This window comes from Biomphalaria glabrata, chromosome 14 (genome assembly GCF_947242115.1).
Source record: "Biomphalaria glabrata chromosome 14, xgBioGlab47.1, whole genome shotgun sequence".
Taxonomy (NCBI): domain Eukaryota; kingdom Metazoa; phylum Mollusca; class Gastropoda; family Planorbidae; genus Biomphalaria; species Biomphalaria glabrata.
The window spans coordinates 35,026,725-35,087,672 of NC_074724.1; the positions used below are offsets into that span (position 1 = coordinate 35,026,725).

Consider the following 60,948-nt stretch of genomic DNA (forward strand, 5'->3'; position numbering starts at 1 on the left):
AAAATCCTGAAATTCAAAATCCCAGTCTTCACCGGGATATTAATGGTAACAAACACTGGAAGCTCTTTAGTAGGGGAGACAACCATGTGCCATATTTTTAACAACACATTTATGCGAACGGTTTGTGATTTTTTGTAAAAAAAAATGTTTTTTTTTTACATTTGTATTTCTAAGTTATGTAAGTTCTGTCATATTAACTGCTACATTTACACTAAAAGAAAAAGTTTATTTTTTTAAAGAGAAAAATCTATCTAATATGCATATAAGTTAAACGAATTTTAAAACAACAATTAATAAGTAATCTAACATATCGCGTGAACTACTAGCGATGTCGCGTGTCTGTACCCAGAGAGTGCTAGAATATTAAAAAGCCGGCCGTTCCAATTCAAATTAAAAGTCTCAGTGGGCTTCTCTTTTTTTAAAAAGAGAGAGAAAATGATAGCAAAAGAAGTGGAAGAGAAGGAGAGAGAAAGGAATAGAGAGGGAGAGCGTGGGTTCCAATTCATGTTAAAGTCTAAAGGGCAGAACATTACGACGCGCAGGCTGAAACAAAAAAAAAGAAAAAAAATGTGAGGGTTAACAGAGAGAGAGAGAGAGAGAGAGAGAGAGAGAGAGAGAGAGACGGCGAACGAAAAAGAAGGAGTAAAGGGAAGAAGAGGAAAACAGAAAAGTAGAGTGAGAGAGAAGGAGGTAAAAGAAAGAAAGAAAGAAAGAAAGGGTCATTCCAATTCAACCTTACAGACGCTACAATACACGGGCATGTAGCATGTAGGAAGGGAGAGTAAACATTTGCAGGACATTTTATTGGATGGGATTAAAAGGAAGAGAAAAGTCCAGCCCCAAAAAAAAAAGAACCAAAACAACAACAACAAGAAAACAATAACAAAAACAACAACAAAAGAAAAACAACAACAACAAAAAACAACAACAAAAAACAACAACAACAAAAAACAACAACAACAAAAAACAACAACAAAAACAACAACAAAAAAAAAACAAAAAAAAAACAACAACAAAAACAACAACAACAAAACAAAAAAAAACAACAACAAAAAACAAGAACAACAACAAAAAACAACCAAAAAACAACAACAACAACAACAAAAAACAACAACAAAAAAACAACAAAAAACAACAAAAAACAACAACAACAACAAAAACAACAACAAAAAAACAACAAAAAACAACAAAAAACGAGAACAACAACAAAAACAACAACAAAAAACAAGAACAACAACAAAAACAACAACAAAAAAAACAAAAAAAAAACAACAACAAAAAACAACCAAAAAACAACAACAAAAAAAAACTAAAAAAAAAACAACCAAAAAAAAAACAACAAAAAAAAAAAAAAACCAAAACAAAAAAACAACCAAAAAAAACAACAACAAAAACAACAACAACAAAAAAACAACAAAAAAAAACAACCAAAAAAAACAACAACAAAAAAAAAAAAAAAAAACAACAACAAAAAAACAACCAAAAAAACAACACCAAAAAAGCAACCAAAAAAACAACAACAACAACAACAACAAAAAAAAAAAAAAAAAACCAACAAAAACAACAACAAAAAACAACAACAAAAACAACAACAAAAAACAACCAAACAAAAACAAAAAAAAAAACAACCAAAAAAAAAACAAAAAAAAAAACAGCAACAAAAAACAACCAAAAAAAAAACAACAAAACAACAACAACAACAAAAAAAACAACAACAAAAAAGAACCAAAAAAAAAGCAACAAAAAACCAACAAAAAAAAACAAAAACAACAACAAAAAAACAACAACAAAAAAACGAAACCCCAATAATATATAGGCCTATTTTGGGGAAGGGTTAGAGACAGGGTTAGGCCTAGCCGGTGTCTAAAGCTAGTGTGAAGAAACAAGTTCCTTTAATTGTAAAGTGCCTTTAATTGTAAAGCATTTAATAGTAACATGTACAAGACTAACATTTATATACAAAAACAACTTCTACTAGATGTTCTTTTCTTGCCCTTGTTTACCACACACCCAGTGACTTCCCCGCAAGTCCCTTAACTCCCAGGTACCCAACACTTCACCGTGTGTTACAGCTGACCACACATAGTAACCGTGTCACGACAGCTTGTTTATTTATAGTTTTAGCTGGAGATGTATAAATCATTTGATTAACATACGTTTTTATTTTATGCTCCAGAGTTGATAGTGAACGCAACTCCAACAACCTTTACTGTCGGCCTGACCAAAAATGTAAAGATTGAATGTTTGTTCTCAAGGGATCAAAGTACAAATCTTGTGTTTATAACATCCCTGAACCTGGCTCACTCCAAGACAACCGACAATCCAGAGTTCCAAGATCTCATCTCTATAACTTCTTTCGACTCTCAGGTTTATGGAAGTGTCAATACAACTCACACACAGGTTTACGGCGTCATTGACAACAAGGGGAAATCATTTCTGGGACTTGTTTGGCAATTCCCGACTGTTGATAGAGCCGGCGTGTACAAGTGTGAAGCCACTGGGCTAAACAAAATGGGAAAGCATGTTTCTCTGTCTAACTCCACAAACATCACTGCTTTGAATCCAGAGAATAGTCAGGTCCTTGAGTTAGTCCATACACTAATTAACAAAGTGGAACGCCTTGAGGAAGAAATAAAGGTGGAAAATAAAATAGATCAGAATTCAAACTATACAACCAATATTCAATCTCAGTTAAATAAAACCAATACTAAAATTTATTATTTGGAAGATCAAAATAATAAACTAACTAAACTTGTGGAAAATTACAAGTCCCGTTTAGATAAGCAAGACTATGTAATAGATGAACTAAAGGAAGCAAATAAAAGTCTTACAATAGATATGGACCAACTGCAAATGAGAATGTCCGACGTGAATAGACCACTGGGAGAACTTCTTCGATTTAAAGACACTATAAACGGCACCTTTAATTCTCTTGAAAATGCTTTTTTGACGCCAACTCATCCGTATAACGGAAAGAGGTACTGGCTGACCAAAAACCACGGTTCCGTGACCCCCATCTTGGCACTTTTGTTCTGCCAGTTTCGTGGCGGCTATTTGGCTGAAATTGACTCGCCAGAGGAGTACACATTCGTGAGGGACCACTTGTTGACAAGAAGTGAAGTGGATTTTGTATACGTCAGCGGAAGTGACGAGGAACAGGAAGGGCTTTGGAAACACTGGAACAGCAAAACAGAACTGACATATTTGAATTGGGGAGATAATGAAAACATGGGAGGGCGTCAAGAAAACTGCATTGCGTACCATAGAGGACATAGTTGGCTGTTGGTTGATGTGTCGTGTCAAATATTAACTGAATTCAACAAAGACGTCGGTTACATGTGTGAATTACCTTCATAATTTCTTTTTGATTCCTTTTTAAATAATAAATACAATCTTATAGTTTTGAACTTTTTTAAAATTTGTAATTTGAAGAAGAGAAGTTATGTCTACTGAAGAATTGCATTTAAAATAGAGAGTATCGAGTCTGTGTGTAGTCACTTAATAAATTTTTCTGTCTTATGACTTTAAAATTTTGTGAATTGTTTTTTTTTTAAATTAAATAAAGAAAACTTTCTAATAATTTATAATTTCTTAATTTCTAGTAAGGATCAATAAATCGGTCTTAGTCATAACTATGTGGCTGACTCACTGAGACTCAGTTAATCTGTCAAGACATTGCTTCTTCCTCTGCATCTACTTATTTAGGTTCTTAAAAGTATTTGTACTAAAAGATTTACCTTTATTTGTATGAAAATTACAGAAACATTTATTATCAGGCAAAGTACCATAATTATTTATTCATAATTTTAGCTGTAACACTGTATAGGATTAACATATTTACTTTGATAATATTGGCAGTACTACCATTTTGATCTTTGAAAATATCTTTGGACATATAAAAAGCAACCATTTCCCCCCCAAAAAAAAAGCTTTTACTTAGTTCTTTTAACTTAAATTCAACTCTTACTATAAACCCAGGCTATACCGGGTATTTCTGCTAGTATAAAAAGAAACAAAGAGATACTGGCGTCTCAAATTATAATTGATTCGATGTTTTGAGGAGATGTTGCAATATTGCGTGTAAAAATTTATATTTAAAAAAAAAGCAAAACGAAATGTAGGTACAAAAATATTATTTCGTGCTTTGAGGGTGGTGTAAAAATAAAAAAAAAAAATTAGAATTCTTGCGTGAGAGAGCGTTACAGCGCCAGAGTGATAACAGTCAAAAAGGGATCCGACCAAAATCAACATACAGCTTATGAGAAAATTTAATGTTGAATTAAGAAAGTGAAGAAAATACAGTGATTGTTATCTCAAATTATATTTTCTTACGAGCGGTGACGTGGAAACTCTAGAAACGTGATACTAGATTTCTAAGACCAGATAAAATGTTTGTGTGTGGGAGATGTAAATAAATTGGGTCATTCTAATTCCACCTAAAAAACTATTAATTGTGGGCCAAAATTTTGTTAGGGGAGCGTTAAAATGGGGGGGGGGGGGATGAGGGGCAGTTTTTCGGCCCAAATATTATGTGAGCGTTCAATGTCCAAGTAAAAAAAAAAAGTGTCAGCCTAAAAGCATCAGAGTTTTTGATTGTTCGCGTTTTGTTCGCATATCACAATTATCCCTAGACCAAATCGACATCCTTTTAATGCAACTGTAGGATATTAGCTCAAAGACCTGAATGCAGTCAGGCCAAATTCAATTATGACATTTCTTTTATCTTTATTGTATGGGTGATAGACAATATAATAACAATTAAGCTTGTCTTCGAGTCCGAAGGTTAATGAGGAGTGAATTATTTCACGTGGCTACGCAGCCCCAGGCTTGACCTACATATTTTGCCAAACTCGACGCAGACAAAAGTATTGTCCGCTGGAGCACGAATTAAATTCTCATTTCGACGTCTTCGTCTCTTCTCGGTAGTGAATTTTCTTTTGTTCTAAAAATGTTGATTCTGCAGCCTGGAGATCATGTTCACAGTGAGCTAGTAGGGAACAATCATTGGCATAGATATGTTCTGTTCTGACTATTTCCTTTGTTGTTTTTTTTATGGATTAGTAGATATCAAAGAGGCAGCGACTGTATGAGGGCATCTACGTCAAATAATAAGAGTACGTAATAATCAATGTTTGACTTAGGGATTGTAAAATAATCAGTGAAACAAACAAATTTAAGTATTGCGTAAGATCAATATGGACTCAAATTGGGTCGAAGGGGGGGGGTTCTTGTTTATAAAACTAATTGATTCAAAAAGCATAGGCCAATATAATGGTTTCCTAAAGCCATCTTGAAAATGAAAGAAAACTCCCAGGTTGACCCCAGTACATCCTAGATGATCACTTGGCCATATCACGGCTGATTGGTATGCCGAATGTTCACGTGTTGGTTCTCCAACAGCAGCTCGTCACGAAGGGCATCTAGCAGGACACTAGCCTGTCTTTCTCTCCATCTCTCTCATTTTTTCTTTCCTTCTCTCTTTACGATCCTTTTCTTTCATTTTTCTCCCCTTCTCTATTGCACTTTTTTATTCTCCATTCTTGACCATTTTCTCTCCTCATTTTATTCCCGTCTGTCTCTCTCTCTCTTTTTTCTCTCATTCTCTTTATTTTCCTATTTTTTCCTTCTCTGTTTCTCTATATCTCTTTACACTCCCTTTCTCTGCTTTTCTCTCCTTTTTCTCCCCTTCACTCTCTCTTTTACCTATTTCTCTATCATGTTTTCATTCTTTCTCTGTTTCATTTCTCTCATTCTCTAATTTTTTAATCATTCTCTTTTTTCATTTTTTTCTTTCCTTCCCTTGTCTCTCATTTCTCTCCCGTCTCTCTCTTTTTTTTTCTTTCCTTTTCTCTCCATTTCTTTTCATCCATTTTCTTTCTTTTTTTCTCTCTACTTCTTTCTTTTCTTGTCTGTATCTTTTTTCGATACCCCATCTTCTTCCCCTCTTATTTGGTCTTTGTCAAGTCTTTGATGGTGACAATACTTTCATTTAGTGCAATATGGCGGCTCAGTAATGTAAGTTATATAATTTAATGTAACTTGATTATGGAAGTAAAGACTGTCACATTTACGTGGCTTAAGTGACACTCGGAACTAGGAGCTTAAACCTTGACCTCTCTCTGCTTGCTGACAAAGTTGTTTTTTGTTTGTTTTTGTTCATGTGTCTCTTTAATAACACATTTGTTGCAATAAACTTTTGTTATTCTTTCCATTATGTGGACTATTTTCCGTTGTTAATGCTAGTAGTCTGAGTTAAATATAAAATGAAAAAGTATTACAGGTCTAATCATAATTAATTTATAAAGCGCTAGCGCTACATTTGTGTCTACTTTTACAGTTTGTATACCATGTATTGTGTATGTCTAGCTAGTAAGTTATGTTTGCTTATAACGTGCTTGTTTTTAGGGATGAAGTATGTTGGTAAGTACTTATATCTTTATCCAAAATAGTTGTAATGAAAGGTGGGCGTAACCTAATACGATAAGATTATGGTTTTGATCTTACTAAAAGGATATGAAAAGTTGCTTTAAACTCATTTCAGCATTATATTATAATACAAGGACCCCATTTAGACCAGTTTGTTTTTGTCTCAAGTGACGCAGACATGGGTATGGTCATTTGGGCACCTAGATATGGGTATGGGCATTTGAGCACCCAGACATGGGTATGGGCACCAAGACATGGGTATGGTCATTTGGGCACCCAGACATGGGTATGGGCATTTGGGCACCCAGACATGGGTTTGGGCATTTGGGCACCCAGACATAGGTATGGGCATTTGGACACCCAGACATGGGTATGGGCATTTGGGAACCCAGACTTGGGTATGGTCATTTAGGCACCCAGACATGGGTATGTTCATTTGGGCACCCAGACATGGGTATGGTCAATTGGGCACCCAGACATGGGTATGGTCATTTGGGCACCCAGACATGGGAAAGGGCATTTGGGCACCCAGACATGGGTACGGGCATTTGGGCACCCAGACTTGGGTATGGTCATTTGGGCACCCAGACATGGGAAAGGGCATTTGGGCACCCAGACATGATTATGGTCATTTGGGCACCCAGACATGGGTATGGGCATTTGGGCACCCAGACATGGGTTTGGTCATTTGGGCATCCAGACTTGGGTATGGTCATTTGGGCACCCAGACATGGGTATATGCCATTTGGGCACCCAGACATAGGTATGGTCATTTGGGCACCCAAACATGAGTATGGTCATTTGGGCACCCAGACATGGGCATGGTCATTTGGGCACCCAGACATGGGTATGGTCATTTGGGCAGCCAGACATGGGCATGGTCATTTGGGCACCCAGACATGGGTATGGTCATTTGGGCATCCAGACTTGGGTATGGTCATTTGGGCACCCAGACTTGGGTATGGTCATTTGGGCACCCAGACATGGGTATGGTCATTGGGCATCCAGACTTGGGTATGGTCATTTGGGCACCCAGACATGGGTATGGTCATTTGGGCATCCAGACTTGGGTATGGTCATTTGGGCACCCAGACATGGGTATGGTCATTTGGGCATCCAGACTTGGGTATGGTCATTTGGGCACTATATGAATTCTCTTTAATCTCAATACTATAGCTCTATAGAACGACAATCTTAACATTGACAAAATAGACGACGTTTAGATGTCGGTCACATTCAATAAGTGGTCAACAAAAGCGATGACGCATTCCGAATGACGCATAAACAACGTTCGGACCTACTTCCGGACATGCGATATACAATCTTCATAATAACATGCTTTTCCGCTACAAGTTAAAACAAAGTCATATTAGATATAATACAACAACAGCACACTAGACATGGTCGCCAGTTTATTCAGCTTCTTAATTTGAAGCTTTCCAAGACGGGTTCACTTTGCTTAACATTTATTGGTCACGACCATTCACGGTGAAACGCCATTTCCTTATTCAAATTTTTAAAACCGTTTCTAGGATAGAAACAGACATAAATGAATAGAGCAATACAGTAAAACCATTATTCTGCTGGCGAATGTATACTGGTGAACGATCCGAGGAAATCATCAACTATTGATGGTTTTGGATCTTCGATCTTGTATTGAACACGAAAGACTGATATTTTTTTTTTGGCCACTCGCTGGTGCTCCTATATATATCTGCGACTACTTCTGTGTGTGTATGTGTCCTAGAACTGTTGGACTTTACCAGTAAATAAAGACACTGACCTTTCAAAACTTCTGAGATCATGCAGTTCGTTTGAGATGAAAGCCCATGTGGCTTGTATGTCTAGGGCTGGAAAAGGGACAAGCAAAAGAAAACGAGAACTATGAACAATTCTGAACAAAGTTCTTACATTTGTTGTTGTGATACCATACAATTAATTGTTTTTTTATGCAATATATCTTTAGGAAAGTGAATTTTAAAAAATAAAAAAATCTATATATTATTAGATATATAGAGAGAGCGCTTATTGATTCTCTGAAAAGCTAAAGTGAAGATTAAAAATGTGCAAAAAATATGTAAATACTTTTGTAAAGCCTAACATTCTTAGAGACGTATCTGCAGTCGAAAGTATGTATTTCAAGTGGTAGATGTTTCTCAATTCATCCACAGCATCTGTAGGTTTACTCCAAAAAAATCAAAGAGTTGAAATTAGTCCAATTAGAGTTTAAATATTTCAAAAGCAATCAAGTGAAATAAATAATCCAGCCATGTAAAAAGAATCTTTCACCTAAACTTCCTAAACCATCTAAACCATATATCGCTTGTATGAACTGTATAAGTAATGACGCAGCCTAACATAACCTAACGTGATTCGCTTTAAAGAAGATCTTGGGCGCCAACTTACTCGAACTGATATAGACGAGAGCACCTGACTGCAGGCGGCCTCGGATTGGAGATCAAAGAATATACATTTGATGCTTAAAGAAAATCCGCTGCTGAGGACAGACTTCGACAGCGAAAAGAAAATCTACTACTGCGGAAAATGGTTATGTCTGCGCTTGATGTGGCAAAATATGTAGGTCGCAGATGGGCCTACATATCCACGGGAAAAAACTGCATTTCTAATTAATATTCGGACTCGAAGACACGCCCCATTATTAACATAAAGGTTTTAATATTAATAAATAAAATTTAAATAATAAACGAAAATCACTTTCTGACTAACGACCACATACAAACCAAAGACCACTTTCTGACTAACGACCACATACAAACCAAAGACCACTTTCTGATCAACGACCACATACAAACCAAAGACCACTTTCTGACTAACGACCACATACAAACCAAAGACCACTTTCTGATCAACGACCACATACAAACCAAAGACCACTTTTTGATCAACGACCACATACAAACCAAAGACCACTTTTTGATCAACGACCACATACAAACCAAAGACCATTTTCTGATCAACGACCACATACAAACCAAAGACCACTTTCTGATCAACGACCACATACAAACCAAAGACCACTTTCTGATCAACGACCACATACAAACCAAAGACCACTTTTTGATCAACGACCACATACAAACCAAAGACCACTTTCTGATCAACGACTACATACTGATTACCAATTAATTAACAAGACCTATCCCCTCAGTACTTTGTTAAGTACTTAAACTATTCATTATGTAAACTGACAATTATTAACTAATGTTTCTATAATTAAAGTGTTATACATACTATTAAAATAAAATCTCGTATGAATAAGAGTAGAATAAGATCAGAATGGTAGAATGAGTATTTTTTTTATATTATCAATCTTTTGGATTTATCACGTTGTTTGTCTGTCATAGACTGTCAGATGTGTCAGCGTGGTCTAACATACCACAGGCACACTCACACATGTCTGGCTGTTTTCAACTGGCTCAAAAGACATGAAGAAGCCGACATCCATTGTGCGAACATCTCTTCAGCGGGACATCTAGTTTATATACTCGACGCTGAAACAAATGACTTTATCACAAGTAGGAACAATTCTATGGAAGATTGACTGAAAATAAGGAAAGAAAGAATGGGGACAGAGATGGATAAAGAGATCAGGAAAGAGAGAAGGGAAGGGGGGGGGAAGAGAGATGGAAGAGAGAGAAGAAAAAAACAGAGAGATTGAGAAAGAGAGAGAAAGAGAAATTGAAGAAATGAGTCAAGAGATATATAAAGAGGAAGAGGCTGAGAAAGGGAGTGAAAAGGGATAAAGATGGAGAGACAGAAAGAGAGAGGTAGGAATAAAGAAAGAGAGAGAGAGGAAAGAAGGCGACTGATGAGAGGGATTAGGGGAGAAAAACACAGAGAAAGGGGAGAGATGGTGAGACAATAAGAGAAAGGAAAGAATGTGTGGAGATGGAGAGTGATAGAGGGAAGAAAGTGAAAAGAAAAGACAGAAGAGAAAGAGATAGAGAGAGAGAAAGAGAAAGAAGAAACTAGATCTTCTTAATATTTTAACACATAAACATACAAAATAAAGTCCATTCTTATTTATCTTATCTTATATAATACAGACGTTACTTCAAAAAAGTCATCCATTCAGTCATGCATATTAACCAATGACCTAAGGTCTGCCAAGTCACTGGTTTTCCTGGCTGGCCCAGGCAACCCATTCCATGCTCTAATAGCACTAGGAAAGAAGGAGCATTTGTACAAATTTGTCCTAGCATATGGGACGAGGAATGTGCCTTTATCTTTGTGTCTTCCTGAGAACCCCATTCATACTATTTTTACATTCACGCATTCGCTTTATGTATAACATTATTATTTCGTTTATTTGTTTCCAAAACACTCCCAGTAACTATAGCGACAGTGATATGAAAATTAAGACCTGCTGGCCGCGGGTGACACATGGCTAGTAATGAACTTAAGTAATAACAAAAACACCAAGCTTTTAAACTTTCATCCCAAAAGTTTTTCACGTGTAATATATTTTATGTCTTCCAGATTCTTTAATACACGATGGTTTTTGGTATCACATCGGACTCAAAGATAGATACTCAAACGGTGTTTACAAATGGAATAATGGAATGGTAATTATTTCCTTAACTCTTTGACTCCGGAATTATTATTTCCTTAACTCTTTGACTCCGGAATTATTTCCTTAACACTCACACAACGACTACTTTGTTAGCTCATCTCCTGCATCCTGATAAACACTAATCATCTCATCTCTGCCTGTGGTCTTTTCTGGGGCATAGGTCACCAAACAGGTGTTTTGGTTCTGGTCAAATTTCTCCGTCATCACGTCTAGCCCATCTGCTTAGCATCTACTTTCCAATTGCGGCGCCATGTATTCCTAGGCAGTCCACTTTTAAGCGTCTTTGAAGGATGTTTACTTATATAGGTTTCTGCTTTGTTCTTTGAAACATTTCCTCATTGGAGGTCTTGTCTGATTAGCGGTTCTATAGAATCTTCCTGAGACAGCTCTAGCTCTGAATGTTGTTCTGGTGGTGACGAAGGCTAGAACACACTAATAGATATAGTACGTTAAATTGCTTGTTAAGTGCTTGAATATTGCTGGAAACCCAGATAATTTCAATTTGATTTTGATATAAATGAAAAAAAAATTAGGTTATTCAAAAAAGTTAATTGTGTGATTATAATCCTTAGCTTCCATCGCAAAAAAAAATAAATAATAATTTAGTGCTATAATTTTTGTGTGGTCTGTCCGTCCGTTCGTCCGTCCTGTTTACATCTCGAAAAAGCCCTTTTGTTTTCAGAATTAATTAGCTAATCTTGACTTTTTTTCTTGTTGGAAAGAGGGGTGAGGGAGGTAAAATATACTTTTACAATGTGCCAAAATATTTGTATAACATTTTAATTTTTTTTCAGATTGCTAACTATACAAATTTTGATGACAAACACAGACCAGACGTTTCTAGATTTTACGTCCTGATCAGTACAAAAGGTTGGACGGAGAATTATAATTATGCAACACAATTTATCTGCCAAACGTCCGCAGGTATGAATTAGAAATATTTGTTTCCACTGTGTTCTCTAGAGAGTTAACTAGCATAGGACACATTGCCTAATAGGACACATTGCCTAATTGGACACATTGCCTAATAGGACACATTGCCTAATAGGACACATTGCCTAATAGGACTCATTGCCTAATAGGATACATTGCCTAATAGGACACATTGCCTAATAGGACACATTGCCTAATATGACACATTGCCTAATTGGACACATTGCCTAATAGGACACATTGCCTAATAGGACACATTGCCTAATAGGACTCATTGCATAATAGGATACAATGCCTAATAGGACACATTGCCTAATTGGACACATTGCCTAATAGGACACATTGCCTAATAGGACTCATTGCCTAATAGGATACAATGCCTAATAGGACACATTGCCTAATAGGACACATCGCCTAATAGGACACATCGCCTAATAGGACACATCGCCTAATAGGACACATTGCCTAATAGGACACATCGCCTAATAGGACACATTGCCTAATAGGACTCATTGCCTAATAGGATACAATGCCTAATAGGACACATTGCCTAATTGGACACATTGCCTAATAGGACACATTGCCTAATAGGACTCATTGCCTAATAGGACACATCGCCTAATAGGACACATTGCCTAATAGGACACATCGCCTAAGTATTTTCATTTCCGAGATGACTAGACACATAGTGCATCGATTTGAGTTTCCAGTACCAGGCTAAAGAAGAAGAGGCAGACAGAGAAAGCGATGGGAGTACAAAATTAAAGAATGGACGGGCCTACCATTGAAAGAGGTTCTAACTAAGGCAAAAGATAGAGAGGAACGGAGAAAGACGGTCCACGAGTCTTACATGCTGCCCCAACTGTCCAAAAACACTAAGGGATAGGTAAAGGTAAAGATAAAGTAAATTGGCTGTACACCAGAAACACCGAAAAGACTTATGGATTGACTTCCGAGTTTCGAAATTACCCAGGCTCTAAAATACTTTTAAAAACATTATCAGTTATATCAGCGGTTCTCAACCTTTTATGCTCGGCGACCCCTTTTTACAATCCCCCCACTTAGCCGCGACCCCCCTCCCCCCCCACCGCACACACAAAGCAATTGAAGGATAGACAATAACAATCCATTTTTTCAATGGTCTTTGGCGACCCCTGGCAAATTGTCAATCGACCCCCAAGTGGGTCGCGACCCACAGGTTGAGAACCCCTGAGTTATATAAAAGAAGCAAAATCTTGTAACAATCTTGTACAAGTCAAAATACTTCAAATTTGATTTTTTTTTTAACAAGGATAAAAATTAAAGTAAAGTAGTTTTAAAAAGTTGTTTTAATCCCAGGATAACAAAAAACATATTTTTTTTTTCAGAAAGAAATGAGTTTTTCTTCCTGAATGGCTCAATCTTTGACAATAACACATCGGAAACTATTGCTTTGGACAAAATTGTTTGGAACTGCGGAACTTACGATGTAAAAGACCATCAAATAGAATTAGTTTATCGACAGACTGACGGGAAAACTGTAAACTTGCAATACGTACGTAGAAACACAATTATCAAAATTTCAATTATCCTAACAGTACAGGGAATACAGGGATATATATATATATATTGTTTAATGTTCCATTTACTCTCATGAGCTTAGTATATTTTCACCACCTTTCCTCTAAAAAAAATATCTTTCTTAATAAAGCCATGATTTTCACCACACATTTAAATAGCTTTGAGAACTGAGTGCTCTATTAGTAAAAACAAAAATAAATAAAGTTTCCCTTTCAAACCTTGCGATCTGAAGGGCGGATGATGTAAAATTTGTCTGTGGCCCATGATTAACAAGGCTATCATGTGGCCAGCACAACGATCAACCGCCTTTACTTTTCCCCAACTAATGTCAGGTACCCATTAGAACTGGGTGAACTCAGAGGCGCCCTTTAGAGCCGGGTGGACTCAGAGGCGCCCATTAGAGCCGGGTGGACTCAGAGGCGCCCATTAGAGCCGGGTGGACTCAGAGGCGCCCATTAGAGCCGGGTGTTCTCAGAGGCGCCCATTAGAGCCGGGTGGACTCAGAGGCGCCCATTAGAGCCGGGTGTTCTCAGAGGCGCCCATTAGAGCCGGGTGGACTCAGAGGCGCCCATTAGAGCCGGGTGGACTCAGAGGTGCCCATTAGAGCCGGGTGGACTCAGAGGCGCCCATTAGAGCCGGGTGTACTCAGAGGTGCCCATTAGAGCCGGGTGGACTCAGAGGCGCCCATTAGAGCCGGGTGGACTCAGAGGCGCCCATTAGAGCCGGGTGTACTCAGAGGCGCCCATTAGAGCCTGGTGGACTCAGAGGCGCCCGAAGATCATGAAAATAAAAATCCCAATCTTCACCAGGATTAATTATCTTAATTTGATACTCTCTAATTAAATGAGGAACTGCTGTTCAACTTTAGAGGAAGTTATCAAATAATTCTATTGCAGGTTTTCGGTAATGATATGAGTCACGTGATGTACCCAGGCTGTGACGGTTCCGGTGTCTACGTCTGCCGGATAATAGATCAAGTTAACCTTAAAGTTGTTTCTTTAGAAGGCATTCTTAAAGTCAGATGTAAGTAATATATTATGGTTGCGGTGATCTCTCTTACGTTTTATAACTCCCTTTGCTACTTTTAATGTGACACTCTTTTTATTTTGAGTTACAGTACATTCAAGAACAGAAGTCAATGACACCCAACTAGTATCAATATAGTTCAATATACTAATCACGGTCTTGCATTTTAATTATAGATTACAATTTGATTGTTAGGAAATTGAATGTATGTCCTTTTTTTCGTAAATGAAATCTCTACTTTATTTTCTAGGTAACGCTACTTATTGTAACGCAGAGGATGCAAATCAGAACCTTCTTGTTGATGGCTCCACTGGCTATACCGAGGCCAAGTTATGTGTCTTTATCTACCCACCACCCACCACTGGCGGATCCAGGGGGGGGGGCGGTAGGGGCGATCGCCCCCCCCACTCGGCCGACCCCCCCCCCGGAGGGGGGGGCGGACGAATTATAGTATAGAATTCACACAATTTGTATGCGAATTTATTACTTATGTTAATAATATATACTAATTATTTATATTTCAACCTATTTTTAGATTATTTCGCCCCCCCCTTCTAGTATTTTGGCCGATTTGGTAGGGTCGGGAGGGGCGATGGCATCAATCCGCCCCCCCCCCCCACCATAAACTTTCGAGTGGGGGGGGCGGTCCTATTTATGTATAGAAATCGCAGCTTGTTAACAGAATCAATTAAATATCTATATGATTAAAACTTGTTATTGGTATTTTAACCGGTCTTTATATAATTTCGTTCACCTGTTGGCCGATTGGAAGGGGAAGAGCGAATACCTCCACCGCCCTTCCTATCTAAACCCTTTGAGTGGGGGGGGCGGTGCTGCTTTTATGGAGAAATCATAGTATGTGAACAAAATTAGTCGAATATCGGACAAATCAATACTTTTTCTTTTTGTATTATAGTAAGAAATTACAAAATTAAAAAAAATCTGTCACTAATATAATTTATATATGCTATAAAGTAAATTCTTCTAAGACTAAGACTATGACTAAGACTAAGACTGCTTTATTGATCCCTACGGAAATTTGTTGTGATTACATGGACTCGTTTCTCATATAAAGACAACACAACAGAAAAATACACATAAATACAACAGACAACATAAAGAGTTCATTCAGCGACTACACACAGGTATCTTGGTGCATTTCATGTTCTTTAATGCAAAATGCTATCAATAGCAGAAATTATAAAAAGGAGCGAGAATTAATAGTTTTCATTTTACCGCCCTTGCCCTTTCCAGACAGAGTTTGTGTAATTTGACATGAATTTATCATAACAATTTTAAGAAAGACTTTGCTTTGGAAAAGTTATAATTCAAACGAAATTTTTCAATATAACAGTCACGGTTGAGATGAGTTCAAAAGCCAGATAATCTTTTCCTAGTCGACTTTTTCCAACCTTTACTCTATCTCATATTTTTCTAGTTAAATAAATTTAGGACTATAACTCGTAATGTGTGCTAGAATTTTATGGAATATTATTAATCGAATATTCTTTTTTCGGCCGCGATCCTCAAAACCTTAATCTAAATATGTGGGGTATCTAATCTTTTCAAAGAACAAATCGGTTTTATTTGCAATGTATTAAGGGACTATAAATTCATATTAGAATATTTTTTATCATTATTCAAAAGGCACTTTATAATAGAATGAATAATGAGCTGTAGGGCACGAGAATGCGTTACTGCAGTGAAGAATGCCAGAAAACGCTTTTAGCGTCGAGGCTTCGCCCCGAACACCACTAATAAGTAATGAGCTGTAGATGTCAGGAGAATGTGTTTCAACAGTGAAAAATTCAAGAAAACGCTTTTGGCGTCGGGGCCCCACTGATAAATAATGAGCTGTAGATGTCAGAAGAATGCGTTTCTGCAGTGAAAAATGCAAGAAAACGCTTTTGGCGTCGGGGCTTCGCCCCGAACACCACTAATAAGTAATGAGCTGTAGATGTCAGGAGAATGCGTTTCAGCAGTGAAAAATTCAAGAAAACGCTTTTGGCGTCGGGGCTTCGCCCCGAACCCCACTGATTAATAATGAGCTGTAGATGTCAGGAGAAGGCGTTTCAGTCGTGAAAAATGCAAGAAAACGCTTTTGGCGTCGGGGCTTCGCCCCGAACACCACTAATAAGTAATGAGCTGTAGATGTCAGGAGAATGTGTTTCAACCGTGAAAAATTCAAGAAAACGCTTTTGGCGTCGGGGCTTCGCCCCGAACCCCACTGATAAATAATGAGCTGTAGATGTCAGAAGAATGCGTTTCTGCAGAGAAAAATGCAAGAAAACGCTTTTGGGCGTCGGGGCTTCGCCCCGAACCCCACAGAAAAAGTTTACAGCGCTCTCCCAAACCCCCAAGCTTGCAAGAGAAAGACTGGTTTTTTTCTGTTTTTTTCGCCGAAGATTGAGAAACAGTCTTATTTTGTTCTCATATATCGAATATATATATATATATATATATATATATATATATATATATATATATATATATACTGTACGCACGTTTATGCATAGGGTTAGGGTTTACTGGGCGTTAGGGTTAGGGTTTGGAAAAAAATCGCCCCCCCCACTCCAAAGTTCTGGATCCGCCAGTGCCACCCACAATACTAGGCTTATATAAAGGTTGGAATTTCATATTCAAAAAACGTAGCATCTAAACTATACACATTCTATATTGAATGTTACGGTTTTACAAAATATTTCCACATGTAATACAGGTGTACAACTTTTCAGTCTTTTTATGCTTCAGATATGTTTACTGCAATTGTGAATTATTTTACTTAAATAGTTTATTGCTTAATTTGATCACTGTTTAAATAAATGTTTAATTGATGATAGATTATTTTAAGATTTTATTTTTTTTTCAAAACGTCTATGCCGAAAGGGTAGCATCACTTTAGTTTAATTAAAATCTTTCATTTTTTAACTGTTACTAGATAGGAGGCGCGGTGGTTGGGTGGTAAAACGCATGTCTTCCAAACAAAGGGCCCAGGTTCGAATCCTGGTGAAGACTATGATTTTTAATTTTTGGGCGCACTTCTAGGGCACCATTGAGTCCACCCAGCTCTAATGGGTACCTGACATTAGTTGGGGAAAATAAAGGCGGTTGGCTGTTGTGCTAGCCACATGACACTCTCGTTAACCGTAGGCCACACAAAGAGATTACCTTTACATCACCTGGCCTATAGACCGCAACGTCTGACAGGGGGAACTTTTGCTTTTTGACCTACTTAGAATATATATTTGGATGTGCAATGTGTCTTGACCTTTAGAAGTTAAATGTATTGCATGTGTTGTAATTGTTGAAATAGACAGAGCCTTAAACACGCTGCAAAGGTCAAAGTTCAACATCAGTTTCTCCTACACCGATGAGATATCATCAAGGGGAGAACTCCACATTCAGTTCTACAATATGACGTCATCTGATTATGGACGATATTTTACTCATGCTACGAATCCAAGAACAAGTTGGTCAAGACTTTATTTTAATATTACAGGTCTGTTTTCATTAGATAAAGAAATATAGATCTGCCCAGAAAATGATGTCTTCTAAGTAGAATATGTTATACATTGTTCTGGTTATAGATTAACAAAATGTGCTGCTGTTATTATCTATGTTAATTCAATGGTCAGTCGACCTTTACGCACAGCGCAGTGATGGCTTATCTTTAAGGGCGGACTTGGTGTCGAAATCGATTCGGGCATTTGTATTTCATCCGGCCCTTAAATTGTATATTATATGATGGACATCCAATTATAGCTCTACCTGTCCTCAAAATCATTCTGTTAAGTTTGATAATGTATCGATAGATGTACACATGCATACAGGGAGTATAAATACTTCACTCAGAGGGCCCCTTGTGTAAGAGAATACTATAAAACATTTAACAATTGAATACGTGCCCTAGTGACATTCATGCGGCCCTTATCTTATAAAATACAGATGTGATTTTAAAAAAAAAACAACCTACTGGCCCATTGGGTACCGGCCCACCGGGTATTTGCCCGAAACCCCATATAGCCAGTCCGCCCCTGCTTATCTTGTATGAGAAGATAAGGTCCATTTTACTCATTCTCCTATCAATTCATTATTGGTAATGAGTTATTTTACGTTAATATCGAAAATGGAAATAACCTCTACATTTCTTGAGAGAGATATTTGTAAGTGAAGAGTTCTCCCCCATATATAAGATTTTTTTAAAAAAGTATTTTTATATTTTGCGTGTTCTTGTCAGGCATTATTTATCTTCTCTTGTTTTTTATTGTTGAAATCTCCCTCTCTCTCTCTCTGTCTCTGTCATTATTTTTTTCACTCTCTTTCTCGCTCTCTCTCTCTCTCTCTCTCATTATTTTTTTCACTCTCTTTCTCTCTTACTCTCTCATTATTTTTTTTCTCTCTTTCTCTATCTCTCTCTCTCATTATTTTTTTCACTCTTTCTCTTTCTCTCTCTCACTTTTTTTTTTCACTCTCTTTCTCTCTTACTCTCTCATTATTTTTTTCTCTCTTTCTCTCTCTCTCTCTCTCATTATTTTTTTCACTCTTTCTCTATCTCTCTCTCATTATTTTTTTCACTCTCTTTCTCTCTCTCTCTCTCTCATTATTTTTTTCACTCTCTTTCTCTCTCTCTCTCTCTCATTATTTTTTTCACTCTCTTTCTCTCTCTCTCTCTCTCTCATTATTTTTTTTCACTCTCTCTCTCTCATTATTTTTTCACTCTTTCTCTCTCTCTCTCTCACTATTTTTTCACTATCTTTCTCTCTCTCTCTCTCTCTCATTATTTTTTTCACTCTCTTTCTCTCTCTCTCTCTCATTATTTTTTTCACTCTCTTTCTCTCTCTCTCTCATTATTTTTTCCACTCTCTTTCTCTCTCTCTCTCATTATTTTTTTTCACACTCTTTCTCTCTCTCTCTCTCTCTCTCTCATTATTTTTTTCACTCTCTTTCTCTCTCTCTCTCTCATTATTTTTCTCACTCTCTTCCTCTCTCTATCTCTCTCTCTGTATCTGTGTGGAAGGTAGGAAGCCAGGGGCCCTCTTATGACACCTGCTGCTTGCGAACAAAGTCTGATTCTGTGTCCTCATGGATGTTAGTCAAATCGTCTATTCAAATATCTCTGGTTTGGGCTTAGCGTCTAAAAGTAATACATGTCAATGGACAGATAGATTGAAACTATCACTACTGCTGCATGCCGTTTAATTTGAGTATTTAAAAATGTCACTTGATGTCACCGAGAGGTATATTGAAACCTGATTCATAAAGCGCTGGCCTTGAGAGTGTGAATGTTGTGCATGTATAAACTTTCATTGCAATTGTTATTGTTATTGTTAGTTATTGTTATTGTTATTTTTATAGTAGTAACACTGAGGTATACAGGTTGCAGTCAAACTGAATTTTCATTTGTTTGAACAAATACATACAACTATCTGATCTTATCTTATCTCATCTTATAACAAAAACAATTATACACTCGAATAACAATATATATTTAGTTATAATATAAAACACTTTCCACAAAATAAATGCATACGAAAGCAAAGAAACGAATAAACGAACCGGAAGTGAAATACATTGAACATATTGAACAGGAAATAGTTCTCGAGTTCCGACCTATTTTATATCTCAAATTTTATATTTATAATTATTCCATTTTCATATTACTTTATTGTCCGGATGTTGTAAATGTTATTGATACCTACACATGCCAGCTTATGCCAACGCCAACAACCTTTTTTTTTTTTTTAAATATCTCAACCGTTTAAAGGTAAGTACACATGTCCTTTAGATATATAGTTCTACTATTAGAATTACATTGTTTTCAAGAGTAGATGCACTTTGTTTCTATATTGAGCTCAATTAGTGATTAAGTAATTAATTAATGCATGAGTCCATAAACTTTATTGTTTAAAAGAATTAAATATAACTTTATTTTAATTTATGATATATTAATATGTTTGAAAATTAGAATTAGTAGTTACACATTTTGGATGTGAATCGAGTGTTATCAAAAATAGGTATTAATTAAATTAAAATATATTACTCGTAGCTAAATTTTATTTTTCAATCTAATTAACATTTTCTTCTTAAAAGTATTTTTTCATCTAAATAAGCTTTACAGTTATTAAAACATGTATTTCTTATAATTAATTTTTCTTATATTGAATTTTCCTTCTTACGTCCAGAAGCAAGGCAGTGACATCAGAGCTCTTTAAGTCACTTGAAATGAGTCAACCACACAGGCAAAAAGGACACAGTTTTTGCTATTCTAAAACATTGACCTCAAGACAAATTTTCTTCACTTGAAGATGCATGCGTCATCATAGTCTACTTAGCTTTAAGAGACATAGTCTTACTTACATTATGCGCTCATTACAATTATTAATTATTATTAGTAGAATTTTACGGTGTCATTGTGAGAGTGGGTCGAAAGTTTCTTGAGAGTTTAAAATAAGCACTGAATAGTCTATTAACAAGTTTTCTAAATAGGTTTAATTTTTTTATTTCAGACAAAAGTAAACGAGATTTTGGAGATGCTTCAGATTTAAAGTAGCCCAATCAGAAAACTCACTCACAACAAGTGCGTGTACTGGCTACCAGATGTTATTATATACTACTTAGCAGAAATGATTAAGCCGTTCACTCGTTGCTATGGTAAAAATTATTGCAATGTTGTTAAAGAATACAGAATGTGTGGATAAAATATAGAAAAATCATTGTAAATTATATAAATACATTAAATATTCATATTTCTTTCACTAATGGTGTTTAGAAAAGAATGTATAAATAATTAATTTACGACTCAGATACTGAGCCCAGTAGAGCTGTTAAATGGGGGCAACTGGCGAATACAGTATGCTGTGGGCATGATGGGGCACGTTAGGCCTTGGCAACCAAATTAACTTTGCCTTAATCTTCCAAATTGTCCGCCAAGAGTGGGAGAACAAACTCACAAATAAACTCTGCACTCTATCCAGAAGAAATGAAGAAATTAATTGTAGATAAAATAAATGAGAAATGGACGAGCTCCCATCCAAATCACAAGAAAGATGACGCTTACTATAAGCTATCCCGACAAGACCAACGTCTAATCTTTCGACTCAGGACCGGACACAACAGAATGCGACAACACATGTTCCGGAAGCTCAAAATTGGAACCAGTGAAATCTGCCCATGTGGAGTATCACCAGAAAATGCCGACCACGTCCTCCAAAACTGCTCTCTCTACCAAGAGGCCCGTATAAGACATTGGCCCCAAATCACCCCAATAGAAAGAAACTATATGGAGAGCTCCCTGATTTGGAAACCACTGCGCAGTTCATCTCATGTATTGGTCTAGTCATATGAACACTCCAACATAACAATGAGAACGAAGAAGAAGAAGAAGTCCGAGGCCAGCCCTGCATAGGAAATGCCTTGGGAGTCAACCCTGAGGATAAATCAGGAGCTGGTGACTCTTCGGTAGCTTGCAGCACAAAATGCTACACTCTCAGAACTTGCGACGACGCTGGTCCCGAACTGAATCGGCACTTGCCAATCTTTTGGATACATCAGCTGCGTGGAAGGTGGGGGGGGGGAACTGCTGAGTGGACAAGATTGTTCCGACCCTAGGTGACGCCCTACGTTCATCTCATTAAGCTCTGTGCAATAAACTTTAGTCGTAATACGAAAGGTACTTTCATGTAATTTCGATGGTAAACATGGACGATATACCTCACCTAACCTTCGACTATCCCTTAGTCTATTGACGGTTGGGGCACCACACAAGATCTGTTGACCACCTTTCTACATTCCTCTCTGTCTCTTGCCTTTGATCGAATCTCTTTCAATAACAGGCCTGTACATTCCTTTACGTTGTCTTCCCATCGCTTTCTCTGTCTGCCTCTTCTTCTTTTTCCTGGGACAGTTCTTTGAAGGAAGGTCTTAGCGAGCACTGTGGACCTTGTGATACAGCCATAGAGCTTTAGTGTTTGCATTTTTTTAAAAATATAAACATATCTTAAATTTTGTTTTAAGACCTCAAATGCAAGTAAGAGAGTATATAGCTTAATTATCAATTCGAAATGATTTCGCCAAACATCTATAAAAATTTTTTTTTTAGCTTCTTTGCTTGTAAAATGTTTTACATGTTTCAAATGTTCCTTCAAAATTGACGTTAATATACATCCTAGTCCAAACCTCCCGCAAGAAGACAGCCCACACCACGCAACCATCCTGTTGTAAATATGATGTAAATGTGATTGATTGCGGTGTACGTCATGCCGGAGCCCGGAGAACATTGTTTAAATGTGTAAATTCATATAACGAACAGGTCTAATCTATATGAATAAAATATGCTTTTTTTTTCGCCTCTCTCGTTTTGTCTCGTGATTTTAGCTCGTAAACTTTGACGTCATAGTCAATACTTTTTTTTTTAATGAGAGTAAATGTCAAGCGAGCAAATGAGAGTTAGAGAGACATGAAAAGAGACTGATGTATTAGAGAGCTGAAGAAAGAGAGAAAAGAAATACTGCGACAGAACAATAATTACACTTTAAATTTTAGTACCATTTTTTTACAGCTTCATTGATGGCTCTGCGGTGAAGCGCTTGTTTATCCGAATTGGGGGTCCCGTGTTCAAATCCTTATGAAAACAGATATATTTTTTGTTATTTCAGGGTGTTTAGGACACCCCTGTGTCCAGCCAGCTCTATTGGGTAGCTGAAATTAGTAAAGTAAAGTTTCCCTTTTCAGACCTTGCGATCTATGGGGCAGATGTTGTTAAGGTCATCTGTTTCTTTGGCCAACGGTTAACGAGCAGGGTGTCATGTGGCCAGCACAACGACCAACCGCCTTTACTTTCCCCAATTTGAGTCAGGTACCCATTAGAGTTGGGTTGACTCAGGGGCGCCCTAAAAATCCAGAAATTCAAAATCCCAGTCTTCACTGGGATTCGAACCCAGGACCTCATGTTCGGAAGCCAAGCGCTTAACCATTCGACCACAGCGATCCTGAAATTAGTAGTGGAAAAGTCAATCTATTGGTCGTTGTGCTGGCCACATTATACCCTCGGTCACAGAAATTGATACAATTGACTTCGTATAAGTCTTTTTTTTTTTAAATAAGTATTTTTTATATGGTTTTCGTGTCCGTTATACATCTATAGAGAGGAGGAGCCGAGCTGTAACAGATGATGAGTAACAAGTAACAATATGTTAGTTTTGATTATATTTGAGATCTATACAGCATGTAACGCAAAGAGCAAATTTAGCTTCACTTGTTTGAGTAAAACAGGCGAGCCAAAAAATGTATACGGGCAAAAAAAAAAAAAAAAAAAATTCAGGCGACCCAAAGGCAAACCCCAAAAGCGATGGATTGATGATGTGGAGGCAGATCTACAACAGCTTGAGATTCAGGCGTGGAGACGAAAGGCCCAGAAGATATCTGAATGGAGGGATGTGTTGAAGCAGGCCTGAGCCGTCCATGGGCTGTAGCGCCACTGGACGGATGTATTGATGGATTTTGAGAGTATCTGATTTTGAAAGTTTTTTTCAAGCTATATAATTTTTTTTTTTTAGACATAACTTTAAATTATAAAATGTTAACTTAACCAGGATCAGACAAAATGATGTGTTAAATTAAATTATACAAAAAAAAAGTTGTTTTTTTTCAAATAATTCAAAATATTCTTATTCGCGACGCAAAAGGGTTAACTGTGTGTGATTAGCTGACATGGGTGACACAGGCCAGTAATACAGTTTAGCGTGCTATATTGAAAGGCAAGAGACAGCACTGGCATGAACTTTGCACGTGAATAGCGCCCGTGTTATGGTCATCTGATGATAAGCCTGCGCAGACCAGAGACACAGTGTGTTAGAAAGCGGCAGTTCAAGACCGGAGAGCGTTGAGACCGGGACTGTTAGTCAGCCATGTAGTCGGTCCTGGTGCAGTCTACCAGTGAAACGTACGAGTCCAGGAAGAGACAGTAGAGTTGATGAGTTTAGTACAGTGATATACAGTCTAACGTTGTAGCCGTTGATTGTGTTGCCGATTGTGTCATATTGGCTGTTTTATTTGACCCTTATTAAAGTACCAGATTATATGGAGCCTTGTTGTCAAGTTCTTGATGTGTTGATGTGTTATGTTGTGTTTAGCAGTGTTTACAGAAGGCCTGATTAGGAGAGAGAATCGTAACAATATACTCTCTGATCTGTGTCGTATTAGCTCAATATTACGTTTAGTAATTCCCAAAAACAGGAAGTCCCAACGATTAAAAAAAATTAAGAGTTCTAATAGGGGACGAGGATATAGAATCCCAAAAATGATTCAGTCACGGTGTCATATGCAATCATATTTTATTTGTTTCACAAAGTCAAGCATCTTCAAAACAAAAGCGTCCATTGTATGCATTAGGTTAAGCAGAAGTTTAATATGGTTCATGCTGTCTACCTAAAGTGTGTTTTCCTACTGATTACCAGCCAATTGAGACTATTGAAATCTTAAGTGTACGAAATTGCCTCTAGACCAGGGGTGGGCAACCTTTTTGTATCGAGGGCCGCATTTAAAAAAAAAAAGGGAATGGCGGGCCGCATATACGGATTAAAAAAAAATTGAAGTTGTCTTTTTATAAAAACAATACCTCGCAAATATACAGTTGTACATATTGTGCAGTATTTTACTTTGTACACTCGTGCATAATGTTCCGGAACTGTGGAACTAGCTTACTAGTTGTTACCCTTGTGACTGCTGTCAAATAACAGTCAGTCAACTTCGAGCAGTGATTATACCTGTTTAGGTTTTTAAAAAATGCTTATTCACTGAATGAGACAATATATGTTCCGAAAGTTAAATGTCGGGACGAGCTAAACCTGTCATTGTTAAGCATCACCAGATTATGCTGACCATGTCCTTCAATTGTGCATACTAAATCAAGGGACCCGAACAGGACTCTGACCCCAACACCCTTCTATAGAACAAAAACTATTTGGAGAACTGCCAGATCTGGAAATCACTTCGCAGTTCATCTCATATTACTGATCTGAACCCTCCAACATGTAAAATGAGAACGAAGAAGAATAACAGATGTATGTGTGCCCAAATAGTGTGAACAGCAGCAAAGTTTTTTTTTTTAAAGTGTGGAAATACAGCTTCTGGCACCCATAAGACTCCCGTGCAAGTGCTGACTGGAGATTCTCTTTGCCTTGAGTCATGTCCTCTAGAACTGACTCAGCTTCTGCGATAAATGGTTAGCTGATGGTATTGAAGACTGGTTCTTGACGCCTTAAGGTTTTATAAATGGCGCAATTAAGGATTTTAAATAAGTGTTGTACTTTCAGGAAAGGAAAATGACAAAACTTTTCTTTGAAAAGATGAAACGACGTCAATTAGTTTAATGACTCAATTAGTAATAACCTCGTTCTTCACTATATAAAAGCTAAATGTAGAATAAATAGCGCCAACAAGACAAATACCACCATTTTGTTGCTGTCCTTGAACTTATAGATGACCTTCACCCTCATTGCCAGCGCATAAGTTGTGATGCATTTTATTAATAGAAAATAATAAATATTTAAATCTGTGTATTCAATTTGCATAATACATTTGGTTGGTTATCTAGCTACAAGTAATTCTTTTCATTTTTTAATACATGGGTTTTACAACATGGTGGGAGTCCGCCGGTGGTGTCCGCACCATCTGCCACGCCACTGATTTCTCATTTCTATTTGTTTTTTTTGTTTTACATGTTTCGGATGTTCCTTCAGAGTTGAAGATAATTACTTCCTAGTCCAAACCTCCCGCAGGACGACGGGGGATGGGAGCGGGCAGGGTTTGAACCCTCGACCGTCGATAAATCTGAACGACAGTCCAGCGTGCAAACCGCACGACCAGGCAGCCATCCATTTATTTATTTTATAAATGTGGCACCGTCTCAAATGATCCACCAGCTTAGATGTCATTGATGAAAAACAATTAAGATATTTAAATAAAACGTCAATATCTCAAAGTTAAATAAGAAATAGATTAAACTAAATTAAATTATTTCGAATAGCAGGGTTAAATAAGTGGACGCAGACAGCTCGATGTCCTTATAAACCACTTTTCAAAACACTGGTCAATTGAATCAAGTGCTACACATTATTAATTTTGTTAATGAATCAGGTCCGTGTAACGTTTGTCAATATCGTAGAATGGATCTGGGTTCTTGTGTCTTGAAGCTACAGTCAGCATGTAACAAACAAAATGATTCAATACTTGTAATTAATTAATTATGGTGAATTTATTTTATTTATTGGTATAATGTCTTTTCTCTGCTGTGTGGGAAGCGTGGTCGAGAGGCTAAGTGCGCTTGATCTTGGCTTGGCTTGGCCACCTAGACCAGGGGTCGGCAACCTTTTGAGTCGCAAGAGCCAAAAATTACAATTTACAAAATGTCAACGTTTCTGAAGAGCCACAAGATTTTTTTTTCTTCCGAACATTTCGTTAAGAATTCTTTAAACTGAAGCTGGTAGAGTGCTTTTAACAAGATGCTGTTGGAAATCTTGATTAACAAATTCATGACCTCAACTATTTCATCTGGAAATGTTTGGACACAAAGCGCTTCTTGATCTATTATGCAGTGAAACGTAAAAATTTCATGGTTTAATTTAGCGCCAAAGAATCATAGTTGCCCCTTTAGTTTTTCCTGTCATACTTCTGGCTCCATCAGTTGCTATTGAAACGATTTATTTATATCGATTTTATTGTCTTCAATGTATTTTCGCATGACATTAGCTCTATCTTTTCCTCTGGTTTGTCACGAGAGCGGTATCAATCCTAGAAGTTCTTCTTTTGGAACTTGGGAAGACATATACCTGACAAAAAGGCCAACTTGTGCCGCGTCTTTTATGTCGTAAGACTCATCTATATCAAGTGATAAGGCAGAAGGAAATTGAATATCTTCCACCTGCAAATATGTTACATTTCAAGACATGGAGAGGGGTGCGCTGAAAAGCGAGTACAAGTGGCTGAGAGATAGAATCGAATCAGAACAATTTTTAAAAGTTAATTTTTTAAAATATAAAATAGATATTTCTGCATGGACCAAAAGAGCCGCAGCGTAACATCCAAAGAGCCGCATGTGGCTCGCGAGTCACAGGTTGCCGACCCCTGACCTAGAAGAGGGCTCGAGGTTCGACAGTAGCGCTATATAAAAGCTATAATAATAAATAATTGAATTAATGTGCCAAGTTTTAACTTGATCCGAGAAATTGTGTGGCCTAAAGAACGTGTACAGACTGTTGTTTTTTTTTACTCTCTTTACTGGATCCATTTGTCAGGAAATCTTTAGGACGAGCAAACAGACTATTGACGTAAAAACGTATGATGTTAGTGTACTGTTGGTGTCAGGCTTTTATATGCTTGACTGAGTGTCGTTCTTGACTAATGTAGATACCTCTTCTGGTATTATTATGATGTTCTTGTTTTATTAATTAAATATCTTCGTACACACGCTAATTTTGTGGTTGCTGCACCTCTGAATTATAAGACCACAACATGTAGATTTAACAACAGACTCTAGCTTAGCAGACATGGCTTTTATTAAACACAAATAGTAAAAGTAAAGTTCCCCTTTCAGACCTTGTGGTCTATAGGGCAGATGATGTAAAGGTCATCTGTTTCTGTGGCCAACGGTTAACGAGGGTGTCATGTGGCCAGCACAACGACCAACCGCCTTTACTTTTCCCTAACTAATGTCAGGTACCCATTAGAGCTGGGTGGACTCAGAGGCGCCCGAAGATCCCGAAATTAAAAATCCCAGTCTTCACCGGGATTCGAACCCCGGTCCTCGGTTCGGAAGCCAAGCGCTTTATCGCTCAGCCACCGCGCCTCATTAAACACAAATAATATTCCATAATATATGTATTGGCAACTTCAGCCATCAAGAAATAGCGTAGAATATTTCACACAAAGTACTATTATAATCCAAGTGAATTCTTCAAATACACAGTTAACAATACTTTTATCTTAAATATACAAGACAGGTCTGTCTTCTCTCATGTCTCCGGGGTCTACTACTTGACCACGTGATTAACATCCCACAATCCCTTGTGGTCCCTTTTGATTTTTCCCGTGCGATCTCATAGTCTTCATAAGACAAATAAATCTCGTGCTTCCTAATCAATTCATGTCACTGGCCATCAAACAATGCTGTGACAGTTGGTCTTATGTTTCTTATAAACTACTGAAGTAAAAAAAAAAGAAGAAAATAATTACGTTTTTACCTATTCGTATGTTAGTCATGTAAGTTAACTGCAGCTACAGACACGACTGAGTCATTAGTATTCCTGGCTGATTCAGGCAATATAAATGGATGCCTAAGGCTGATCTTTATAATAAGGTGGCAAGATAAGATAACCAATGAGTGAAGTACTACAAAGAGCAGGGTGCCAGAACATCCGCTCTGTTATCAGCAGCAGACGCCTTGGCTGGCTTGGCCACGTTCGTATAATGCCAGTAGGTTGACTTCCACAGGACATCCTGTATGGCGATCTAATAGAAGGCAGGAGAGCCGCTGGTCGCCCACTTTTACGTTATACGGATGTATGCAAACGCGACATGAAGCTCTTCAAAATGGACACTGGCAATTGGTGGCACTGGACAGATCCACATGGAGAGAGAGCATAAAGGAAGGGTCACAGATTGCAGATGTCATACACAACAGAAGCAGAAAGAAGGGTGAAAATGCAATGGCGCCTGGTGATTTTATATGCCCAACCTGTGATCGCAGCTGTGTATCAAGGATTGGCCTCTTTAGTCACACAAGACATTGCAAAGGGAAAAGATCGTCTCTCGAGACGTAAAATGCCACAGAAATGAATGCCTGGTCAAGTGGTATGCAAGCTGGACTGTCGTTCGGTCGTCTTGCTGGTCCAGGGTTCATACCTTGCCCTCTGCCCTCTGTCACACCCTCCCCATATCCTGCAGGGGGTTTGAACTAGGAAGTAGATTATCCTCAACTCTTAACATGCAAAAGATTTGGCAATCAATTATCTAGTCAAACATTAAAAGTCGAAGTGCTTGTTATTTTAAACACAACGTTCTGTGGTTGTTTTTATTAGAATATAGCTATAGCTCAGTACAAATTAACCGATCTCTTTTGAGGGCTTAATATGTCACCGGATATCTGGAATAAGGTTTCCGTTGTTCCATAATGTCAGGGGGAGGTAAGGCGAGAATGAATGTTAGTTTGATATTTTGGTATGATTGTTATATCCCCTAGCTATGAATGCAAAGTGTTGCACGTGTTGTGAACTGAGTGATTAAGTCTTCTTTGAATGTGCTAGAGAGTGTGTTAAGTCAGTAAGGTCCTGCTCCCGGTCCAGGAGGGTTGGATAGTTGCTTCCTGGACTGGTGTTTATATATGTATATAACATGAAAGTCGATGGACTGGTGATTGTTGATTAATAATAGAGAGCTGTTTTCATTATGTGCTTATTGAATATTAAAGTATTATTCGTATTTCAATGGATATCTATAGTTGGAGTTTCAGTGTATCTAGTAGTAATTGTTCTTATGAGTAACTAAGGAAGTATTAATAAGTGCAAAGCAAAAACAACACAACTAGGGATTGAACTCAAGCCCCTCTGTGCTAGTCAGTCACACTTATCACTTTAAGTGCTTTATCTTAGACCAATTAAAACCTAAAAAAAACAGAAACTTTAAAGCAAAATTTCAGTCAATGTAAGCAAGACATGAAAAGATTTCCTACTTCGTGTATCAGACATTCCTAAAAAAAAAAGGGAAGACAATCACGTCCTGACCATCTGCATGTATTAACAAAGTCGCAAGGTCTGTTAGAGACTTAAGCTCTGCTAAGTCAAATTTGTTTAGCTAAATTAGGCAAAGATCACTTGATTGATTTTTGGGATTTAAAGAGAGGGAATTTTTACACTTTCGAAACAAATCGTTTGCAATAGTTATGTCTTTGCTTAACCCAAAGAAACTTTAACCCTATGAATACTAAAAACTTTCAGGAAGAAGTGAGCAATGCGTTGAAACATTGGACGTCACGTGACTTTTCAAGTGGTTTGAACCCCCACCAGGAAGTGATATCTGCTTAGAGTTAGCCATACTTTCTTTTTTACACCATTATTCTTATATTGCTTTTATGTTTTTATGATCTCTTTGACAGTTTAAACATTTTATGTTACTTTTATTTATTCAATAAGATTTTTTTTATCCATTTTTATGAGTAAAGTGTATACAAAAATTAAAAAAAATAAAACAGATTTAAAAACTATCTTTTAAAAAATACATTAAATATCATCTAACTATATATGTGTACAATGTACTGTGTACGCCTAACTGATTTGTTGCTACTTTTTACAACTTTCTTGACTTTTGGGAAAGTATTCATTGGTAAGTATTTGCATTTATTAGAAGAGCACGGTGGCTGAGTGGTTAAGAGCTTGGCTTCGGAACTCGGGGTTCTGGATTCGAATTTCGGTGAAGAAATGGATTTTGCATTTCGGAATTTTTAGGGCGCCCTTTTGTCTAAACAACTCTACTTGACTTAACTCTTTCTCACCTAACTGACGATACCAGCGTTGATTCCACCAGAATGTGGTCAATAATTACGAAGAGAAAGAGTTAAGTTACTTTTGGGCTGGCCAGATGACAAACTGTTTGTTAAAAGTTGGCCAAAAAAGTAGATGTTCTTTAACATCATCTGTCCTATGGATCGCATGGCCTGAAAAGGAAATTTATTTCAGAGCGAGGTGACTGAGCAGTTAAGCGCTTGGCTTCGGAACCTGGGGTAAATACCTGGAGTTTGAATTTTGTGATTTTTAGTTCGCCCCTTGGTCCAGAAATGAAGAGGTTAGGTCATTGGTTGTCACATGACACCTTGCTCGTTAGCCGTTGACCAAAGAAATAGATTACATTTTATTATTAACGTTAGTGGCTTCAAATTACCCTAAAATCTTTTGGCATTTTTCGGAATGTCGGATTTCGCACTTTGTAACATATTATTATAATTATAGCTTTTATATAGCGCTACTTTCATGCTAATAGCAGGCTCAGAGCGCTTTTGGTCCAATCTCATTTGTGGACCAGTGGGGGGGAGGGGGTATCTAGGAGTTGGTTTTCCGTGCTGCCTTTAGGCGCTCAGTAAACACAACTCTGCCCGAGTCGGGTGTCGAACCTCGAGCCCCCTTAAAAGTAGCCAAGCGCACTTAGCCTCTCGACCATGCTTCCCACAAAAACATATACAATCTTATCTTATCTTATCTTATATTATACAGACGTTACTTCAAAAAAGAAGATGATTACATCCTACGCGCCATGCATTTAGTCATGCATATTAACCAATGACTTAAACTCTGCCAAGTCACTGTTTTTCCTGGCTAGCTCAGGCAACCCATTCCATGCTCTAATAGCACTAGGGAAAAAGGAGTATTTGTACAAATTTGTCCTAGCATATGGGACGAGGAATATGCATTTATCTTTGTATCTTTCAGAGTATTTTATTAAATTCTGTTTTTGTATTTGAAGATTATGGTTCAGTGTTTTATGTATAATTGCTACTTTACTTTTGAGTCTTCTGTCCAGAAGGCTTTCTAAATTTAGTAATTTTACTAAAGGTGTTACTCTAGTGAAATGTGAATATACAATATACAATAATACTATAAGTCTGTTATTATTAAAAAAAAACAGGTGTTGAAGCAAGAGTTGTTTTTTTTTAGTATCAGATATCTTGAAACTTGAACTTTGTATCACAGACTGTCAGAGATGTAAATTTGGTATGACGTATCACAGACCTTCTGAAACATGTATGGTTGTTGTCAATTTAACTAAAATGCACGAAGACGCCGAGAGATATTGTGCTGACACCTATTCAGGGGGACACCTAGTCTACATATTGGATTCTGAAACTAATAACTTTACAAGTAGGTACACTTTATAAGAAGGGGTGGGGGAGCTGTGCATGAGAGGTTAAGCGCTTTGTCCGAGGTTCGAATCTCAGTGAAGACAGAGATTTCGAATTGCGGGATTTTTAGGGCGCCATTGAGTCCACCCAGCTGTAATTGGTAACTGACGTAAGTTATGGAAAGTAAAGACGGTTGATCGTTGTGCTGGCCACATGACATTCTGCTCATTAGCATTATCTGCACTATAAATCGCAAGGTCTGAAAAGGGAACTAAACGTTATTGGACACTTTATAAAGGCGATGATGCTGAAAGGCTGACAAAGTTTTGGATAATTGCCGCAGCAGGTTCTGCCAGGTAGAAACACAGTGTGCCTCAATCTTCCTAAGGGTCACCAGCTCCTGATATTTTTTCAGCGTTGTGTAATGAAGCCTTTCCCGTCTTTGGGTTTAGTTTCCTTCTCTAAGTGAGTAGCAAACCAAGTCTGACGAGTCAGCTCCTACCAGAAGCTCCTGCCAGAAGCTCACTGGTTTAGACATCAGTTGCTCCCCTTTACTTCATCTCCTGCCAGGGGTAACAGTTCCTGCGGGCTCAATGTCTGAAACACACGTGAAGGCCAGGAGTTGGAGGCTATTTGTAAGAGAACAATCGTCATGGAAGCCCTGAACACTTGCAACGTCACAACCTGTGGGCAGTTAGACCAATAGCTCGTTACCATGTCAGGGTCTTTACAAAGTGGCCACGAACTATCGGTCTCCACTGCCTAGAGGTTGCGACGGACGGACACAAAACTAATAGAGTCTTTTCCCCTTTAGGGGGCCGCTAAAAATGTACATAATTAAAACATGCAGCCCAAAATATTTTAAAAGGCTTATTTAAATTAATACATAACATGTTTTCAATATTTAGCCTCTTGTTTCGAAAGCGCTCGGGTTTGAAATGGAGAATTTCTGATTTCGAATCTAAATGAAGACTGGGATTTTGAACTGGGATATATTTAGCATGTTGCTGTGTCCATTTAAGTGAGTACCAGACATCAGTTGGGGGAAGTAACGTCGATTGGTTGCTGCACTGAGCACAGGACGCTGTCATTGACCGTCGGCCCTATGGAATATGACCTTATATTATATGTACTATAGATGACAATATGTGAAATGAGTACTTATATTTACTTTTGCCAGTGTGTATTAAACGAATCTATCAAACTTGCTGGCTTGTTATTTCTGCATTAGGACATAAATTTAAAAACCATCAAAAAAAAAAAAATTTAAAAAAAAAAATCAGAAGGGAAAGAACTCTAAAATCCATATCTACCAATAATTTATTTCCCTTATTAGATATAAAAAAAAATGATTACCAATAATTAATTGTATGATTCAGTAATTTTGTTTATTGTGTTTTTTTAGGCACAATAAATTATTGTTTAAACTCTAAAGTATCAACTTGAAAGAATGCGTGAGGGAGAAATAGAGTTAACACTTATTTAAGGGGATTAAACCCAATAAATGTAGTCATATCAATGAACATTGAAGTATTAGCTCCCCTTCTTGCTGTCAAACAAAGTAAAGAATTTTCCGTCTAGTTGGTCATTTTTTTTAAAAATTCATCTCTTGTCTGTGTAAATGAATAATTGCGATAAGTTTCAGCTTGATCCGAGAGTGGATGTTGGAGAAACATTCTTTTTACCAGACAGACAGACAGAGTTTATATTAGCTATGTAACAAACCCTTCTTATTTTTTTTCTTTTTTTTTTTCTGTAACAGATTCTTTGTTACGTGAGAAGGACTTTTATCACATAGGACTAAGTGATAAAATCAGAAACGGTGATTACAGATGGACGAATGGGCAGGTACCTATTGTCTTTATTATTACTATTTTTATCTTGGTGTCTTAAAAATCAAAATATTGAAATATTTTATTTTTTTTTTACAACTTTTCCATGAGCTAAAAATTCAAAAATAAACTTGTGATGTGTCACAATATATTTTATATAACATGTCCCTAAAAACACGGAAAGCAGAGTCAAATATACACGAGCAGATAATGTCGTGGCCCCAAATGAAAGCTCGCTAATCTGTCTGACTGAAACATGTCTAAATGAAATTATTCCCGACACATCAGTAGACTTGGATGCGGACCACACAATGATCCATCTAAAACTCACGTACAAACCGGTTTTAAAAACAACAAAACCGGAAGTCCAGTCCATCCAGTCATGGTCTGACGACGCTATTTTACAGCTACAGAGTTGTCTGGAACAAACAGATTGAGACATGTTTGTAAACAACTGCCCAGACAGATGAACTTACCACAACTGTTAAAATGTACATCCAGTTCTGTGAAAACATGATTGTACCAAAGAAGAAAATTAAAACAGTCAGTAATAATAGACCCTGGATGACCAACATTAAAAATTAACATTCTGTCGTCATCGAGAAGTACATAGAAATCTATTTATAAGCGCTGGTTATGAGTGTCTATGTGTTTTTCGTGTGTGAAAGTCGTTCGTATGTGCATCTATAATAATAATTCAGGCTAGTCTTCGAGTCCGAAGATTAGTGAGGAATGCAGTATTTCCCATGGCAGCGCAGTCCCAGCTGTGACCTACATATTTTGCTAAATGCACGGCACGCAAAACCATTGTCCTTAGGTGGTCGATTAAGATTTTCTTTCGCCGTCTACGTTTGTCATTGGCAGCAGATTTTTTTTTTGGTCTCAAATGTGTATCCAGCGGCCTTCGTAAGTGACCTCCAGCTGTCTCGTTCTGAGGCCGCATGCAACCAGGTGTTCACTTCTATGTCAGCCAAGGAAAGTTGACGCCTAAACTGGTCTTTTAAGAGTTTCCGTGGGGCGCTTCTGTTACATCGACCTCCTTTTAGCTCACCAAAAAAGACTGTCTCTATATTGCGCATCTATATTGTTATTATACAGTAGTTACGATGAGGTTGTCAATTGTAGTCAAACTGAATTTCCATTTGATTGGATCAATAAAAGTTATCTTATCTTAAAATAAACTTTGAAAAAAATTAAAATTGCGAATTTTTTTTTTTTATAACCTAATTTACTCCAACAGTAACATTGGGCACAAGTTTCGCTTTTTTTGTTGTCTAATGAATTACATAAATTACATAAATTCGTTCTTAATATCTGCGAATTTAGATCTCCTGACGCACATTCTTTCATTAGACATTACCGAAAGGCTACACTTTCATTCATTTGCGTAATCTAATAGAAAAGGTCACGCATGCCCAGACCGAAATGTTACGAAACTCTCTTTTCCTAGCTCTAAAAAACTATTTCAGCTCTAAGGTAATTGAAATTCTCTTAGCTAAGAAAGTTTTATAATTAAACACATGAACATACTAATTACAGTTCATTCATTTCATATTTTAATAAAATTAACATTCAATTTTTTTTTCTAAAGCATTTTTACATACATTCGTTTGTCATTAGTTCAACTCTATTCTTGATATTGCGTGCTTCTAGATATAGATCTATACACAAGCCAATGTTTTCATTAAAAAATTAGATTCATGTCAATTAGCTATTTTTAGCTCCATTCATAATATTTTTCATTCATGGATTCATGCATTCACTTTACATATAACATTATTATTGTCTTTAATCGTTTCTAATGCACTATATCAGTGACTACATCAGCAATATACAAACTAAGCCCCGCAGGCCACCGGTAATGTCCGGCTAGTTTGTTATAAGTGCTGTTGATTATTCTTGTCTGTTTACTTTGTGGACTTGCTACATGCGCAGTATCGCGAGAATGTGGAATGGTGCGAATGCGTGTTGAAAGGGTTAATAATAATAATAATAATAATCGTAATTGTCCGTATGGAAATTTGTCTTACAATTTGTGCATTACACCAAACAAAAAAACATTTTAACTATAAGAGACCAAAGTGTACATTCACACCAGACTCACTCATAATTTACATGTGACAAAGTTTATATCAGATTGTTCTTATTTAATGATTTGATTGCCAGGGGAACAAAAGAGTGTTTGTGTCTGTTTGTCTTTGCTATGGGTGTCTTGTATCTCTTTTGTGATGGTAAAATCACAAAAATCCTGACACAAAGGGTGATTCTTTATTTCGAGGATCTTGTTAGCTTTTTTATAGATGTTTGTCTCAAACAACTGCCCAAATGAGGTTTGTTTTTTGCCAATGATTTTACCAGCAGCATTTAGGGTTCTATAAAGTTTATTTTTATTTTTAATGCTCAGATTGCCATACCAGGTTAGAGAGAAGAAAAATCCAAAAAATGGAGTAAACAAAGATATTATTGCTATACTATTAATTCTTTCTCATGATTAAAGACTTCATCATCTACTATATATGAGTCTGTTGGTGTATAATTAAGAGTCTCATCTGCTCGTAACAGGTGGCGCTCAATAACTATATTAGTTTAACATAAAGTTAATCTTTCGTAATACTTGTTCAATGGAATTCAGAACCATGCAATTAAACACAACTTCTTTAGACAGTAACAAAAAAAGTCCCAGTCTTTGTTTAAATGCCAAAAAAAAATATTATTCTAACAATTTTATTCATTTTAAAGAATATTTCTTTTTGCTATGATTCAAAATAATTTTATAAAAAAAATATTACCCATCTTTTTTTAAAAAAAGGTGTTTTTTTTCGTTCTTTTTCTCCAGGCTGCTAATTATAAGAACTTTAAAACTGGCCATTTATCAAACCTTAAACACTATTATATTCTAATGCATAACAGTGTCTGGTATGAGATTTATGATACAGATTCTAAATTTATATGCCAAGCCTCTGCAGGTAAGAAGTAACAATATTTTGTCTTCTTAAAAACAAAAGTCACGTTCCCCTTTCAGACCTTGTTGCCTATAGGGAGGATGATGTAAAGGTCATCTGTTTCTGTGGCCTACGGTTAACGAGGGTGTCATATGGCCAGCACAACGACCTTTACTTTTCCACAACTAATGTCAGGTATCCATTAGAGCTGGGTGGACTCAGAGGCACCCAAAGATCCCAAAATTAAAAATCCCAGTCTTCGCCAGGATTCGAACCCCCGATCCCGGTTCGGAAGGCAAACCCCTTACCGCTCAGCCACCTCGCCTCGGTCTTTTTGTATAATCCTCTTCTCTTAATTTCTTAACTTTTACAGCTTGCGTTCATCCCCCCCTCCCTCCCAGAACCCAAGTTTGGTTAATGCTTCTTTTGAGACTTTTCTTATTTAATCCACAAAGAGTCGTGATCCATTACCAGGAATCAGGTATTTAAAGAAAACTCGTATTATTTTTAAATCGAGATTCGTGTGCGAAACATGCCAATGAAAGGCCTCAAAATTTACTACCTGCTGAAATCGAGATATTGAATTTAATTCAGTTTGCTGTATAAATCCTTCAATGGCCATTCCGTCTACCTTCTGCCTCTAAATCCCCAGGGACAATCAATGATTATTTAACTTAAGTGATGACAATATTAATTATATTACACATATTCTTTAACGAGTTGATAAAGAAGAAGAAAGAATAACTTAAAAAAATATTAAGTCATGTCTGTATCACCTTCAACTGAACCTTAGTCATTTGGACTGTTGGGGCACCACACAAGATTTGTTGACCGTCTTTCTTCATTCCTCTCTGTCTTTTACCTTGGATAGAACATTCTTCAATGGCAGGCCCGTAAATTCTTTCATGTTTTCCTCCTATCGCTTTCTCTGCCTGCCTATCCTTTCCTGGTACTGTTCCTGAAGGAAGGTCTTTGCAAGCTCCGAAGACCTTGTAATATGACCATAGAGCTTTAGTTTGCGTTTTTTTAAATAGTCAGCAGGTCATCGTGGGGTCCAATCACTGTCTGCCTCTTCTTCTTTTTCCTGGTACTGGTCCCTGAAGGAAGGTCTTTGCGATCCCCGTAGATCTTGATTTATGGCCATATATTTTAGCTTGCGTTTCTTTTCACTATAGTTAGCGGATCATCATGGGGTCCATTCGCTGTAGTAACCCTGTCTCTGATCTCTTGGTTTGTGAGGCGGTCTTTGAATGTGATGCCTAGGATCCTTCTGTAGCATCTCAATTGATTAGCTAGGAACTTTTCTCTCTAGCTTTGCAGTCAGCGTCCAAGACTCACAAGCGTATCAAAATGAGGCTATGAACAGGAGCACATTAGTCTGACTTTGCTGTCTAGTACTATCCCTTAACCCAGCGGTTCTCAACCTTTTAAGCTCGGCGACCCCTCATACATTCTCCCACTCTGCCGCGACCCCCCCCCACACACACACATACACATACAGCAATAGAAGAGTAGACAATAACAATTCATATTTTCGATGGTCTTAGGCGACCCCTGGCGAATCGTCCATCGACCCCCAAGGGGGTCGCGACCCACAGGTTGAGAACTCCTGCCTTAACCCATGTCTGTATCACTACACTATATTATGTCCCAAGAATCAGAAATCTATATAGGATTTTTTTTTTTTTCTTGTATTTAGATACTTATCGTCAGACTAATTTTTTTTTCTTGAAAAGCTAGAAAATAACTGTAGCAACACAATTACCTTTATAATATACACCTATCTATGCATAAATAAATATTCTCATTTAAATTTTGTTGTTTGTGTTTTAGGAGTGGTTTGTGAGAACAAAGATTTTTTTTTTTATTTTCAGAAAGAAAAGAGTTTTTCTTCCTGAATGACACAAATTTTGTAAATAAAACAAATGAAACTGGTGTCCTGACAAGAATTACTTGGAAATGTGGAGTGCACGACGAACACAATCACAATTTTCAATTATTCTATCAAAATGTGAATGGAACGGAGCTACACCTATCTCACGTACGTAACAAAAAAAAAAGAATCCTGCGGTTTTGATTTTGAAGTACATCGCATTAGTCATAATATAATCCTAACAATTAAAAACATTAACTTTTCATGCATGACTAAACTAACAAAAGGATTATAAATAGGCCGTAATTATCTTGTCTTTTAAAGAAACGTCTGTAACTTTCAAGATGAAACTCTTGTTTGCGTTAGATTGTCAGGAAGTAAGGGAGATAAAAGAAGGTGCAACAACAACAACAACAACAACAACAACAACAACAAAAAATATGTAAAAGTGACATCTGTTTGAATTTGAACCTGGTGAAGGCAATGATCTATAGGGTTCCTCCGAGTCTACTCGGCTCTACTGCGTACCTTAAATTAGTAGGGGAAAATTGGTCGTTGTGCTGGTGATATGACACTCTCTTTAACCATGGGCCACAGAAAAAGATGACCTTTACATCTTCTGGTCTCAATATCTCAAGCACGAACGTTGGAAACTATGAACTACAAACTAGCAGGAACCGACAACCCTACTTAAGTTTATACATGTTTGTTTGTTTGTTTGTAAAATGTTTGACATGTTTCGGATGTTCCTTCAGAGTTGACGATAGTTTACTTCCTAGTACAAACCTCCCGCAGGTCGACGGGGGATGGGGGCCGGCATGGTTTGAACCCGTGACCATTGATAAATTCAAACGACAGTCTAGCGGGCAAACCGCACGACCAGGCAGGCAGCCATACATAGGTCAATGTTAGACGGACATGATTCCACAGGAAACGAATATATATTTATGTTATGATTATTATTACATTGTTAATATTTATATATATATATATATATATATATATATATATATATTCAGTGAAGCGATAATCATGCGGCTGCTGGCAGAACGGGTGGTATTACATGATTATCTAATGTATAGCCATTGGGAGAAGCCATTCCCTTTCGTCAAATGCCAGATTAAGTTTTGGTTTCTTTGAACGGTTATACTATAATAGTCATCATCATCATCATCACTCCTTTGAGTTCCTAGTGGAACATAGGGCCTCGACAAAAACACGCCACTCTCCACGGTCTCTTGCTAGCTTTTTGATGGTCTTCTCTGCTTCTTCAAGTACACTGCGGCGCCATGTTCTTTTTGGTCTTCCTCTGCGTCTTGTTCCCTGCTGGGGGTTCCACTTTAAGGCCTGCCTAGCTCTGTTGCTGGTATCTTTTCTAAGGGTGTGACCAATCCATCTCCACTTCCTCTCTAAGATCTGCACCTCTATATTTTTCTGTCCACTCATCTCCCACAGTTTGGTGTTTTCTACTTTGTCATACCAGTGTATTTTTAGGATATTTCTCAGGCATCTGTTGATGAAGGTCTGTATTCTTTTTTTGTTGTGGCTTCAGTTGTTCTCCATGTTTCTATACTATAATAGTAAATAACATTAAATACTGCAAACCAAATATTGTTATGAAATATACTTGATTTATATAAATATAAACAAAGTATTAATGTTTTTAATTATTAAACTAAAAAAATAAAGGCAGTCTAGCAGCTAATGTAACAGAAGACAATTATGCTATTCATACAAATATTTTTATAATATGGTGTCACTGGTGAAGTAGTAATCTTATAGCACTGACTTATATTTGATATGAATTAATGATTATGTAGAGAGAGCAATTATGAACATGTGAACTCTTGTGGTGAATTACTGGATGCACGGGTGAATTGGAGTTGGGAGAAGTTAGTTAAGAAGTTAAGAAAAAATCGAATTAAGACGTTCAAGAAAGTGAAGAATCTAGTAGCCATGTAGGAAGTGAATTCACTATAGGTTGTAGAAGTCATTACTTAGAAATTGTATGTATATCTAAGATTATAGTCTTAAGGGCCATGACTCATCTATCATCACAAATTTTTATTCCTCCACTTGACATGGACAAAAATAAAATCGAAAATAGAACTAAATATTACATACCTTGGATCTAGAACAAGTAAACTATTGTCAAGATCGAAACCACAGCTTATTAAATTGACCAGATGCTATTTTTATTCTTATTATCGACTCAATTCGTTTTTTTTTAAAGCAAAATTAGGATTAGTGTTACAAGAAAGATTTTGTAGTAAATAAATTCATGTTAGAACTTATTAAAAAGAAATGTTCCCAGAGTTACATTGTAATTCTCAATGTATTGATAACAGACTCACATATGTTTAATATTATGTTTAGTTTTTTGGTAAAGAACAAAGTCACGTGACGTATACAGGCTGTAACAGTTCCGGTGTCTACGTCTGCCGGATTACAGACGGTGTTAACAGAACCGTTGCTACTTTGGCAGGCACTCTCAAAGTCAGATGTGAGTGAAGATTGTTTTGTCACACATTTAATGAGTAATATAATAGGTCACTTTTGTGACGAATCTTCGGCAAGAATAATTGACCTCATTCACCAATCGTAAATAAACACATTTAGCCAAGTCATATTATTGATACAACAATGAAAAATACGTATCACGTGACAGGCTTTATAGGATTACATAATTTGTATAGAAGATATATAGAATCACGTGGCTAAATGTTGTTTTTTTACGATTGGTGAATGAGGTCCATTGACCTCATTAAATTCAATGACGGATCTTTTTTATTTATTTATTTTTATTTTGCAGTGTAAAGGGACGTAACATGTGTGTTATGTATTTCCCCCCACCACTCACAGTAGTTGTCTCCCATTATCCGTGTTATATCACACCAAATGAGACTAAGACTAAGACTAAGACTAAGACTGCTTTATTGATCCTTACGGAAATTTGTTGTGATTACAAAGACTCTTTTCTCATATAAAGACAACACAACAGAAAAATACACATAAATAATACAAACAACATAAAGAGTTCATTCAGCGACTACACACAGGCATCTTGGTGCATTTCATGTTCCCTGATCAATGAGTGGCGGTGATAGAGTCGGACCGAGTGAGGTACGAACGAGTTTTTGTACCGCTCCGTTCTTGCTTTGATTGACAGCAGTCGCCCACTTCGCGACGACCTGACGTAGTTTTGATGGAGCGGGTGGCCGTTGTCTTCCAAGATTTTTTCGATTTTTCTTAGGCACGTTTGTTCAAAAAGTTCCTTTAAATGTGGTAATGTTGTGAGTGTAATTTTTGATGCTTTTTTAATGATGTTTTCTAGACGTCGCAACAGTTTAGATGAGGCGTTGCCTTGCCAACAACTTATTCCGTATGTTAGCAGATTTTGTACAGTCGCGCCGTAAAATGTCTCAAGGATCTTCTTGTTTAATAGGCCAATTCGTCCTTTTGACCATCTGTGAAATGTCTACATCTGAGAGAAAGTTTGTCTCGTCTTTTATCTTCAAATCTCGCGACGCCTTTTTCTCATCAACTAAACAGATACATACTGACGACTAGACCCGTTAACTGACAACTAGACCCATTAACTGAATACTAGACCTGTTAACTGACATCTAGACCCGTTAATTAACTAATAGACCCGTTAACTGACGACTAGACCCGATAACTGACAACTAGACCCGTTAACTGACAACTAGACCCGTTAACTGACAACTAGACCCGTTAACTGACAACTAGACCCGTTAACTGACAAATAGACCCGTTAACTGACAACTAGACCCGTTAACTGACGACTAGACCCGTTAGACTGACAACTAGACCCGTTAATGACAACTAGACCCGTTAACTGACGACTAGACCCGTTAGACTGACAACTAGACCCGTTAACTGACGACTACACCCGTTAACTGACAACTAGACCCGTTAACTGACAACTAGACCCGTTAACTGACAACTAGACCCGTTAACTGACAACTAGACCCGTTAACTGACGACTAGACCCGTTAGACTGACAACTAGACCCCCGTTAACTGACAACTAGACCCGTTAACTGACGACTAGACCCGTTAGACTGACAACTAGACCCGTTAACTGACAACTAGACCCGTTAACTGACGACTAGACCCGTTAGACTGACAACTAGACCCGTTAACTGACAACTAGACCCGTTAGACTGACAACTAGACCCGTTAACTGACGACTAGACCCGTTAACTGACAAATAGACCCGTTAACTGACAACTAGACCCGTTAACTGACAACTAGACCCGTTAACTGACAACTAGACCCGTTAACTGACGACTAGACCCATCAGGTTATAAACCCTTTGACTGAAGCGTACCACTGAACAAGCCAATGTTTGATAGTCAACCTAGCCTTTTCTTTTTTCCACTTACGACTGGATCGACAGGTCGTTGAACTTGATCCCGTGCTTGCTTAAGAAAGCCTATTCCTTTCATAATCTTAAACAAATTTCTTGAACAATTAAAAACGATCTGTTTAGATCTATTTGTACAATCGGGCTACTTGAAAGCGAATCTAAAAAGAATGAAAGTCACATCCGAAGCCTCTGGATCAGCGGTTCTCAACCTTTTAAGCCCGGCGACCCCTTTTTACAATCCCCCACTCTGCAGCGACCCCCCTCCCCCCACACACATAAAGCAATAGAAGAATAGACAAAAACAATACATATTTTCGATGGTCTTAGTCGACCACTGGTAAATCGTCATTCGACCCCCAAGGGGGTCGCGAACCACAATTGAGAACCCCTGATCTGGATGATTCACTGAGTGGTACAGCGATTGGCTTCCAAAACGAGTGGTCAAGTGTTCGAATACTGGTAGAGACAGGGAAATGTTTAATTTCGGTATCCTTAGAGCGCCTCTGAGTCCCTCCACTTCTAACTTTAGTTGAGGGAAAATTAAAAACGGTTTGTCCTTGTGCTGGCCACATGACGCAGATGACCAGTACATCATCTGCGCTATAGATCACAAAGTCTGAACAATGAACAACGAGCCAGTCTTCAGTTTAACTCTTTCTCTCCTAACTGACGATACCAACGTTGATTCCACCAGAATTTGGTAAAGAATTACGGAGAGAAAGAGTTAACTTTTACATTTAAAGAACAAACATTTTGACTTCAAGAAACTTACTTTGATTGGTTACTTCTGCTGTGCTTGACGGAAATAGATTAAACAAATAACTTGTGTAACAAATTGCGTTTCTTTTTTTACCACGATGACCGTGACTATGGACACCTATGTAGATGACTGGGATCAGACGTTTAACTTCAGATGTCCGCACGGTCATAAGTTATGACAGCAGAAGGGAGGACATTGTGAATACACAGTGAAATATTTGTAGCTACAAACAGCTAGTACATCTTAACAGATGTAGACTTGTACAATTTTCAATGTAGATCATATTGTAAATGAAGAAATTAGAAACATTATCAGAGTGGCTATTGGGTCAGACGATAATTGATAACCACAGTCAGAAAAACTCTTGCTAAAACATTATGGTTATTTCATAAGGTCTTCAAGGCTCGCACTGTCCTCCACGGAACAGTACCAGGAACAACCATAATATAACAAAATATGAAAAAAAATCATTTAAAAAAAGCTTTGGGGAAGAACTTCGCAATTAAAAAATAAATCAATGAAGAATGTAGAATTTATTTCCCTTTTTTGATATCAAACAAAATAATTAATTACAAATAAATGATTGAATCATTAGTAAAAGTTTTAATTGATTCATTCATGTTTTGTTAGGTACAATAAATACGCCAATGAATACGTGTGCAAAGTTTCAACTAGATCAAAAAAAGGGTAATGGAGAAACTTTTACCAGACAGACAGAAAGACAGACTGAGTTAATGTAAGCTTTGTAACAAGAAGAGGGGGCAGACAGAGAAAGCGATAGGAAAACGGGCCTGCTTTTGAAAAAAAAATCTATCCGAGGCAAAAGACAGAGAAATGGAGAAGAACGGACGTCAGATCATGTGTGGTGCCCCAACGGTTTGTCACAGTGGTAGATTATGCATACATTTATTTCGAGGATTAGGCATGAAGGTGTTCTATATGTGTATTAAATATGGTTAAGTGGCATACGCATAAAAGTGAAAAATTTGTGTATTAAATATGGTTTGGTGGTATTTTAGGTAACGACATAGACTGCATTTCTTAGGAGGAAAAACGTAAAGAGATATATTGGTCTTATTCACAAATATATTTTCTATCTACTTGTGCTCTGTATATTTAGAAAATTATTTTAATCTCTTTACCGTAAGTTCAATTATTGTAACAAATCGTTTTCAAGTTTTACATTTCTTCCTAATTTTGAAGGTAGAGCGACTAACTGCAACAAAGAAGATGCGAACCTAAATCTTCACGTTCAAGACCATACTGGCTATACAGATGGCACAATATGTGTATTTGTTTATCCCAGGCCCAAATTAGAGAATATAGTTATTTATAAAGGTTAGCTCTTTGGTTTCTTAACTTTTAATGATTTTTTGTTAAAACTTGTATTTTTTAAAATATATGTATAGGATGTCTTCCGTTTCGAAGATTAAACTCTTTCTCTCCTAACCGACGATACCAACGTTGATTCCACCAGAATGTGATAAATAATTACGGAGAGAAACAGTTAAAGATGTGTACGATAGCTCACGTGACCACGTAAAGCCAGCTACCACTTTAATATATTTTGCAACATCTAATGCAAAGCCATTGCCTGCAGAGGGTCTAAATATCATCTACGGGTAACGTTGTGGAAATGTCTTCACACGAGACCAATAGTTATAGAAGGCCTGAGTACACAACTGTGACGTCACAGCATGTGGGCAGTTTAGACCGATAGCTCGTTGCCACGAGACCAATCGTTACCTGAACACTGACATGCAACGTCACATTATGACGTCAGGATCTAGGACGTGGCTACGAGCTACTAGTTTGCACTGCCCACAGTTTGCCACGCCGCTGGCCAGTGTTCAGACCTTGTTGATGTCTAAGGGGCTGAGCCGAAGGCTCTTCGAGCCCTAAGTTTGAAAAAAAAACCTGTTTGGACGCCAAACAGTTTTAAAACAACCTGTGTGAACACACAGTTCTGCTTGGGAGAGACCCTAGACAATTCCTATGTAAAGCATTGCTGTTGACCGATGCATTTGGCCCCCAACGCGTGGGCTAGACACGCCGAAGGCCGAGAATGCACCGGGATCTTCTGCCATTTTCCTTCAATGTACCAAGCTAACTGTGAGGGACCCGCCATTTATGTAACCGTCCCTTTGAGGAACAGCGCATGGATGTATGACAGTTTTGTGAGGAATTTTGTACAACCCCGCCCGTGCAAGGGGTGAACTCTCGTCTACCCGTGGGCATCCCCACTGGAGTCTTGTGTGGCTACCCATTTAGCCTAACCACTTCCTCTAATGGTCGTTTCCACGCGAGCGCCACGATGAGGCAAGGCAACGTGCTCGTGAGTGTTCAGGCCTGCTATAACAGTTGGTCTGGGTTCGCAACAACGATTTAATGTGTTACTGTCTAAGTATCTTTCGACAGTTCATGTGTCGCTCCAGCTTAATCAAGACGTGTACCAGATTAAGTGTTACTTAAATTCTTATCATAACTCTACGCAGTACCACGAGTTAATTGTCAGTCGTACTTACGGCGATATTGTTAGCATCGTTTCTTTGATGTTATTTATGGAGGAAAGAGTTATCTCCCTAATTATAAACGTATTAGCTAAGTTATTGGCCTTGCCTGTAAAAAAAATAGCTTATATATTAAAAGCCTAAAAAAAAAGTATAAAAAAAAAAGCTATAGTGGAATGTACGTTAGTTTAAAATGGTTATTTTTAATTTTATCGTTAAGTAATAATAAAAAAAAAACAATAAATACTAAATATTAGTTTACAGTTGTATAAAGATGTGTGTAATATATGTTTTATATTTCGATCTATACAATAGAGAATGCATCACAGAGCGCTTTCAAATTTAAATACAACATTAACTTTTCTTACACTGAGGAGGTCTCGAACCGAGGAGAAATTCACATCAGACTCTACAATGTAACGCCATCTGATTATGGGAGATATTATATTCATGCTCGGAATGAAATGTCTTCAAAACTCTATTTCAAACTAGCAGGTTTGTTTTAATCCAATAAGATATAAATATCAGGTGACCGAGCCTCGCTCGGATGAATAATTTGTTAAGGAAGGATATATACCCGAAGTCATTTTGAGAATATTTTTGTACCAGGTGGCCGAACCTCGCTCTGTTAAATAATTTCGGAAGGTTATATACCCGAAGTCATTTTGGGAATATTCTTGTAATTACGAAAATGAACGATCGGATAAAGACTACTAATCTGAAGAGTTGTTTTAGTGTTCTGTTAGTTCTAATTGTAGGCCTAATTGTACATGTCGATTAAATTTAAAGTCTTTTAAGTCCTCCTACAGTCTAGACAAACTACAGCTCACGTCCGTCTTATAGTTTTACAATCTATCTTTTGCGTAAAACTATTGTAGGCTTACTATTATTGGCTTGGAAGAAAGTCTTTGCAATGTAACTTCTCTACGTTATAGGGTAAAACATGCACTTAGTGACAAAGTAAAATGGCGCATTTTTTCTTATTAGACTTAAATCATGGCATTAGTTTTCTAAAGAAACGTTTCCGTGGGGCACCTCTGTTACGCCAAACAATATGCTCGTTACCCATACGGGATACGTGCCCTGCCCAGCCTGACAGTCGGACTATAGGAAGTTCATACCGGCTTTTGCCATCCATCCATCCTTGTGGTACTATGGCCTGCTTTTACACATCCATCCATTCAGATCTCTCCTGGCCCTAACTCCAAGCTTTTTACCGAGGTTTATAGTTAAATCAAAAGAGGCTGCAGTGTACTCAAACTCGTTGACCGCTAGATGGATATCATGTTTAGTGTGAGCAAGTAAGGCGTAGAGAAGCTGTGTTATGACCAGTTCCTTTGTTTTGGTACAGGAGAGGTAGACACTGAAGCATGAACACATGGTAATAATTCACCAGCAAAATAATAATAATAATAAGGCTTGTCTTAGAGTCCGAAAATTAATGAGGATTGCAGCTGTGACCTACATATCTTGCCACATCCAGGGCAAGCATAACCATTGTCCGCGATGCTCGATTAAGATTTTCTTTTAGCGTCTGCGTCTGTCCTCGGCAGCAAATTTTCTTTTGGTCTCAAATGTGTATCCGCGGCCTTTGTATAGAGGGAATTCTTTAAGTCCGACAGTTACGCTGGACAGAGCAGTATCCTATATGGGAGACGAATCTTAGACGAACGCATGCCAAAGGCAGTGTTTTTTTTGGTGAGCTAAAAAGTGGTTGACGTAACACCGAAACCCTTAAAAGACCAGCTTATGGCGCAAACTTGACTTAGCTGACATAGAAGAGAGCACATGGTTGCATGCAACCTCAGAACGAGACAGCTGGAGGTCACCAGCAAAATAAACAACAAAGTAAAAGGTATCTACACCGCTCTACACAATTAAAGTGTAAACAACTTATTAAGCACTTAAAACACAATAACTAATCATATATCGGCACATTTAATTTCATTACTTTTCTTTCATAGTTCTATAATAAATCAATCTACATTAAGATGGTGCGCAAATGTTTCATTAGGTCTATTGATTCTTTAGAACTCGTTATTGTTTGCAAAGAAATATTTTAGTGTACTGCGGTAAGCCTAGTGACGTAAGCAGCGTTTTTCCCGTTTACGTCATGGAAAATTTTCATTCATAAAACATTCTAGCCAAAACTAATTTTTCGATAATGAGGCATTTTCAAACCGATATAACGGTCGACCTCGAGTTTTCCCGATGTGGCCAATGAGTTGAGAATTTTTTTCTCACTATTATGCACATACCATGAACTTTTAAAGAAAATCGTTAGAGCCGTTTTCGAAATAAAATTTATATATATATATAAATATAAATATATATACATACATACATACATACATACATACAAGAATTGCTCGCTTAAGAGTATAGGATTACATGTTATGAAGGAATACGTATGTCTCTAGAATCATACATCATGTGTTGATACTGCTATTTATACATTATGTGTTGATACTGTTGATACTGCTATTTATACATCATGTGTTGATACTGTTGATACTGCTATTTATACATCATGTGTTGATACAGTTGATACTGCTATTTATACATCATGTGTTGATACTGTTGATACTGCTATTTATACATCATGTGTTGATACTGTTGATACTGCTATTCATACATCATGTGTTGATACTGTTGATACTGCTATTTATACATCATGTGTTGATACTGTTGATACTGCTATTTATACATCATGTGTTGATACTGTTGATACTGCTATTCACACATCATGTGTTGATACTGTTGATACAGCTATTTATACATCATGTGTTGATACTGTTCATACTGCTATTTATACATCATGTGTTGATACTGTTGATACTGCTATTCATACATCATGTGTTGATACTGTTGATACTGCTATTTATACATCATGTGTTGATACTGTTGATACTGCTATTCACACATCATGTGTTGATACTGTTGATACTGCTATTTATACATCATGTGTTGATACTGTTGATACTGCTATTTATACATCATGTGTTGATACTGTTGATACTGCTATTCATACATCATGTGTTGATACTGTTGATACTGCTATTTATACATCATGTGTTGATACTGTTGATACTGCTATTCATACATCATGTGTTGATACTGTTGATACTGCTATTTATACATCATGTGTTGATACTGTTGATACTGCTATTCATACATCATGTGTTGATACTGTTGATACTGCTATTTATACATCATGTGTTGATACTGTTGATACTGCTATTTATACATCATGTGTTGATACTGTTGATACTGCTATTTATACATCATGTGTTGATACTGTTGATACTGCTATTTATACATCATGTCATTGTCTTTTGTTTACGTCAATCGCAGAACAAGGATAACTAATCAGCAATATCCTTGGCTTTTATGTATTATACATGCTTTTATCAACTCACTCTGTCTGTCTGTCTGTCTGGTACAAATATTGTACACGTTATTTCTCCCATTTCCCATTCTCGGATCAAGTTGAAACTTTGTACAATTAGTCAATGTCGATGACAACACATGATTCAATACATATGACCACATATTTTATAAATTAGTCCTAATTAAAAAGATATAAAATTTGACATAGAGACTGAACTAGTTAAATGGAGAGAAGTATTGCGTAGAGAGTTAGGTCTTTTACTAAAAATTTGAAACTAAGAAAAGATAACAAAAACATTTTCAACTTTTATCAGAACTGGTTTAGCTCAAAGGCTAGCCTGTCGGCCTTTCATCTTGAAGGCTCTAGAATTCATGTTCAAATTCAGACTTGGAAACTATTTTCAAATTGCTTTTGAAAAGGTAGTAGGGAAACATTCTCCCAGATACCCCCTTCTCTTCTTTCTCTCCCCCCCCCCCCCCAAGAAAAACAACAACATTACATAAAAACAATAAGTGGTCAACAAAATTTATTGGATCATATGAACATCTCATAGAAATAGAGGCTTATAAATAAAACGTATCTTATCTTATAAGATACAGACGTTACTTCATAAAACAAGAAATGTTTTTATCTTTAATTGCATTTCCTTTATTGAAGACTACAAAGCAAAAACAACTAACACTAGCCTAAATTAAAAAAAAAAAACAAATCTGTAAAACTAGGCTCGTAAAAAGAGATTCATGAGTTTCTTTAGTTCACTCTTTGTTGAAAAAGTCAAAGGTCATATCCTCGACTGGGCTTGTTTAGTAGTATTTTAACCTTGCCAACTTTTCTAATAAAATGTTAACATGTAATATTTATATTTGTTTTTGTTAAGGTCCACCACAGTGTCCGATTAACTTAACATCAGAAGAACTGGCTGACGGTATGATCAGACTGACCTGGTTACCATTTAGTCCTACTGAAGGAACATCCGGACATACATTTGACATTTTTCAAGCTGATCCAACAGGCGACATAAAACTCGCCACAGTCTCGAACCAGAACGAAGAGTTGACATCTTACAATGTCACTGGACTAACCAGCAACAGAAACTATAGTTTTTATTTGCACGTAAAGAGTGATCAGTTCGTGACAGAGTGCAGTCACTTGGTTACTTGGATAGCAATAAAAGGTATGTCTTGTTAGTTAGTAAAGTTTCCCCTTTCAGACCTTGTGGTCTGTAGGGCAGATGATGTAAAGGTCATCTGTTTCTGTGGCCCCACGGTTAACTATGGTGTTAACGAGTCGGAGTCCGCCCTGCTGTACCTGAAATAAGTTGGGGAAAAGTAAAGGCAGTTGGTCGTTGTGCTGGCCACATGATACCCTCTTTGACCGTGGGCCACAGAGACTGATAACCCTTACATCATCTGCCCTAGATATTGCGGGGCCCTATGCGAAACGGATTGCGCGGGGCCCTATCTGGGTTGTGATAAGGATAATAAGTGAGAATTAAGATTTTGTATTAGAAAATAAATTCGTCTTTGCAATTTATTTATAGTTTACTAAGTACAAAATCACGGTCAAATTAACTTTACGAGCCATCTACAGTAGATAGTAGTTTTCCATCAAAAAGCTGATGAACATTTAGATCTGCCTTTTAGATTTACTATCGACTCGCAATATCGCTTTTGTCTTTTTTTTTAAGAGGTCGAGATAGATTTAGATTTATATTTGTATGCCAGCGACTATTAAAGTAAATAAAATATTTGAACTTCTTGTTTTGGTTCAAATTCGTCTTATTAATATATTTTTACCAGATTTTTACTAAATGAAAGCTGGCAATGCTTTTTTTTTAAATCTCGAGTATAATTGGCATTTCCATTTAATGACACCCCGAAATGATAATTTTGTATGTTTTAAGGAGATTCACATCAGTTTTCAGATGATTTTAATAATTTCAGGAGATTTTCATGACTTTTTCGTATACTTTAGAATTTCATGAGAATTCCAAGAAACCCTTTAATAATAAGTTAAAATCGTTTAATTTAATAATTTACACCTAGAATTCGCGCGGGGGCCAATGAAAGCGCGGGGCCCTCTGCGGCCGCATATGTTGCAGTGGCCTAAGACCGGCCGTGCCCGTCGATCAAAAGGTCTGAAAAGAACTAACTTAATGTTGGTACCGATAAATCAAAGGTCTCCGGTTTAAATTGTGTAAATACTTTTTTTTTTCAATGTATGCAATAGAAAACAAAGAGACTATTCCAAAGATTCATTGACTCTACAAGAAATGTCAAGAACTGTCGCACAACGCTTGCCAATCTTACCAGCATGTATGGCAGCGGTTCTCAACCTTTTAAGCTCAACGATCCCTTTTTACAATCCCTCACTTTGAGGCGACCCCCACCCTCAAACACACACAGCAATAGAAGAAAAGACAAAAACAATCCATATTTTCGAGCGTCTTAGGCGACCCCTGGCAAATCGTAAATCGACTCCCAAAGGGGTCGCGACCCACAGGTTGAGAACCCTTGATCTATGGGGTATAGCTGGAACTCTACTTTAAAACAATATTTTAATTTAACCCTTTCTCTCCGTAATTATTTACCACATTCTGGTGAAATCAACGTTGGTACCGTCAGTTAGGAGAGAAGGAGCTCATAGTTGCGCCAAAAAGAAAAATTATCAGTGTGTTTGTACTTTTAAAATGTTCTTTGTTTACAGTTGTAGGCCTACAGACTATTTTTTAAAAGCTTATAACAATTCATTCCGTCTGTCTGTCTCGTAACAGGTTTGTGCAGATATTTCTCCCACACACGATCTCGGATCGAACTGAAATTTTCCACAAATATTTACTGTAATGAACAAAACCAGAAAGCTGGTTAAATAGTTGGTAATTAATCACTTTATCTTGAATCAAACAAGGGAACTAAATTTTCTTTGACAAATATGCTGGTATATGTTGAATTAGTCCCCTTGATGAGACTTGCGGACGAATCTTGAGCCCTCGAATTTATATTTTTTATGCATTTAAAAAGCAATCGCGGTCACATTAGCACAGATGCCCTGATGTTACACCCCTCACTTTTACAAGTTATAGCGACATAGTGTATTTAGAAAGCTAAAAGCATGAAATTGTGCTAAACAAATCAATTGTTCACAATATTTCTTTGCGCCGATTTATTATTGTTAGTCTAGATCTTTAACAAATTTAATAACATGACTTATCAAAACTAATTGATAGAATTACTCTCAATGTTAGCTATGTTTAAAAAAATACGTGTATGTTTATCTTTCTGTTTACTATACAATAATTTAATTTTCTGTGTTTTAATTCAGGAGCAGTTAGACACCTTTCAGATGGTCAAGCATCAAAAACTAACATTGTGATCTATATAATACCCATTGTACTTGTTGTGATTATTCTGGTCATTTGTGTGGTCATCACTGTCTTGGTCAGAAAAAGAAAAAATCACAATAAGATAAATGACAAACTTATTGGTAAGTATCGCAAGAATTAGTTTAGTTTTTTTTTTTTAAATTGATTCATTATTTAGGTACAACAGAAAATTGTGTCAAGTTTCAACTGGAACCGAGGATGGGTGTTTTATTGAAACAACAGAGGCAGCAGATAGCCGATACAGTTTAGGATCATCCATCCATGCTATTACAATTAAATGGCATGAGTGATCCTAACTAATTCTAAGTATTCTTCTAATCTTATCTTACATAATACAGCCGTTACTTCAAAAAAGAAGATGATTACGTCCCACGCGTCATGCATTCAGTCATGTATATTAACCAGTGACCTAAATTCTGCCAAGTCACTGGTTTCCCTGGCTAGCTCAGGCAACCCATTCCATGCTCTAATAGCACTAGGGAAGAAGGAGTATTTGTACAAATTTGTCCTAGCATATGGGATGAGGAATGTGCCTTTATCTTTGTGTCTTTCAGAGTATTTTATTAAATTTTGTTTTTGTATTTGAAGATTATGGTTCAGTGTTTTATGTATAATTGCTACTTTACTTTTGAGTCTTCTATCCTGAAGGCTTTCTAAATTTACTAATTTTACTAAAGGTGTTACTCTAGTCAAATGTGAATATTCATTTGTTATGAGTCTCGCTGCTCTATTTTGTGTCTGTTCCAGTTTCTTTATGTTTTCTTGAGTTGAGGGGTCCCAAACGAGGATGCATATTCTATTATTGGCCTAACTAAGGTTAAATAACATTTTAGTTTTATGTTCATATTTGATTTATAGAAATTTCTTTTAATAAACCCTTATGCTTTGCATTTTTAAAAAGTTTTTTTTTTAAATTATTTTCTTATAAACCTATCAGATCAGAAAGAATTAGAATACTTTTGTGGGATGGAGACAATATCTCCTCAAAATTCCAATCAAAGAAACAGCTATATTGGTAATGGAGCAGAAGGTAAGGGGTTTTAAAATAATTGCATGAAATAAATTATAGCATCTTGAGTAGAAATAAATAGTATTCATGTCACGGCCTGGTTCTTGTTATAGGACAGATGACGCGAATGTCTCTGTGTGTTGTAGATACCTCTTCTGGTACTACTATAATGTTTTTCTTAACTAAATACTCTCTCACACGCACTAGATTTCCAGGTGCGTGAGGACACTAACATACTGAACTCTCCAACCACAACATTCAGAATTATTAATAGACTCACTGGTAGCAGACATGGTTTTTATTACATAAAATATAAATGAAATAATTCACAATAGATATTGGCGCCTTCAGCCATCCGAAATTACATATCCACAAGAAATATATCCTGAATACAAATCAATTATAATAACTTCAATACTTATACATTACGCTACTATCAAAGATATCCATAACACCCCTCTCTCTACAAGAGTCCAAGATCAACTGTCCTGTTCACCTCGTGGTCAGCTCCCGAGCAGACAAAATCCCGTGCTAACTGCACAGAATAGTTAAGTGACTACTAGTCACCAAATGTTGCAAGGGTTCTAAAACTGATATATGACAATTCATATAAGACAGACTCTATATTATCAATTCCATATTTTTTAAAGATTTAAAATTGTTTTCCAATGTCACATCCTGGCTTCCTGCTCGTGCGTTATTCACGCTTGACTCGATGGTCCCGCGTTCAACCCAGCCTGTTGTCATTCCCGGTCGTCCCGCGCGAGGTTTGGGCTAGGTAGCAGATTAGCTACATCTCTGAAGGAGAAACTGAAACATGTACAACATTTCACAATTAAAAGCAAACAAACAACAAAGCCAAATGCCAATAGGAATGATTAATTTAGTTGTAACGGTCATTTGTATTTGAGTGCTTGATGAGAAGATGTCTTGTTGTTTCCATTCCGGAGATTCAAATGAGAACTATTTATTCAATTAACGAAGATTTTTCGACAATAAACAATTGTAAGACCAATTTCCTTAGGACAATAAAGGTTATTATTATGTTAGAAATGAACGAGTAGTCATTCTCTGGCGCTGCCAGGGTCGAGTTTCGCTAAAGAGAAACAAAATTCATCGTAGTCCCTTTAACAGTTTCCACTGAGGAATTTTCTGGTGATGTGGCAGGTCTGCAGCAGTACCGCCCTCTGACAGGCAACGAAGATATTCCTAGGAATGTTAAGGGCCTTGAAGGTGTCTGTGAGGTCAGTTGTTATTATCCCCTCGGTTGATATAACAATGGGGTATATTGTTATTTTGGCTACAACATTCTGCTCTGTAAGGTTTAGATTAGGGTATAATTTGTTAAATTCCAGGGAGAGTTTTTGCCTATAACCTGGGAGAGGTTTATCATCACAAATGTTTACACGGAAGAACGATTTGATAACGTCTATATTCATTTCTCTCGTCCATTTGATCCTTTTGGCTCCTCTTGTTCTACCACCAACAGCACCTCTCAATTGTGTGGGGTGCGAGTCAGGGAGTAGACCGACCTCTTGTGTTTGGTCATGAGGTTGTGAATTACCCTCAGTAGACACTCGACTCATTTGTGAATAATATTTACCGCCTAATTTATTTCATATTCATCGCTGTCCTGGAAGAAGCAATGGGTCCGTTCTATTTCCTCAAAATTCAAAAATGAAGATAAAAAAATGATCGTGCGTTAACTAGTTTATTTTGATCTACTGTCTCAGTAAACAAGCTTTTTAGATCTAGGTCTAGTAATCATGGAAGTGACGCAGCGAAAATGGCGTCCCTAGCCTAGGATAAGAAGTGATCTTAAAACTAAGAAAGTTTTCAAACCCAATGCATAAAAACATTCTAAATATATGCAGACCTACAACCATGTAGCAGTACTTCAGTATTTGTCAAGTCTAGAGTACAAATACTTCCTTGATCTCGCTAAAAAGTGCACTGAGTCAGAGAGAAGGAAAACACGCCATAGCTTCCGGCGGCCATTATTATTATTATTATTATTATTATTATTATTATTATTATTATTATTATCATTAATGAAAAGCTTTAATTCTTGAACTATGAATCACTTGAATAAAATATACACACTGTACAATTTAATTCATAATTCGCTTAGGCTCATAACTACAACTGACTTTTTCCGTCCATACAAAAACTTGTTATCTCCCTCAAACTGTATTTAGCAACAACCCGTCGACGATCAACCTTGACGTTGCTTTGGAAATGGTAGCAGAAATCTAAAAATAAACATAGTGCACCAGCTGCTTTATGCTACGTGACATTATTATTCATAGCAGTCATATACTGAAGTGAACTAATCTGAACCCTGCACTTAGGTTATTTAGTCAGTAGTCACTAGGGAAAGGAGTTAACAGCCAGTCAGTACTCTAGCCGACAGTGAACTTAGACTTGTCAGTGTATTTTAGTCATGTTTTATTAGCCAAAGTCTTAAGTTAAGTTATAGAACTAAAGTGAGTCAGTACTTATAATTAAAACACATTTTTTGTTCTTTGATGGTGCTAATTGATTCTAAGATTCATCTTGAGGATATTTTAATAATGTGGAGATGCGATTTATTCATATCCTAATAAATATGTATGTCTCCAAGACAAGAACTTTTAAAGTCATTTACAGTTATATTTCTTTAAGTCGAGTCCAATGATAATTATCCTGACCAAATCACATTGAATCCCCTACATAAATCAAAGACACAAAAACCGACGCGGTGACATCTGACAATGATTTAGGTATATCATAATTTCATTCTATAAAATTGTAGGTTAACCGCAGTTTTCTTGTTAGATAATATATATATCTATACTTTTCATTTTACAAAAGCTCATATTAACTCACCCAATCTGTCTGGTCAAAAGTTTGCACACGTAATTTTGTTCCACACCCAATTTAAATCCCGCACCCAAGCTAAAATTGTGCACAATTATTACTTTTTTACCTAAAAAGAATTTAAAAAAAAAAACAACAGTAAATTACCTATCGATAATTAATTAGTTGTAAAAATGTTTGTTTGTAAAATGTTTTACATGTTTCGGATGTTCTTTCAGAGTTGAAGATAGTTTACTTCCTAGTCCAAACCTCCTGCAGGACGACGGGGGATGGGAGCGGGCAGGGTTTGAACCCTCGACAGTCCAGCGCGCAAACCGCACGACCAGTTTCTTAGAAACTTCGGACTAGGGAAAGATTGTACTTGGCATATGTTGTGGTATACGCTGAATTAGTCCAACTTATAGATCGTCGTCTGAGTCTTAGTGAACTCAACATGAAAAATAAAACAAGACTATAGAAATAATAGATAACTGAACAATCTTCCATAATCATAGGCTATCCACTAGCAGAGTGGTTCACGTGTGGGCCTGAGAAGGCTTGAGCCATGAGTTCAAATTCTGGTCATCCCATCCTTTTTTTTTTTAAATAAATGCTTTAAAAAAAATATTACTCTAGATCTATTACAAATTTAATCGCGTGACTAAGTCTTGTTAATTGATAAAACTGTATTTAACATAACCTTTGTTTATGTTTTTCCTGTTACTTATTCGAAGTTGTATTATTTTACCAACAAAATATTTTCTCTCCCCCCCCCCTCCCCTCTCCAGTGTCGCTGTATTCAACTGAAGCTGCTGAAAATATTTACAACAATGTCCTGGAGCACAAAGCTCAACAGGGCGCCAAAGTTTTAAAACCGGCACGAAAGTCTGGCTCATCGGTGGAGTTTAATGATGTTTCCATGGCGACTGGAGATCATCAAGCTCAGACTTTGCCTCTTGGGAAAACGCTGGTCACGTGGGACAATGAGAAGGAAGATGCCAACGTCTATGCGAATGTAAGAACTCGGTTGATACTGTTAGTGATGTTGTTTTCGACATGCCTTTCATGAATTTTATTTTTGTATACATTTTGTATAAGAATGATGTTTCAAAAGTATGAGCTGTGGATGTTTGGGAAGGCAATGGAGTGGGCAGAGGAAAAGATGGGGGAGAGAAGGAGAGAAAGAAAGCGAGAATATATAAATCATTATTCTCTTCTTATCTTATAAAATACAGACGTTACCCCCCCCCCCCCCCCAAAAAAAAAAAAAAGATGTTACGTCCTAGTCATCCATATTAACCAATGACTTAAACTCAGCCAAGTCACTGGTTTTCCTGGCTGGCTCAGGCAACCCATTCCATGCTCTAATAGCACTAGGGAAGAAGAAGTATTTGTACTAATTTGTCCCAGCATATGGAATGAGGAATGTGCCTTTATCTTTGTGTCTTTCCGAGTCTTTGTGTGTTCCATTGTTATTTTTAGCTGTACTTGGTGAGCATTTGTAGTTTAACTGCCTTTTGCGTCAAAACAAATAAAAATTGATAAAAATGTTGGTGTGCCAGTGTGTGTGTGTTTCATTTACCAAATGTTTTTCTTTGTGTAAGGCATTCGTGACAGAATTTTTAAAAAAGTAAAAAAAAAATATTATAAATCATAAAATTTACTTTTGTAAAGAGAAATTATAAATTTAGTTTACAAAAATGTTTATAATACGACAATCAGTTTCCTTGCTTAAAAGTATTTTAAAAAAAAGAAGAAATGAAAGGGGCAGTACTTGTACCTAGCATGCTTACCAATGACAGAAAAAGTTTGTTATAAAATAAAGAACAAAAATTAACAAAGCCTGATAGCCCTACTTTATGGAGCAGAGACCTGGAGAAACACCTTTAAGACCAGAAATTCTGAATCGCGCCACGATTCGGAAGCAAATGTCAACCAGATGAGCAGGGCGTATGAACAGTTGGAGAGACTAGCCCAGAACTAAGACGCACGGAGAAAGCTGGTTGGTGGACTTTGCTCCAGACGAGACCACAAGCAGAGATGAGATAAATAAAGCTTGTCCTTTTAAATCCTTCTGTTAAATATTATTTCTATCCCCACATAACATCGTATAGTATTGATTAGCTGTCTCATCAAATATAAGGGTCATTGCTGCAAAATCTTATGCCACATTGTACCTAAATAAAATATTATAATTTGCATCAATTTAATTTCCAGACACTAGACGACACTTCAGAACAAGGCCAAGAACTTAAAGACCACAGAAAAGAAACAGCCATGCCTTCAAATGACGATGAAATCCCAAACCTAGAACTGGACAAGCAAAACGTTAATCCTAATGAAGACTTTCGGACAGTCAGTGCTGAGGGGCTGGTCTACGTCAGCGTAGAAATCAGCAGAAGCGGCCCCCAGATTGTAGGTGAAAACCCCAAAGTTACAGAGAAGTTGGACAAGAATCTGACAAAGGGTAAAAAGAAGACACAGATAACAAAAGAAGTCAAACCAACTTATGAAGCTGTGGAGTACAGCAGTCTAGACTATCTGGCTACATCAGTGGCAGCAACTGAAGATGGTGTGAGCGACTTAACAGATACTAATGATCAATAATAAACAAACACTTATAAATAAACTTTTCATACTGTATGCCCATATTTATTCAGGAAACGTATATTCAATGAAGATTCTTTATGTAATAAAAAGATTTGAATATTGTATTTAATAATATATGTAATTAGATTATTATTAAACAGAGATGATATGTAATGTAGATATTATGTAATGATAATAAATACATGCAGTTACATATCATACACAACACACGTGAATATCTTAAATCCTTTTCTATAAATAGACATATATGTATGTCCGGTTCCCTATTATGGACCTCTTGACTAAGGAAAGGCTTTTATCCATGGCCAGGGTGAGGCATCAGCCAGAGACGGCCAGAGTGTGGTAAAACTGCATATTAAACATAGGCAAACTAGGCAGCCGCCAAGGGCCTCCAATCGGTGAGGGCCTCGCATAGGCCTAAAAACTAAAAAAAAAAAATTCTAGAAAATAAAATAGCGTAACTTGAATCAAATATCATATACAACAAAGCTCTGTTATTCTACGTCTGCTAGATTAGCTCTAAGTGTTTACCTTGACCTTCACAACGTTTACCATGACGTTTCAAGTTTAGGTTTTTACTTTTTAGACTATCAATATATTCGAAGACGTTTTGGTTATAATGTCCAGGCGTTATTTTTTAAGTCTGGTGCATTAAAAGGCAAACGGCTTTGTGGCTTTGAAAAAAGTGGTCAACGAATCAGTTCATAAGCAGGAAAGAAGTATTGAAAACGGTCACAGAAGATCAACTCTCAAGCGATGCAGACGACAGTCATGATATCTGATTCGATTCGAAAGATTCTAAGCCTATAGTCATCTTCAATTACCATTATATATCGAGACGCAAACATATTGATTGATTTCGATATAGATTAGATACACACATGTTTTTAATAATTAGAGTGATATTATTTTTTCGTTGTTTATTTTAATTTTCATTTCTTTTATTATCTGTGTCTTCTTTTTACCCTTTGTCTGACTCTTGTCCA

The 60,948-nt window shown here is 37.0% G+C and overlaps 4 protein-coding genes across 4 annotated transcripts in view; all 4 read left to right on the forward strand.

The window, feature by feature from the left end:
* The window catches only part of LOC106065690 (uncharacterized), a 4,486-nt gene extending 1,087 nt beyond the window's left edge, over window positions 1–3,399 (forward strand). The window contains exon 2 of the mRNA XM_056011623.1: window positions 2,177–3,399. Within this exon, the coding sequence (XP_055867598.1) occupies window positions 2,177–3,357 (1,181 nt within the window). The 3' untranslated portion in view covers window positions 3,358–3,399. The remainder of the gene's footprint in view (window positions 1–2,176) is intronic.
* Window positions 3,400–6,077: 2,678 nt separating this feature from the next.
* Window positions 6,078–15,999, forward strand: LOC106068828 (uncharacterized). The gene is made up of 8 exons (XM_056009690.1): window positions 6,078–6,420; window positions 9,792–9,962; window positions 10,927–11,012; window positions 11,815–11,944; window positions 13,321–13,487; window positions 14,410–14,536; window positions 14,790–14,903; window positions 15,992–15,999. Exons 1-8 carry the CDS (start codon window positions 6,348–6,350, stop codon window positions 15,997–15,999), a joined length of 876 nt encoding a protein of 291 aa, XP_055865665.1. The 5' UTR covers window positions 6,078–6,347.
* Window positions 16,000–32,255: 16,256 nt separating this feature from the next.
* On the forward strand, window positions 32,256–39,329 carry LOC129922914 (collectin-12-like). Its single transcript, XM_056011131.1, has 4 exons — window positions 32,256–32,442; window positions 34,186–34,271; window positions 37,092–37,221; window positions 39,072–39,329. Exons 1-4 carry the CDS (start codon window positions 32,298–32,300, stop codon window positions 39,272–39,274), a joined length of 564 nt encoding a protein of 187 aa, XP_055867106.1. The 5' UTR covers window positions 32,256–32,297; the 3' UTR covers window positions 39,275–39,329.
* Window positions 39,330–51,050: 11,721 nt separating this feature from the next.
* LOC106058099 (uncharacterized) lies at window positions 51,051–60,177 on the forward strand. Its single transcript, XM_056009691.1, has 5 exons — window positions 51,051–51,297; window positions 53,445–53,606; window positions 54,443–54,535; window positions 58,141–58,367; window positions 59,570–60,177. The coding sequence occupies exons 1-5, from the start codon at window positions 51,051–51,053 to the stop codon at window positions 59,957–59,959; spliced, it is 1,119 nt and encodes a 372-aa protein (XP_055865666.1). The 3' UTR covers window positions 59,960–60,177.
* Window positions 60,178–60,948: the final 771 nt, after the last annotated feature.

What these genes read in the sequence shown, in the direction of transcription:
- LOC106068828 (XM_056009690.1), top strand. Translation starts at nt 6,348, where the DNA reads ATGTATTGTGTATGTCTAGCTAGTAAGTTATGTTTGCTTATAACGTGC. An exon ending in AACAAATGACTTTATCACAA is followed by an intron (nt 9,963 to 10,926) that starts GTAGGAACAATT and finishes TATGTCTTCCAG; the next exon opens with ATTCTTTAATACACGATGGT. An exon ending in AGGCATTCTTAAAGTCAGAT is followed by an intron (nt 14,537 to 14,789) that starts GTAAGTAATATA and finishes TTTATTTTCTAG; the next exon opens with GTAACGCTACTTATTGTAAC.
- LOC106058099 (XM_056009691.1), top strand. Translation starts at nt 51,051, where the DNA reads ATGATCAGACTGACCTGGTTACCATTTAGTCCTACTGAAGGAACATCC. An exon ending in GATAAATGACAAACTTATTG is followed by an intron (nt 53,607 to 54,442) that starts GTAAGTATCGCA and finishes TAAACCTATCAG; the next exon opens with ATCAGAAAGAATTAGAATAC. An exon ending in TATTGGTAATGGAGCAGAAG is followed by an intron (nt 54,536 to 58,140) that starts GTAAGGGGTTTT and finishes TCCCCTCTCCAG; the next exon opens with TGTCGCTGTATTCAACTGAA.
- LOC129922914 (XM_056011131.1), top strand. Translation starts at nt 32,298, where the DNA reads ATGACGTATCACAGACCTTCTGAAACATGTATGGTTGTTGTCAATTTA. An exon ending in ACAGATGGACGAATGGGCAG is followed by an intron (nt 34,272 to 37,091) that starts GTACCTATTGTC and finishes CTTTTTCTCCAG; the next exon opens with GCTGCTAATTATAAGAACTT. An exon ending in TATATGCCAAGCCTCTGCAG is followed by an intron (nt 37,222 to 39,071) that starts GTAAGAAGTAAC and finishes TTTTATTTTCAG; the next exon opens with AAAGAAAAGAGTTTTTCTTC.